At 37.5% G+C, this 71,659-nt stretch overlaps 7 protein-coding genes and 1 long non-coding RNA gene across 14 annotated transcripts; 2 read left to right on the top strand and 6 right to left on the bottom strand.

Moving 5' to 3' along the window:
• Positions 1-3,707: 3,707 nt before the first annotated feature.
• LOC147475769 (uncharacterized) lies at positions 3,708-7,960 on the bottom strand. Its single transcript, XM_086585527.1, has 5 exons — positions 7,816-7,960; positions 7,444-7,714; positions 4,822-4,960; positions 4,342-4,684; positions 3,708-4,228 (listed from the first exon to the last, which is right to left on the bottom strand). The coding sequence occupies exons 1-5, from the start codon at positions 7,958-7,960 to the stop codon at positions 3,708-3,710; spliced, it is 1,419 nt and encodes a 472-aa protein (XP_086441653.1).
• A 2,624-nt stretch (positions 7,961-10,584) lies between these two features.
• LOC147475768 (uncharacterized) lies at positions 10,585-11,025 on the bottom strand. The gene has a single exon (XM_086585526.1). The coding sequence runs from the start codon at positions 11,023-11,025 to the stop codon at positions 10,585-10,587; it is 441 nt and encodes a 146-aa protein (XP_086441652.1).
• A 2,828-nt stretch (positions 11,026-13,853) lies between these two features.
• Positions 13,854-33,493, bottom strand: LOC147475765 (phytochrome-associated serine/threonine-protein phosphatase-like). Of its 7 annotated transcripts, XM_086582393.1 has the most exons (14): positions 19,953-20,141; positions 19,680-19,826; positions 19,490-19,600; positions 19,259-19,405; positions 19,115-19,182; positions 18,923-18,990; positions 18,301-18,453; positions 17,675-18,210; positions 17,382-17,535; positions 17,199-17,308; positions 16,891-17,040; positions 15,428-15,530; positions 14,649-14,693; positions 14,214-14,563 (listed from the first exon to the last, which is right to left on the bottom strand). In XM_086582393.1, the coding sequence occupies exons 1-6, from the start codon at positions 19,968-19,970 to the stop codon at positions 18,972-18,974; spliced, it is 510 nt and encodes a 169-aa protein (XP_086438519.1). In that variant the 5' UTR covers positions 19,971-20,141; the 3' UTR covers positions 14,214-14,563; positions 14,649-14,693; positions 15,428-15,530; positions 16,891-17,040; positions 17,199-17,308; positions 17,382-17,535; positions 17,675-18,210; positions 18,301-18,453; positions 18,923-18,971. The 7 variants fall into 7 exon arrangements, with proteins under 7 accessions (XP_086438517.1, XP_086438520.1, XP_086438519.1 ...); XM_086582391.1 differs by lacking the exons at positions 19,115-19,182; positions 19,953-20,141 and adding an exon at positions 20,231-20,373 and having other exon boundaries at positions 13,854-14,563; positions 15,458-15,530; XM_086582394.1 differs by lacking the exon at positions 19,115-19,182 and having other exon boundaries at positions 13,854-14,563; positions 15,458-15,530; positions 19,953-20,174.
• LOC147475767 (uncharacterized) lies at positions 22,968-23,324 on the top strand. The gene has a single exon (XM_086585525.1). It carries the CDS (start codon positions 22,968-22,970, stop codon positions 23,322-23,324), a length of 357 nt encoding a protein of 118 aa, XP_086441651.1.
• LOC147475766 (uncharacterized) lies at positions 26,624-27,091 on the top strand. The gene has a single exon (XM_086585524.1). It carries the CDS (start codon positions 26,624-26,626, stop codon positions 27,089-27,091), a length of 468 nt encoding a protein of 155 aa, XP_086441650.1.
• On the bottom strand, positions 33,295-35,546 carry LOC147475764 (amidophosphoribosyltransferase, chloroplastic-like). Its single transcript, XM_086582388.1, has one exon. The coding sequence runs from the start codon at positions 35,231-35,233 to the stop codon at positions 33,536-33,538; it is 1,698 nt and encodes a 565-aa protein (XP_086438514.1). The 5' UTR covers positions 35,234-35,546; the 3' UTR covers positions 33,295-33,535.
• A 515-nt stretch (positions 35,547-36,061) lies between these two features.
• Positions 36,062-36,556, bottom strand: LOC147475763 (uncharacterized). The gene is made up of 2 exons (XR_015207605.1): positions 36,417-36,556; positions 36,062-36,302 (listed from the first exon to the last, which is right to left on the bottom strand). It is a non-coding gene; the product is annotated as an uncharacterized LOC147475763 (long non-coding RNA).
• A 160-nt stretch (positions 36,557-36,716) lies between these two features.
• Positions 36,717-49,422, bottom strand: LOC147475762 (scramblase-like protein). The gene is made up of 13 exons (XM_086582389.1): positions 49,391-49,422; positions 49,099-49,299; positions 48,633-48,995; positions 48,459-48,545; positions 47,388-47,429; positions 47,219-47,263; positions 43,608-43,673; positions 43,446-43,502; positions 43,275-43,336; positions 39,890-40,010; positions 38,170-38,247; positions 37,962-38,068; positions 36,717-37,156 (listed from the first exon to the last, which is right to left on the bottom strand). Exons 2-13 carry the CDS (start codon positions 49,225-49,227, stop codon positions 37,126-37,128), a joined length of 1,188 nt encoding a protein of 395 aa, XP_086438515.1. The 5' UTR covers positions 49,228-49,299; positions 49,391-49,422; the 3' UTR covers positions 36,717-37,125.
• Positions 49,423-71,659: the final 22,237 nt, after the last annotated feature.

Below are 71,659 nucleotides of genomic sequence, written 5' to 3'. Positions count from 1 at the left end.
CGATTGTTAAGGGGTTAAAACTACAGTTTTGGGCTCTTATCATCTGTGGATGATTTTGTAGGCTGTGAGAGAATTGTTAACCTTTTGTGAAAAAGCCAAGTTGGACTTCTAAATTGGTGCGGTGAAGTCTGGAGAGTGAACTGAAAATATAGAGTGGTAGTAGTAACTTAAATATAGATATGAAGAGTGTCAAAGATGTTTTACTAAATATTTCTGATAATCTTATTGATATAAAATAGTATGTATACATACAAGAATACAGAAGATTTCCTAGATCCACATATCTAGAAGAAGATAATATTCTTACTAAGATTACAAGATACTTGCTACTCCTAACTAAGGTAACAAATATTCCAACACCCTCCCTCAAGTTGGTGTGTGGATATCACACATGCCGAACTTGACAAGAAAGTCAATAAACGCCTTGCTAGCCATTGCTTTAGTAAGGACATCTGCTAGTTGGTCTTCAGACTTTACAAATGGAAAAGTAATAATTCCAGCTTCAAGTTTCTCTTTGGTAAAATGTCTATCAATCTCCACATGCTTTGTCCGATCATGTTGAACATGATTATGAGTTATCTCTATAGCTAACGTATTTTCACAATACAGATTCATTTCCACTTTTGGTTTAACACCCATGTCCGTCAACAAGTTTCTCAACCATAGCAACTCACATACCCATATGCAATACCTCTATATTCAGCTTCAGCACTTGATCCTGATACTACTGGTTGTTTTTTACTCCTCCAAGTCACAAGGTTTCCACCTACAAAAGTGAAGTATCCTGAGGTAGACCTTCTGTTGTCGGCTGAACCTGCCCAATCTGCATCAGTGTAGCCTTCTACTTTTAGGTGATCATGTTTTGAGAACAATAAGCCTTTACCTGGAGTAGATTTCAAATATCTCAATATGCGCTCTACAGCATCCATATGAGGTTTACGTGAGTCATGCATGAATTGACTCACGACACTAACTGCATATGCAATATCTGGCCTAGTATGCGATAAATAGATCAGTTTCCCTACAAGCTTCTGATATCTCCCCTTATCGGTTGGAGTTGCATTCAAACACATAAACAACTTGTGGTTCTGCTCAATGGGAGTATCAACTGGCTTACATCCGAGCATTCCCGTCTCAGATAATAAATCAAGAATGTATTTCCACTGGGATAAGAAAATACCATTCTTTGATCGGCCTACCTCAATCCCAAGGAAATATTTAAGGTCTCCGAGCTATTTCATTTCAAATTCAGAAGCTAGATACTGTTGTAAGCTAGAAATCTCCTCATGATCATCACCTGTCACCACCATATCATCAACATAGATAATCAAAGTAGTGATTTTACCTCTTCTGTGTTTTAAAAATAAAGTGTGATCCGAGTTGCTTTGTTTGTAGCCGAACTTCTTCATAGACTTGGTGAACACGCTTAAAACCAAGCTCTTTGGGAATTTGTTTTTAACCCATACAATGCCTTCTTTAGTTTACAGACCATTGTTGTATTTGAGTATTCTGGTATACCTGGGGGAGGATCCATATATACTTTTTCAATAAGATCTCCATGCAAGAAAGCATTTTTAACATCAAACTGAAGAAGAGGCCAATCTTTATTAGCTGCTAATGACAAAAGTACTCTCACAGTATTGAGTTTAGCAACCAGTGTAAAAATTTCTTGATAATCAACACCATAAGATTGTGTATACCCTTTTGCAACCAGCCGAGCTTTGTATCTCTAAATAGCCCCATCTACTTTGAGCTTGACTGTAAATACCCATCTGCACCCCCACTGTCTTCTTTTCCTTTGGTAAGATTACAAGTTCCCAAGTGGCATTCTTTTTCAATGCTGCCATTTCTTCTGCCATAGCTTTGGTCCATCTAGAATCTGCTAAAGCTTCCTGCATTTTACTAGGAATAGAGACAGATGATAACTAGAATACATAAGATGCATATGACTTGGACAACTTGTGAGATGACACATGGTTGCTTATGGGATATTTCACTTTAGCTTTAGGATTAGGTTCATATTGAATTGGTGGTTGGCCACGATTAGATCGAGGTGGAAGATGATATTGAACTAGTTCAGAATGAAGACTAGGTAGATTAGCATCATGAATATTAGAATCACCAACATTATGAGTATTGGAATCAACAATAATAGAGTCGGGCGATACCTCTAATGGGTCTTCTGGAGAAGATTGGATTAGTGGATCCATTGTAGGAGGTAATGTACTATCATGGACCTGATCTTCACATCCTTCACTTGAGCACTCAGTGGAGGTTCTATCGACTTCTTCTATTGAGTTTTTATCACTAGGTGATTGTGGTCTCGATAAATCAAAGACCATTATATCATCATGATTATGTATTTCATTTCTATTCTCCCCTTGAAGTGAAGAATCAGTGATCTCCGTATAAAAAAGGTCATGTTCATGGAAAATGACATCCATTGAGACAACTTTTTTTAGAAGATGGATGATAACACTTATTGATAGGGTTATATACTAAAAGCATTACTTTTGTATTAACTCTAATTCTTTATTTTTTTTAATGAGAATTATATGGGCAAATATTATGCATATTATATACATTATTAGTTATATACATGCGTCTAATACTTTATGTTGTAGATGATATGGTGTGTGGTGACACACAGAAGATCATATCATCAGTACCTTATAAAGTATAAGTAAACGTTCACAACCTAGATGGATTTGGACAAACCATTGGTATGGTTGTAGTATAATCTGGTATTAGTCTATCTTGACTACAGGATTACACTAGTACACTTTGTGTGTATTGAACAGGACCAAGTGCGATTGTTTCTCTTTATACTGACTATATAAGAGAACAAACACCTCTGTTATTATGTATGCTTGTCCTCTTAATCTAGATATAATAACGGGCACTTACGTGCATTGTACATTGATTTAAATCATCAATGAGTGAGATTCATTTGTGAATCAATAAACTCAATGGATTGGGTAATGACATTGTATGTAAGGTGTGTTGTTGATTATAGAAGGAATCCATGACCCGCAGGAAGTCGGGTTGATGATGCCCCCTTGAGGAGCTCATAAGGATTGTCATGTAAACCTTATAGGTGGATTTAATCCGACATGACAATGAGGTTGAGTGGTACTACTCAAGAACATAAGAAGCTGATTAATGTAGTTGTTAGTAACTTGACTTAATTAATAGGCATTCGATATCTTAAACACGGGGAGATGAACAAGCATATAATATGGAGCCCATAAACATAATTTTGGGATTAGGGCGGTAGTGCAACAATGGCCTTTAGTGAAATAAGCCATTTGTTGACGGACTTAGGCCGTGTGTTCTGGGGGAACATAGGAAGCCCAAGCCAGTTAGGAGACCTAACCCTAATTTCTCCCCATGGTCCCTATTGTAGCCTATATAAAGAAACCCCTCTTTCTCTGGCCGAGATTCTCGGGGTTTTCTCAAGAAAATTAAGTTCCTAAATTCAGTTCTGAACTAAGAGAGTGAGAGAGGCCAAGAGAGAAAGAATGGGCTGGAAGATCGTTTCCCACACAACGTCCATTTTAAGGATAGGAATGCAACAGAAGATCAAGAGGTTGCTGATTCATAAAGTTTGGATTCTCAGATAAATCACAGCTGATTAAAGGTATGATTTCTAACAAAATCGTGAACACCCCTTATTTCGCTACGCATGGGTTTTCACAGTTTGTAAATTATTCAATGCAACCATAACGGTTCCTACACTTATAACCCTTCTGAGTTGAGCCATACCCAACAAAGACACACTTCAACGCACGTGGATCAAGTTTGGTGTGTTGTTGTGTATGCAAGTGAACATACACCACACACCCGAAGATATAGGGTGCTAAATGAACAATGGGCGGAAGCGTCATGGTGATCGAAAGCACATCTAAGGGTCTCTGAAATTGGACAACACTAGAAGGTGTACGATTCATCAAGTAAGCAGCAGAGGTCAAAGCTTCGCCCCATAAGTGAGATGGGACATAACCACCAATTAATAAAGACCGAGTGACCTCTAAAAGATGCCTGTTTTTTCGTTCTGCAACCCCATTTTGCTGAGGGGAATGAGAGCAAGAGGTTTGATGTAGAATACTAGCTAAATGCATAAAGCCAGTCAATTCCTTTTTGAAATACTCACCCCCATTATCAGAACGAACAACCTTTACAGAGATTCCAAACTGTGTGAGCACTATCTGGTGGAAAAGGGGAAAAGCTGTACATACATCACTTTTATGTTTTAAAAAATATACCAAGTCATCCGAGTGCAGTCATCGACAAAAGTAATAAACCATTTCATCCCGTTATGTGTAGGACGTGGGGCAGGACCCCAAACATCTGAATGAACTAAAGAAAAAGGAGCATCAGCTCTATTATCACTCGAAGAGAAAACAGTACGATGGTTTTTCGCCATTACACAGGTTTCACAAGAAAAATCAAAAAGACTACTACAACCATTAAATAAAGATGGAAATAATCTCCTAAGATAACCAAATGAGGGATGTCCTAGTTGTCTATGCCAAAGCCAAATTTCACCTTTATTTTTATTAACCTTATCGTCACTCATAACATGAGCTTGGACTCCTTGATTGGACCGTTGAAAACCATCATCCAGATAGTACAATCCTCCACTTTGTTTACCACTGCCAATCCTCTCCTTGGTAAGGGTGTTCTGAAAAATATAGTGAGTAGGAAAGAACAAGGCAACACAATTATGAGATTTGGTTAATTGGCTAACAAAGAGAAGGTTACAGTTTATTGATGGAATAAATAAAACATCATGGATAGATAAAGAAGGGGGAGAGGTACAGTGCCAACACCAACAACTGGAGATGACACACCATTAACATTAGTAATGACTAATTTGGAACAACTAGAGGAGAAATGGTTAAATTTATAGCGATCGCAAGTCATATGATCAGTAGTACCCGTGTCAATTATCCAATCACTATTTCCAGTAAAAACAATAAAAACAGAGTTAGATATACCTGACTGGGCAACAAATCCGGCAGCAGTGACCAAGTGACTCTTTGAGTTAGAAGACATGACAGCACGTTATTAGAATGCACAACAACGGAATCATTATTGGTAGGTAAGTCTGTCATTATGATATATAACATAAACAATGAACTAGATCAATAGACAAAAACAATAAGGAAGAAGAGGGTAATAAATACAATCTGATATAGTGTAACAGATTATATTATATGACTAGAAAAAAAAAATCAAAACACCAAAAAAAAAAACTCCGATTCCTATAGTAATGGGGTAATGAAAATGAAATCAGAGTTGGCTCTTGATACCATGTCAAAGATGTTTTACTGAATATTTATGATAATCTTATTAATATAAAACAGTAGGTATATATACAAATCTATAGAAGATCTCCTAGATCCACATATCTAGGAGACGATAATACTCTTACTAAGATTACAAGTTACTTGCTAATCCTAATTAAGGTAACAAATATTCCAACTAAAAATATAGAGTGGTAGTAGTAAGTTAGTTAAATATAGATATGAAGAGTTGTAGTAGTGGTGTAGTAAGTGAACTGATGTGGAGATATGAAGACTTGTAGTAGTGGTGTACACTCTTTCTTCAAGATATTAATAAATTATTGTTCAATTTTTTTTCTAAAAAAAAATAACAAACAAAAATTGGAAATCCAAAGGAAAAAGGGAAACAGTTAGATGTGAACTTTTCTTCAAACTCTCTTAAAATAAAATTATGGGTTTGTTTACACAAATTGAACTTAAAATCACGCACGCACACATGTCCAGCTACTAGTTATATTGTAAGTACTCACGTTTGCAACTCACTCATTACCCTCGCGTCCACTTCCATGAGGGGTAGCGTACTTAAGAAAACATTTGGCGATGAATGAGGAATGCGGTAACTGTCTCGATGGGCGTAATCATTCTACTAGCAATTCAAGAAATCGGCAGACAAACCGATCAATTTTCCCCTTTATAATGGCATTACCTAAAATACTTTACACCAAGGTTGGCAATAGAGAAGATAATAATAATGGCTTGAATTACTTTTGAGCAATTCAAGAAGTCGGTAGACAAACCGACCAATTTTTTAAGAACGTTTTTGATCAATCGAAAGATATAGATTTCTTTTGAGATAAATTTCTTCAAAAATTTGTGATGTCCTCCCCTCAGTTACTAGCAGTACCCTGATTACGGCTATTCAAGGCCAGCTGGGTTTAATCTTGGCTTACTATATAAGACAGGAGCAACTAAAATGGTATGGTCTCCAGCTACTCCATCTTAGAAGTCCATCATGAACTTGAGAGATGTTACATACAAGGGCCACTTTTATATGATATTCAATTCTGAACTAGTCTTTGTTATTGTTGATTTGGATTTGGAAGGTATTCAGCTATCTGCCAAATTTGTTATAAACAGTACCTATGTGTGGTATGGTACTAGTATGGATTGCCAAACGGGTACCCGAACCCGACTTTTCGGGTTTTGAACGGGTATCGGGTTATCCGAATCCGTACCGGTTTTCAGCGGGTTGGGTTCGGAATCGGGTATTTTGTTAAGAAGTGTGATCTAACCCTATATTTCAGGTACCCATTGGGTTCGGGTTCGGATTTTGGGTAGGATAAAGCCCGGTATAAATGAAGAAAGAAGACAATAATAAACTTTATTTGAAATATATATCTACATTTTATTCCTTCTTCGGCTATCCACCAATCCTTCAAGCAAAATAAAACTTCTAATGAACTTAGAAGTAATTATCACCTATACTCGAACATAATTATTTGATATGATTTAAAAATAGATGGACTCGAAATGAACTATAGACACATGATCACGTACAATTATTGAAAAAATTGGAAATCCCGACATAAATTTTTTCATAATCCAATATATTAAATAACTCATCATTGTAAACATGAATGAGATCATAATCCAAATATTTATCTAACTCATTCTTTTATACTAGCCAATTAGCCCGGCGGCGGCCGAGCCTGCTACATTGATAGTTCACGATGAATTGATTTTACTTTTATCAAACTATTAACAATTACAATACAGCCATAATCATTTCAATCTAAAATTGTGGAGTTTCATGAAATTCTATCTTATGAAGCATTCAATTGTTAATTACCATAATTAACCAATAATAATTAATACCCGACGACCCATGAACAATATGACCATTGAATATATGACCTAAACACTGTACTAATTCTAGCACATGATGCAGGAGATTAAGTTACCATGTTAAGTTACCAATCAATTAAAGTGAAACGGACTAATTAAGATTTTTTTTGCTAAGGGTAATTGTATTAATAAGAAATTTTTTGAAGTACAAAGAATAGATAGGATTGATAGTAAATCACTATCTCAAAGCTCAGTTTACAAATCTATAGTACGGGTGTTCATATCCTCAATTCTATGCACGAATGCAGACCTCCCATCCCACCACTTCTTCTCTCCCTTTGCCAAGTGAGCTACTTCTTTGGAGCAGATGTCCGCACCAAAGTTAACCTCACGCCAAGTGTTAGTCACAATGATCCAGTCCGCGAGCCCTTTCACTTTGTCCCAAGCTGCTCGAATTTGCCAATGTACCTGATCATTCTGAAAAGATTTCACAGCCGCAGTAGAGTCGGATTCCACCCAGATATGTTTCCATCCCAGTTCCACTGCTTTTGAGATGCCCTCCACTATCGCGAAACTCTCCGCTATAAAGTTTGTGCAATACCCAGGCCTCCTATATATGCACCAATAACCTTGCCGATACTGTCTCGAAGAAGCGTGCCCCAACCTGAAATTCCGGGATTACCTCGTGAACAACCATCAGCGTTCACTTTTATCATGGTACTAGGAGGTGCTACCCAATAGCATTCAAGGATGCGTGGAGCCCTCCTTAGCTTGACCGGTAACTTCCAAGCCTTCAGAACTTCCAAGTCTGTGGTGGAATTGTTCATGTGTTTCTTCAATCGGTCATATGCTCTTTTGACCGCTCCTCGAACTTGAAACATGACGAAGCTTATACTCGACTTCTTGCTGCCATATAAGACCCCATTTCTATTTCTTCAAACAGCAACCAAACATGTGATTGTGGCTGCCTTCCATAGATCCTGTAAGAGAGGGCTTTCATTTCGACATTTTATTAACATTTCCGCCCTATTGGCAATCTTCGAGTGATGCTGCATGTTCTTTGCTATGAGCTCCCAGCACCTTTGTGCAAACATACATTCAAATAAAAGATGATCTTGAGTTTCCTCAACCACCATACAGATGCAGCAGTGAGACGCCAACTGAAATTTCCTCCACCTTAGTTTCTCGTCTGTATGCATGGCCCCATGAAGTATTTTCCAGCCTATCCCATGCATCCTTGGCAACACCTCAGCTGACCAGAGAAACTTGGTCCACAGCGGCCCATTGTCCCTCTCTCTTATTGCTTCATATGCCGAACTTACCGAGAACAAGCCATTGGTGGATTGACGTCAAACTCTTCTATCTTCTCTGTGCTGATCCGAGAGCTGCAGCTGACTTAAATCCACCCCAAGGTTGTTAAGAATTTGTTTCAGGGAGTCCGGGAACTTCCATTGATTCCCCTGAATGCAAGCACTGAGGGGTGTTTTGAGTTTCTGTAGAAGCCTTTTATCCTGGATATAGTTTCCGATGATCACCTCACCTATCCAATTGTCCCTCCATAAGCTTATACTCTCTCCTTTACCGATGATCCACCCTTGATGCGTATCCATCTCTCTGAGAGCCCATTGTAAACCGGTCCACACTGTAGATCTCTTGTGGCTCGACCAACCCCCTGATTTATTCCTGTATTTTCCATTCATGAACTCTGACCAATCCGAAGTGTCGTTCAGTAAACTCCAGGCAAGTTTCATGAGCATCGATAGGTTTATATCTTTGAGCTTACGAAGACCCAGTCCACCCTCTTCCTCTGGCCGACAAACCTTTTGCCATTTTACTGTGATGAAATTCCTCTTTAATGGGCTGCCACTCCAAATGAAATTTCTGATAATACCCTCACATTCTTTAATCACCGACACTGGCCATTTGTAAATGGCCATGTTATGCACCGGTATGCTATTGAGAACCTGCTTAGCCAGAACCACTCGACCCTTGAAGGATAGCATCTTTCCCGCCCAACTGGCTGCCCTTTTCTTAATCTTGTCAACCATAGGCGCTAACGTTGCTCTTGTAACCCTGCCCACAGTTAAGGGAACACCCAAATATCTTTCCAGTAGGAAACCCTCTTTTATGCCCATGATATCCTCGATGTCCTACTTCCTTCTATGTGTCATTGGACTCAAGAAAATCTTGCATTTATCTTTGCTTATTCGTTGCCCCGAAGCCAACTGATAGGAGTCTAGAAGCTCCATGAGATTAATGAGCTGCCTCCTTCTTGCATTACAGAAGATGAATATATCATCAGCGAACATAAAATGTGTAGGGCTGGAGTAGTTACTTTGTATCACCATTCTCTGGATTTTCCTGTTCACACAAAGCCATTCCATCCCCTTACTCAGACAATCCTCTGCGAAGGCAAATAGTATCGGAGAAAGTGGGTCTCCTTGCCTAAGCCCTCTCTCCGCTGTGAAACATCCAATAGGACCTCCATTAAAAAGAATATAAATGGTATTATTTGTTACAGGTCCCTGAATCCACCCTATCAGTTTCTCATCAAAACCCATTCTCTGCATAACTGCCCAAACAAATTTCCAATCCATAGTATCAAAGGCCTGCGAGATATCCAGCTTAATGCCTATGTTTCCACCTCGTCTCTTGACATGCAGCTCATTGACGAGCTCAGAAGCCAACCCCACAGCTTGAGAGGAGTTCCGATTGGCAATGAACCCATATTGTTCTTTTGTGACAATCCTCTGAGCAAGAATATTTAGCCTTGAAGCCAAAAAAATTTGTAATGACTTTGAACTCGAAGTTTGCCAAACATATCGGTCTGAATTTGTCCAGCTTATTCGCACCATTTTCTTTTGGGATCATTACCAAGAAGTTTGCATTAAAGCTACGTGGAATGTGACTTCTGATGAAAAAATATTGTACTGCCCTGACCATGTCCAACCCCACTATATCCCAAAAAGTCTGATAAAAGTGACCAGTGAAACCATCCGGCCCAGGAGAGCTATCTGGATTCAAATCAAAAATTGCCTTCTTTATTTCCCCCAGAGAAGGCAACCAAGTCAAGCTCACATTATCCTCTTCTGTCACAGACCTTGGCAACAACTTGAGAAGATCATCATCCATCGGCAGCTCGACCCTTTTCAGTTTCTTAGAAAATTGTCGCACCATGAAATCCCCAATCTCCTTTTGATCAGTGAGAATCACCCCCTCTGTGTTTCTGAGTTCAGAAATGTAAGATTTATTTATGTTCATATCAGCTAAGGCGTGGAAGAACTTAGTACTTTTATCCAGATCATTGTCCCATTTTACCTTGGACTTCTGCCTCCAAAAGGATTCTTCTTGCTCTAATAGGCCCTCGACTTTGTTTTCTTGATTAATCAAATCAATGGCCAAAGCATCAGTGAAATTCCTCTCCAACTCTTTTTACATAGTCTCCAGAACCTCAGATTCCTCTCACTTTTGTGCCCAAGTTTCCAAAGGTATTTCGATTCCAGCGCTTCAAATCCCCTTTCAGACGTTTAAGCTTTTGAGTAAGCACGAAAACTGAATGACCTTCAATGGGCTCTGACCAACTCTGAAGCACCAGGTCCTTTAAGCTTGGATCAGTAGTCCACATCTTGAAGAATTTGAAGGGTACATTCCTGGGCCTTGGAATTGTGATTATCCAGCCAACAAGGGGTGAATGATCAGAACACAACTTACTCAGAGCCCTATACCTCCAACTTGGGTGCGAAAGGTTCCATTCATTATTTACAAATACTCTGTCCAGCTTCCCCACAACCTTGTCCACTCCCATCTGTTTATTCCACAAAGTGAATTCGAACCCGGAGTGAGGAGCCTCCATCAGCTGATTTGAGCTTACCATGTCTCTGAAGTCCACCATTGCTACAGACAGGGGAGTTCTTCCTCCTTTCTTTTCTGTTGGGTTAAGACAAACATTAAAGTCGCCTATCATAAGCCATGCTCTAGACGAAGAGTTTAAACTACTCAACTCCGCCCATAATTGTCTCCGTCTCACATACACTGTGCTTGCATGAATGATATATAGTAATCAACCCATTCGGAGACTCTACCGTGATGTGTTGGCTCGATTGACTGTGTAGAGTTGGGGCCAACACATCATTCCTCCAGAGCAGCCAGAGATTAGACACCCTGTTATCATTAGAATTGTGAACAATTTGGGTGCAAAGCCCCAATGAACGAAGATAATATGTAGAAAAACTAGACGGATCAGTCTTAGGCTCAGCTATACCAATGATATCTAGCTCCCATTTTTTCACAAGCTTTGCCAGCCTAGACTTCGTTTTATCATTCGAGATACCTCGAACATTCCAAAATATGCACCTCATTAGAAAAGAGATGAGTTTATTATCAAGTGAGGCAAGCCTCAATTCTTATTTGTTGATTTCACCCCCAGACTGAAGCCTTGTCTTGGGTGGAGAAGCATTTTGTGACTTCCATTGCGGCATATGGCCTCTTTTCTTTGCTGGGTTGTCCCCTTTATCAGGTGGTAGATGTTCCTCTGCCATATCCGCCCAGCTATTGGATGTGAAACCCCAATCTTTATTCAACTCTGAGTTCTCCGCGTGCTGCGTACCCCCAATACATGGAGGAGTACTCATCACTGCATTGTTTCTCTCTATTGCATCCTGTTACGGGATAGTATTGTTGGAGTTCTCCTGATCCCCATAAGTAGAACCCTGATGAACCACCATATGAAGAACCATATCGGCCTCCACATTTATAATATCTCGCTCCTCCTCTTCCGGTGTTGATGGGATGATGAGGTTACCACTTATATCATGAATCACCATAGCCAAAGTATTCGAGGAGACCTCCTTATCAACATCCACAGTATCGTTTACCACTTGCGGCTTTGTAGCATCAAAGAAAACCTCTTTGACAGCCCCTTCCACCTCTTCACTGATTGTGTTCTAAGGCCTCGAAACTATTGTTTACCACAGGTCCATTAGCCGTTCCTGAGGTACTACCTTCCTTGACTTTCCAGACCTCCAAACTAGTTTCCCCATGTTCCCGCCTGCGCCTGTGTCCCCTTTTCCTCTTGGGATGAATGACGTCTATGGGAGGAGGAGGAGGGATCGAGTCTGTGACCACAGTCTTCCCGCCTGCACTCATGGCCCTTTTGAGCTTCTTACATTCTGTTACGAGATGCCCGACAATTTTGCAGTGATTGCACATCTTAGGCAACTTGCCCACTTCCACTGTTTGCCAGAAGTTATAGTGAGGCGTTTTTACATATATCTGATCTGGTAACGGCTTTAACAGATCGACGTCCACCAAAATGCTTGCGTAATACCCATACTCTCTGCGCAACGCTTTCTCATCTATTTGTATTGGGTAACCAACCCCTCTTGCAATAGAGAGCAGAGTTTCCGGCACCCAGAATTCTTGTCCAAGTCCCAGCAAACGAATCCAAACAAGGCATGTGATTGTCACTGCAAATCTGGATTGAAATTGGGACTCCATTGACTTAGGCGGAGAGGGACCTCGTCAAAGTTCCAGGCCCCCTGAGCCCATACTCTATTCATATCCTCTGCATTTGAGAAGCGAAGGAAGAGAAAGCCCTTCCCAATTGGCGTGATAAGCCACTCCCCAGATGGATTCCATTTTTCCTTTGCCAATCTTCTGACCTTCTCAAGCGGCATCTTCACCAAATCAATACGATCGATGAGACAGTGTCTGTAGTACTTCAATCCTCTTTCATAGGCGGAGGGTGAGATAGTGATGGAAGGGTAGTCACCCATCTGTTCTGGAGGTGGGAGATCATTTATCACCACCTGTGGCAGAGAGCTTCGCTTTGTAGCTTCTGCATAACTCCTGATTGGTTCCGTGCTATTAGCAGCACTCATGTTGCCCACCACCCCCGAGGGAGTTGGATTCTCCATCTCATAAAGGTTCATCCTTGATAACCTTTTCCGGAACGCTCACTGTAATACAATGAACCAGCTAAAAAGCCCAACCTTTTCAAAACTTTCACTGTTCACAGTGAAGGATTTCACCCAAAAAGGCAGGAAGAGAAGAGAATTTCGGAACTCACACTGTTGAGTAGTGCAGGATTTTACCCAAAATAGAAAAGGAAAAAGGTTTGAGAAGATAGAGTAGAGTTTCCTATCTTTGATTTTAACTAAAAGTGGAAAAAACAAGGAGTATTGGATCCTAAAAGCTACTTAAGTAATATCACACCCAGTCGCCCTTAAAAGTGTCCCCATTTTTGTTCAAATTCACATAAGTGTTCAGTCAGCGTGTTGCAGAATTTTTACAGAGCGGTAAGTTAAACGGACTAATTAAGAGCATGGAGGGATGTTTGCTTACACATTTGGAACAAACACCTACAATCGAAAGGAATTCTTTTCCTCAAGATACATAACACATGACACTCAAGTGCAACAACATTATATAAACAGAGAAGGGGTGGGGGTGGGTGAGTATAACTACCTAATAGTCGAGCATATCAAAAGCTTTGAAGCCAATAATTTTCAACATGGGGATACATATCCATACTTGACCAAGCCATACCCTTCCAGTTCCTCCCCCCTTATAGTTCAACATATCTCCTTAAAACCATATAAGCTAGGCTAATCATATTTCTAAAGTAGAGGTCTCTCAATCAAGAACTCTTTAGATTTGTGAGGCTGCAAAGTATGCACCTTGAAGTAAGTCTCATGGCAAAGAAAGTTTAAGATTGAAAAAGGACGAAGCTATACATATATTTCTCAATCGCTATGAGCAAAACTACATTCAAAGAGTCGAGCTTTGTCAGAAAGACGACAAAATGGGTTATTCAGAACCATGACTAAGTTATGAATCAGAAAATCAAAGAGCTCAACAAAGAGCAATCAGTCAAGATTACGGTCGTTCGATTCCAAAAGACCTCAGTTACTAAGACTGAAACCAAGCAAGTCAAGTAATATTGACTCAGATGATTGATAGGAATTCACTAAAAAATGTTTTTTCTAACCTTTGTAACTATTCCTTAAGTTCTTTGCATGTAGCCAAAGCATCCTGGTGGTTCTGTTTTTCTTTTTGAAGTTCAACATCTAAAGCCTCAACTTTTGCACGCAAACTGCTCACTTGAGCAACCAACTTCTGTGCCCATCTTTCAAGTGTATTATAGGATTCTGCCATACATTTCAACTATGTCTCTGCCATGCAGTTCAACTTCAGAAAAGATACCTATTTAAACTGAAAACTTCCCAATTTTTTTAGAATGCCGAATACTTTTTTTATTATTATTAGTAAGCATGTTTTTAAATGAGATCAGTAACTATTTGATGCTGGCGGGGTTCGAGCCCCAGACCTCTAGTATCATCACCCAAAGGTTTTACCGACTTTGCTAGTCGGCACCTGTAAAAAAAAATCAATTGGCATTGATGCTGACTTTGCTGCTGAATACATTGCATCTGGTTGTTTAGAGAAAATCAATTAGCAAGAAATTATAAGTGCAAAAACCATAAAAGCTTAACGAAAGCCCAAAACGCATATCACCATTTCCATAATGTATGGATGCAGAGCAACAGATGGAATTGAAACCTGTTTTAACACGGAAATATCATTAGAAAAGCTAATACCCATAGCCAAACAGGTGGAAAAAATGAACGCAAAACACAAAAGTTTCAATAAAAATTGTATTTTGTTTTTTTGAAACTTGGCGGTGCTCCATAGGGTAGTGTTCGGGGTAATCAACTTGAAACTGAGAAGTTTCAGCATAAGAGTTTCTGTGAAAGTTGTCCACTTTTACAAATTTAAACATTTAACAAAACTATAAAATTATTCGTACGGATAAGAGTTCATAGTTATGTGATTTCCATTGCACTTCTCATGGATGTTTTTTAAGACATTCTCATTCAAGACTGTATGTCTAAAACACTGTGCGACAGCCATCATGTTAATACCTTCATGAATTTCCATTCTTAATAAATTCTTCCCACGACATATTATGTGGAACAAAAAAAAAGTGCATCTCAATTCAAAATTTATCTACATAGATCTATATACACTACTACCTAAAATATGTCTACTACTAATGTGCTTCAAAACCTTTGTTCTAGATATCGTGAATAATATGTTGTAATCTTGTGTGAAAAAATTGCTTGCTTGATGCTTCAGAGTTAGGGGTGTCATACCAATTAGCCGTTAGGGTAATGTGGTTCTTTGAAGTAGTCGTGTATGTGGGATGCAAGTGTATTTTATAAATAAATGATAGATGTACGTGGTGAACATCTATAAAAAGTAAGAATAAGTTAAACTGTTGAATAGACACTCACACTTCATTAAAATTTGATATCTTTCAGTACCTCAGCTTTGGGAAGCCAATCTTACAGTCTTTCAATGGCCTCAATAAGATGGAATGGTGGTGGTTATAGCTACCTGATCCAGTTGACTGTAGTAATAAGATCTTTGAAGCATTAATAATAAAAAATGAGGTGTGATGTACAGAGTCATGTATATGAAAAAGAAATAGATCTATAAACAAAACTAAAATATCGAGAACATTACAAAGATAAAGGCTGCAAATTTACACCAATAATCTACATATACCATCATCATAAAGATATATCCACAAAATCAAGATCTTATTACTCACGTGAGAGTCCTCCATCAACAAAAAGAAAGGTGTACACTCAAGGTTGCACATTAGAACTTAATATGAGTTGGGTACATGCACTTCTTAACATATTCTATGTGATTTTTTAGGTTACCGTAATCTTTGGCAACACTATGAGCTAATTAAACATAAAAGTTCTACCTTTAACCTTATGACTTTATCGGTTCTAAAGTCTGGACCAATCTACAAATTGAGAATTGCTCTTGAATTTCAACAATGGGTAGCTTGTCGTGTCTTCACTTAGAGATTAAAATCAACGTAAATAATTATTGTTCCTATTTCAATTCTCATCATAGCTTGTACTTATTAACATCTAGAACCTAAAGTGCGTGAATTCCATCTGTTTCACTATTAAATAAGAAGCCAAAACTTCCGTATAATCATCATAAACAAAGAAAAGAAAATAAAAGTTATACTAACTGAATTGGCAAAGCATGGATTCCAATCTAAAGTGTTCAGATGCACCTAAACTTAATTTTGCATAGATCCATCTCTCATGACAATAACTCTCTCTAAAGTAATTAACTTCCAACCATGTCTTGACCATCCTAGTGTCACTTAAGATATATATGCCGGATTATGATCATGACTCTTATTGTTTACTACCTAATAAGATCAATATATAAGCACGCTACAAAACTCCCATTACTAAGGAAGTGACCCATATCAAATGCACCTCACCTATTTTTTTTCACCAATATATATAAAAGTATCACAACCAAAGAGATATTTTCAAAATTGTAAAGGCCTTATTTACATTCATTTATGGTCCAGTCAATAAGTCCATATTGATTTTACCCTCAATTTTCCTATATCTCAATTCTAACAGCCATAACGGCTGAGACAATTGAAGGCCAATTTAGTTATAGTTCCTTCTCTTGTTTGCAAATTGGTACTCATAGAAAGCGTCTAGTTGTGTCTTTCATATTGCCACACTTTTAAGGAGGTGAAATTTCATGTCAACTTCATTTGTCTTACTTAAAACAAGTATATATAAAAAAACTCCTCATAGACATACATTCAATCCATGATCTAAAACATTCCAATTAGCACTCCTTGTAGCATGCATCAATATATTTCCATAAAATGGTATTAATTGAGTAAAAAAGAATGGACTTATACCCGGAATCAGTAGAGTACTCGAAAAGCTTTCCTTTAGTTGAGAAAACAATCAAAGAAGAACTGAGATCTCATGAGCCTTAGCAAGCGACCGTCTCGTCTTGCACTTCTTCATACTATCAAAAGACGATTCCACATTGTTGAAGGAAATACCTAACATAGATTTGAAATATTATATATTTAAACCTAAGCAAATAACTTCTATTGCAATCTAAGTTTATGCATAGAATACATGTTCCTCAGTATGAGATTTAAAACTGAAATGCCAAAGCGTAAACGTTGGTGAAGAGAAATGGTAATAGAACTCAAACCACAGATTTACTGCTTTGATGAAATCTCGCATTGTAAAATGTTGCTCCCTGATGACCTTGTCTCCCAAGGACTTTAGACTCATTACGGACAGAGGGCAAGAATTGTGAATCTAGGAAAGAAAATAAATTGAAATTAGTGAGAGCGTAAGAGGAGGGCGGTGGGGTTACATTAATCATACTTACTTCGCTAGAAATCCAAATAGAAATAAGAGCGATGAGCTGGATATTACAAAAGCCAATTTGTAGGAGTATGACAATGAATCCCTAGTAGATTGAAACAAACTTGATGACTTAAGCTGCTTCCAACCTATTTTCTCCTTTCTTCTAAACTTGCTCACTGTGAAAGAAAAAATAATCGAATTAATAGAATCAATTTTCAAATCAAAGAGAGAAAAAGAGTTGTGCATCGTGTTTTCAAATGTAAATCAGTAATTTAAATAGAGATGTGTTAGAATTGAGTTAGGGTTTTCACATACCTTAAGCTTCTCTTTGAATTCTGCAAAAGTGACTGCTCAGGGATTGATGTTGTTGAATACTCAACAGGCAAACTACCAACATCTGATTTGTGATGGTTGTAGTAAATCAAATCCTCAGAGTCTCCATTAATTCTCATATCAGAGTAATATGATCCACCAGCAAAATTTGCATGGGCCAAAGTGCCATAACTAAATGACTTCCTAAGATTAGACTCATCCTTGCTATCTTCCAACTCCCCTTCCTCGCTATCATCAAGGGAATTTGTGTCAAACGGATACGTGAGGTCTGCGACGTCACTCCTAGTAGAGCACCTACCCTTACTGTCCTCTTCCTCACATACCTTCTTTACTCTTCAAGTAGATACATAATTTTTGAGAATGTTCACTTTTCTCTAACCTACTTTAAGAGCCAAAAGTTTATCTTTCTCTGATGAGAGCGCTTCTGACCTAGGAGATAATGGAATTAGTGATGCTTCTCTCTGCACTGTCTCAGAATTTTCTTGTGTGGTTCTTAGTTCCAATAACCTGAAAAATAACTGCCAAAAAATAAAGCACAATGTCATATGAGAAAACTTCGAAGCTTGATCATGGAAAAAAAAACAATAAATATATCAGGAGTCACATACGCATATAGAAGGATGAGGTTCAGCGTCACCACTCACGAGTTAGAGGCACACTAACTTCAAATTCATCTTTCTCAGCTTTTGATGCATATTCTGCAAGATTTAACAATGCTATTCCAAAAATTGGTGTCTTAATTTTTGTCCCTGGCTCAAGACCTGAATAATAACGAAAAACGGATAGGGAAGCTGAATAACTTTAAAAAAGAGAAAACACCATAATGATATAAGAACCAAATTGATAGTAACCTGAGATATGCACATAAAACACCAATTATTAATTAAAATAGAAAGGAACGCCTAATATAAACATAAAACACAATATTTCAAACAGAAACCCATGAATTACATATCAATGTTTAAAATAGCTGTGACTTTGGATATAAAGTTCATGTTGGTAGAGCTCTAAAATTTCAACACATCACTCATCACAATTACTCAACCATTCCCTATTAGAATAAATCCTAATGGTAAAAGCTTAATCAACCTAATAGACAGTTATTTAATTGAAATCACAGTCATGGTTGGTCAAACTCACACTCTAGCACATGTATTATATCAGTGCCAGGAAAGTAAAAGCTAAAAGAAAAAGGGGTTGAGTGCATTCAAAATAATGAACATACAATACCTGAGTAAGTTGACGACTTGACGGCTTTCATGATTGCCACGCAAAAGAGTTATATTCGCCAAGGATATCTGTTAATAGTTAAAACACCGTGGATCAACATCTTACAAAGATTACCAAGCCAAAAAAAAAACGTCTTACAAAGATTCAATTAAAAATAAAAAAAAAAAAAAAAAAGAGGATTACTGTAAATACCTTGCTTTAAGAAGTAAAAGAATTGTAAAAACTTCAAGACAATTGTATCCACGATCGACAAAATCACCCTTTGACATATTGAGGAAGAATTATAAATTTGAGGAATAAAAGAAAGACATACAGATAGCACAATAAGAGATATACCATAAAAATGTAATTTGTCTCTGGTACATGTCCACCGGTTTGAAAGAGCTTGATAAGATCATTAAACTGGCCATGGATGTCACCACGAACAGTGACTGGACTGTGGACAGGTTGCACATTTGACTCTTCAATGAGAATCTCTTTCACCTGAGAAATTAGGGTTTGGGGATTATTATTATTACTATTAACGAAATTGGAGAAGATAATAAATTGGAGATTATTATTATGTACTTTCTGCCTAAGATGAAAAACAAACTTCTCAAAATTGGCATGCCAAAGAACTTCTTTCTCGCATAGCATAGCCTTTTTTCTCTCATCCATCTCTAGAGCTTCAACCTTGCGCTGTAAAATAAATGAAGATGGTTAGGAATCAGAATCGTACTAATTCTTTTATGTCCAACTAATAATCAACTGAACAAACCTTTTCTCCAACAGTTACATCAAAAGATTTCCCTGAGGCATTAGCTTCAGAAGTAGCATCAATACCAGTATTTGGTACAAATAAAAATCTATCTGAAGGAATGCTAGCACTCATAGCTTGTTGTTCGGCAGTCTCTATTTCAACAAACTATAGATAGTAAAAGAAAGAGAGAAAACAAATGTCAGTAAACTGTTTGGACCAGAATAATAAAATTTGAGAAAAAAAATTAAAAGGTAAAATCAAATGGATTTGGTTGTTCGAAAGAATATCCACCAGTAAATTATCAATCATCACTTAGAAATCAGAATCTTATTAATTAAATGTGCTACAGCATGAGCTCGTAGATCTATATCAATTAAATTGCTCCGGAGGCCAACGACGATGACAGATAGATACTACTTCTGATGAAAGAAGCGATTTGGAGTTTTAAGGAAGGGTTTTGTTGAGAATGGAAGCGAACTCGGGAGGTTTTGCTCAAAGAGATTTCGCTTGATTGATTTTTTTTTACAGGAGATTTAGATTTAAATCTCAACTCTGAAATAAGATTTTACCTTATTCCCCTCATATATCTGTGCGGAGACCATTTTCGATTATGTTATATTTTTCGTGAAGATAATCTGTTCTCTTTCTGGGGGTTTTGTTTTTTTTATCTTTTTTTTTGTTTGGATTAGGAACAATTGAAACGAACAATTGAAATTGGGAAAAGAGGGCGTGGAATTCCTTTTTTTTCTGCCGAATTATTGCAAAAGCTGAGGTGTCCACCTCAGAGAAAAAAGGGGGCTAACGTGGGTTCCTGGGAGCATTCTCAACTACTCAGTATTCATGGTCTTTGATGAGATTAGTAGTATGCAATTGAAACCGGATTTGGGGTTCGATTTCGGTCCGGATTCGGTTTCGGGTTTTTTACCCCTTTTAACGGGTTTAGAGCTAAATTTTCGGGTCGGACTCAAGTCGGTCCGGGTTTAGAGAGTGTGATCAAACCCTACCCTACGTATTTCGGTTTGTATTCGGGTTTGGATTTTGTTGGGTTCGGGCAGAGTTCGGTGCGGATATTTTGTTTGGGTTTTGGGCGGATTTCAGGTTTTGGGCAAGATGGACATCTCTAGGTACTAGGGAGAAATATATTCTGGAGTCATGGGGCAATCTGATAGTGGTTATTAGGACATTTGTCAAAGGCAAAACTGGTTGCAATAGTAACCAGTAAGATGTAAAATAATACTCAATGAGATGGTTCGAAGAAAAAGAAGTTATCAAAAATAAAGAGCCATCAAAGAGCTTTTATTTTGGCCCATACTGATTTTAAAGGTAAAGTTTCATGGACTCGAGATCTCTACAACCGGGTACAGAGATCATCTCTGTAACCGTGTTATCTCGCCGTTCATTCAAATTTGAGATGTGTGTGTGTGCCTCGATACCTGTGTGTGTGCTCCGAGACGTGTGTGTGCGTCGAGATACGAGATGGGTGTGTGTGTGGTACAAAGATTGATCTCTGTACCCGGTTATAGAGGAACCGCTCTCAAGTTTCATAATCTCAAAGATCTTATGGGTGTAATGCTCCATGATGTTCGTGGATCGTGTGCTTTAAGATCGATGTTCAAAATCAGATGTTTGTGTTAAAGATTAATAGGGAAAATCATTAATTTTATTAGAAAACAAAGATTGATTACGAGATTTAATTTTTTGAGATAATCGATGATTCTTTAATTCGACCAGTGTTTCTGATATTGGTCTGGGGTGATTTTGCTTAAATGATTCTTCAGCTTCATCAAACATTAACCACAACTTATCATAGACAGATAGACAATCACATTATCACAATTAGACATGAAAATCTCTTAGTACTATTTAGCGATCTGTTTAAATAAATGACTCACTAAAAGCATCTTTAAGTGGAAGCATCAAGTGTCAATTTGCATCCACCATTCGGAATTTCGACAAAATCCATCTCTAGGCGTAGGCAAATATAGAGGCATTGAGCGTCTAGCTGCATCTGTGGAGGCAAATTTGTTGTTTCGTTTGTGGATCAGATGCGACACTCCTACTGTCGTGCTACATTACCACTGTCGCATTATTTATTTATTTATTTTACTTTGACCAGAATAGCCGCAACACTTCCAATTAATGTCACGCGACACTCCAACTATTGCTAGCTTGCTCCAACGGTAAAACAAAAAAAGACAAAAAACGGTCAGAATTCTACTTCCAAATAATATATCTACACTCATTTTCTTCTTCATTTTACATACACTCAACATTAACACTCTACTGAGAACTCAACCAATATTTCTCATCAATTCTCAACAAACAACACACATATTTTGCCAAAAAAAAAGGATTATAAAGTGTATAAGTTTTTTCCCCTTCAATCTTCATCTTCGTCTTCTTCTTCTCCTGCGGAAGACTCGACAGATAGTCTTGATGAGAAATTTGTTAACGTCATTCCTCTTATCAAGTACAGCTTGGGTGTACTTGTACAAACACAAATGCATGCTCCAAAGGCACCACATGGTGGTTCAAAAAACTATGCTTTGACTTTGGAAATCTTGAAAGCCAACTACTTCTTCGATAGTCCTATTTTTTTGAAAGAGGATTTCAAATGGCGCTTTCATATGAAGACACATTTATTCCTTCACATCTTCAACGATCTTCATACTCATTTTGAGCACTTCCAGCCTAAAGTTAACAATGTTCGTAAACCTGGGATAGATCATTTGATCAAGATAGTTGTGTGTGTGTGTGGCTTTGCGCATTCTTGGTTATGGTACGGTAGTTGATCAAGTTGACGATCAATTATACATTTCCGAGCAATCTGGCAACCAGGCGTTGAGGCATTTCTGTGATGCAATTATCAAATTGTACAGTCCAGTCTACTTTCGAAGGTCAAACATTGCAAACACAGAATGCTTACTTGCACAATCAGCCGCACGTGGATAGCCTAGTATGTTAGGAAGCATTGATTGCATGCATTAGGAATGACATAATTGTCCAACTGGATGGCAAAATGCTCACAGTGGTCGTTCTGGAAAACCATATGTTATTCTTGAAGCTGTTGCAACCGAAGACCTGTGGATATAACATTCTTTTTTTGGGATGTAAGGGTCACACAATGACATCAACATGTTGGACAACTCGCCGGTGTTTGAGTACATAATCAATGTACTTCCCCACCTATTTATTTTGAGGTAAATCATCATAGCTACAATATGGGTTATTATATAGCTGATCGATGCTATCTATCCATACTATATGACACTTATACAAATAATTTCAAAATCTAATGCTCCAAAGATGAAGTGGTTTCCAATGATGCAGAAAGCTACAAGGAAAGATATTGAAATAGCTTTTGGGGTTTTGAAATCTAAATTTGAGATTTTGGCAAAACCTTGCAAATTATGGCATGTGGAGACAATGAGTATTGTAATTATGAGAATATGTATCATATTGAACAATACGATAATTGGAGCTAAAAATAAGAATTATGAAATAAGGAGGTACAATCCTGATCCAGAAAGGCAACCACAGATTCCACCTACTCGGGAAGGCTACATTGAGGGGACTCTACTACTTCAATCAAAGACTATGTATGATAGACTTAAAAACAACCTTATTGAGCATCTATTGAGCATTAAGGGTGACCGAAATTGAGTCGATTATTGTAATTTAATTTAATTTTGCAAATGTATGTTTCCTTTTAATTATCAATAAAATGTGTTAACCAATTTCTCTTTTATTATATATTTCAATTAAACTAACACCTAGAAATAAAAGTTTGTTCTTATTAAAAGACTAACACATTACATATTCATAGAAAATAAAAGTTCATTACATATTGACATCCACTATGGCATCCATTGATTATAGTAGTTTTAACCACTCTTAACCTTTGCCATTACATCACCCAACAACTCTCATTTTACACACACTAGCACTTTGATCAATAGATCAAGACCTTTTTCTTCAAAGTTCGTAAAACTTCTTCAGTTCCCTGACACCATCACAACTATTTGGGCATGGAATCTGTGTATAGGGACAATACCTATATCAATTATCTTCCTCGCCATAACACGTTCATATCAACACGTTCATATATATATATATGGATCATACATGCATTTAAAAAATCTTACTTCTTCACCATCTTCATCACGCCTACTATATATGAGCATATAACTTTGGCAATGTGGTGTCTAAGACACCTTGCATTCAATTGATTCAAATACTTGCATGATAATGCAAGGTGTTTCTTTGAGATGCAAATTCGACACCTCTCTTAATCGAGTGTATCAAAATAATAGGATTGTTGAGTTGATTCGCCAACGACAGTATGTTGGGTACTTTGTTGCAATGATGAAGAATCAGCCGTGGTAAAATGAAATGGTTGTGGAGATAGTTTTGGAATTTGAGTGTGGGGGCGAGAATGAAGCAGTGAACTGAAATTTGCATTTTTTACAGATAGAATGCGACAGTCGTAGTGTCGCACGACAGTGGGAATGTCGCGCGACAGAGGAAGTGTCGTGTGGGGCAGGTCCTACACGAAATTTGTGATTGTGTTTTGCGTCCACCTAGAGTTGGTCATTGTTTGTGAATACTTGCCTCAAACATGACACTTGATGCCTCCACCACTTAGAGATGCTCTGACGTCAAGTAAATGTTTCATCAAACACTCATATATATATCAAAATTAAAACTCAAATGTTAAAATTAAACCGACTTATCAAGGAACAGAATAACGGAACGACACCTACTAGCAACTCATCCAATATGGTGATGCATAAAATGGTGAAGCAACTTTAGGCACATTGATAGGAGTAAAGGAGGTGTTAAACACTTTCTCCAAGCTTACAGGCTTGAAACTCAATGTTAACAAGACCACCATGCTTACTGGTAGTATCTCTGACTATGGAGGAAAAGATTTGGCAGACATTATAGGAGTTTCTCTAGTTAAACTAGGGCTGGTCATCGAGCTACCCGAGTTGAGTTTTGCTATACTCGAGCTCGACTCGAACTCGACTCGAACTCGCATTCGAGCTTAATATTGAAGCTCAAGCTCGACTCGCCTAGTTATACTAATAGCTCGAGCTCGACTTGGCTCGACTCGTTTTACACTTCGAGCTCGAGCTCAGGTTCGAACTTCGAAGTTCAGTTATGCTTTCGTTTGAACTTGAACTTCGAGCTCAAACTCGAAAAAAAATGTATATAAAACATTAAAACTAGTATAAATTGTAAATTATAGTTGGGTATAAAGTATAAAATGTCGTATAAATTATAAATTATATACTACGTATGGGCTTATAAAACAAGTAGCTCGCGAGCTACTCAAGCTCGAGCTCGACTCGAGTAGCTCACAAGTAACTCGCGAGCTACTCGAACTCGAACTCGAACTACTCGCTATCTAGAATGAGCTTTAAATTAAGCTCAAGCTCGACTCATACTTTTGTGCGAACGAGTTTGAGTCGAGCCTTCGACGAGCCGAGCTCGAGTTACCCACGAATAACTCGACTCGATGACCAGCCCTAGGTTAAACCCCCTGTAAAATACTTGGGACTCCCTCTTACAACATCTAGATTGGGAATGAAGGATTGCCTACCTTTGATAGAGATGTACTCTTCAAGAATAACAAATTGGAAGAATAGGATGCTCACATTTGCCGGGAGAGTGCAACTGATTCAGTCAATACTTCAATCTTTCCTCAGTTATTGGGGCAAGACTTTTATGCTACCAAAAGGGGCTTTGAGTAAGATCTCTAAAGTCACAAACAAGTTCTTGTGGTCAGGCCCTTCCATGGATAAGAAACTCCATAAAGCAAGTCATGAAACACTAAGATACAGCAGATTGGAGGGTGGACTAAACATCATAGATGCAAAGGTATGGAATGAAGCAGCTATTTGCGGGCTCATCTTCAAAATTGCCAGCAAGGAAGACTCTCTATGGTCAAAGTGGATCTGGGAGTATCAGTTGAGAGGAAAACACTTTTGGACTCTCAAAGTACCTACTGATTGCTCATGGGTTTGGAGGGCTATCCTTACATACAGGAAAAAGGCTATTAAGTTCTTCACTTATTTGATAGCAACTGGGGAGAAGACTAGTCTATGGCATCATCCTTGGAGCTCAGTTGAATGTCTACACAACAATGCAGAAGCAAGGCAACTCCTTCGGTTACCTGAGGAGGCTACTATTGCTGATTTGATTCACCAAGGGCAATGGAATGACAAGGTTACTGGACTGCCTGAAGGAGAGTTAAAACACAAGATCATGAGTGTGGAAATTCAAACTCGCCTACTGGAAGACAAGACAGTTTGGAATGCTACCTCTACAGGGAAGTATAGCACAAAATCAGCTTACTTGGGGATCAAGAACATCAGGGAAAAGGTGAAATGGTATAAATTGGTGTGGGGCAAACTTTGTGTACCCAAACACTCATTTATTGCTTGGCAATTATTTAGTGGCAGCTTGTCAATGCAAGACAGGCTAATTAAGAAGAATATACTTCATCAGTCAGAATGTATCTTCTGTAGAAACTCAAATGAAAACTCTCATCATCTTTACTTTGATTGCTCATATGCTAAAGAAGTATGGTCTGGAGTTAAGAGAAGCATTGGACTGGATCCGAATGTTCAAAGCTCAAATCAAGAGTGGTATAGAATCTTTAGGAGCACCAGGAAAAATACTACAGACTCAGAGATTCTAAGGGCTATGGCGTGTGTAGTGGTTTATGCACTGTGGAATGAGAGAAATAGTAGAAGATTCAAGAAGATACATCACTCTGCTTCACAGGTTACTAGAGATATCATCAAGAAAATGCTACTGTATTTACAAAAGGAACTAAAGGAAGCCACCAACACCGGAGCAACAAGGGTGATGTTGGACAGGTTGGGCATTCAAATGCAATTCAATAACAAGGTAGCAAAGCAAGTGATGTGGAAAAGCCACCTCCAAATATAGTCATGTTAAACACTAATGGGACCTTGCAAGCTGGTTTGGCAGGCTATGGTGGCTTATTCAGAGATGCAGAGGGAAGAGTACTACTCATATACAAGGGAGGTTCTAGGAAAAAGTCCATATTACTTCTAGAATTACTTGGCATTGAAGCTGGCTTGAGTATAGCAGTTAGAATGGGAATCCTTTCCTTGCAGGTCAATTCTGATTCAGAAAGAGCGGTGAACATCGTCAATGGGACAGAAGATGCCCCGTGGTATTGCTTGAATGTCTTGCAAGCAATAAAGGCACACAAGATGACTCTTACTAGTTTGGAAGTTACTCACATCTACAGAGAATGCAATCGGGCAGCAGATTTTATTGCAAAGTCTTGTAATGAAGATGCAAGTATAGCTTGTCATATAGGTCCTTTGGAGGAGAAGCTAGCTGTAGTAGTTCAGGAGGATGCGAGTGGTTGTACGTACACTAGATTTTAATTAAGACAGGTCAGGGTCTGCCCAACCCTTAATTTCATAAAAAAAAAAAAAAAACTTTAGGCACATTGGAAACCAGATGTGTCCTTTCCACAAGTGTTAAGAAGCAAACTGAGAGAAAGTGGGACATTGAGATGGATACCTAATACATTAGCTTTGATGGCAGTACAAAGGCACACTGCGGCTTCAAGGTCAGCAAGACCTTTGATAAGGGTGCAACAAGGGGTGTTAGGAGGAGTACCCACTTGAACAGTGACTAACCGACATTAAAATGAAAAATTGAGAAGTTGATCAAACGTGCATGCTTGTACGCCAATATATGTTGCTGGCAGATCAAAGATGTTGATATCCTTAGTTGCTTATATGTTGTTGCATGATGGAGAAATATCTTTTATACGATTTCTAATAATGTGACACTTTATTAACGAAAATATTGTGACACTTCATCAATAAATCCTGTTACATAGGACCTGAATTCATTTTATCTTTAGAGCAGTCTATTCTAATATTTCCGCATAAGATCCTTAAGTAAACTGCAGGTTTGTCTTTCTTACATAGCTGACATCATCTCTGTCTTGGCATAAACCATTTTTTTTTTTTTTTTTGCTAAGTTGGCATAAACCAATGGGTTGTATTAGAAGGCTCAATCACAATGCAAATAGAGCGTTTTGTTTAGCTAGGTAAGCTTGAAGTATAACAAAGATTAAAAAAAAAAAGGTACAAGGTTGTATATATAGTGAAGGCAATAGGGTGCCCAGGATTCACTCTGAGATACTGACTCATTTATAAGAATGAGCTAATTTACGTTCATTTACATCTAGCAAAAATCTCAAAAGGGTCCTCCCACTTCTAAATCCAAGGGGGTCTACCTACAAAGATTACTGATTCAATATCAGGTCAGGTTACACCAGCTTTTGCTTAGGCATCAGATATGAAGTTGGCCTCTCCAAGTAGCTGTAATCTTCAGGGACTGCAGATGTGCAGAGCAAGCTTACACTTCGACCATCTGGCCTGTAACTCCAAAGGGATATTTCCACTTCCAAAAGCTACTGCAGCAACTTCAGAATCAGTCTCTACCCATATATGCATCCAAACCAGAAGAATTGCTTTCTCAATGCCTTCAACAATAGCTACAGTTTCTGGTCTAACGTTTTTACCATTACCTAAATTTTTCGCATGGTTATTTCAAACTCACCAGTATTGCCTCTATAGGAACAGCAATACCAGAAGTTCCAGGGTTCCCCGCAGTTAACCATCGGTATTTAGCTTTATAATATTATTTTATGGAAAAATCCAACTACAATGTTTAGTTTTGGAGATTCTCTTGGTCTAGGCATGACAATCCTGAACCTAAAAGAGTTGTTTTCCTGCAATGTGTCAGAGTTATGAGCTTTAGTAAGATCTCCTGTCCTCTTCACTTGAGTTCTGATGTACAACTTACACTCCCGTAAGCTGGCTACCTTACCATCAAAGTTAACGATATTCCTTTGTTTCCAGATGCGAACCATGCCGGAATCAATTGATGCTGTCCAAAGATGTTGCAACCTTATGCTCCAGTTTGTAGAAATTTTCAGGAAAGTCTTTGAATTCCCAAAAACTGAAGAAACCCACTCCCACACTAGCTTAGATGTCTATCTGTTTCACGCCTCTTCTTACATTGTCTGCAACAGGATGCTAATGGAACCCCCATCTTCTGTAGCCTGACATCAGTAGGAATGCCTCTCTGAATGATCTTCCATGCTAAAGCTGCACGTCTAGGGTGTATGTATATATTGGTTCCAAATGTATCTGATCCCTTCATCTTCTACCAGCAAGTCACATACTTTGGCTCTGCATCCCTTGAATTCTTCTCTGCTTACGTTGAGTAGCTCCTTGAGTGAATGCTGCCAGTTACTCCTCCAAATTTCCATTACTGTGATCTCCCTTCTACCTCTTTCTAGACCAGTTTTGATACCAGTCCAGATTGAGGGGGTTTATGATAACAATCTCTCCAATTAAAAGACTTGGCAATCACCATTGTGTATCTCCCAAGTTTCTTCATTAGCACTGTTCTTATATCTCCTTTAATCTTCTGGTGCCCAGCCCACCTTCATTTGCATACCATTACCCAGCGTCGCTCCTTTTCTGCAAGTAGGGTCACAGGTCACCAGACCACAAGAAGTTCCTCATGATTGCCACAACATCTTTGATCTAAGATTTAGGCCATCTACAATTTGCCATATTGCCAATGATTCGCTTCATACGGCAGATTTACATAGCATTGCCAAATAGAATGTAGCTTTGTCTTACATGAAACTCATTTCTAAGTAAAAGGGGGTAAATTGAGATGAGAAACAGTGACAACACATCTCCACTCCCTCTATCCTGCCTAAGGAGAACACTCTTACACTTCAGAAACCCCAAAATTCAAGGATTGAATAAATAGTTGGACAATCCCCAAGTAGCTTTGCTCTAATCACCATTTAACAGTTTCATGTCATCTTGAAGGTCTTTGTTATTTGTCGTAGAGCCACTTGTAGTATTGATTAAATAGTTGGGCAATCCCCTAGTAACTTTGCTCTAATCACCATTTAACAGTTTCATGCCATCTTGAAGGTCTTTGTCTATTTGTCGTAGAGCCACTTGTAGTAAGATCTGTATTTGCTACAAAAGAACTACCAGTAAATTGCTTGCATTTTGACAGAAATGACAACTGAACAATAACTAATCCAGTCTAAGACTCAATTAAAGAAGAATTTCATATGCAATGAAAATCTTCACTTTCCCAATAAAAGAAAAAAACACAACAAAGCACATGAAATAGGAAGCTTGTGGCTCATATATACTGAAGTATTGAACGCGCATGGGACTAGCAGAGTGGTGAAAACAAACGTCAGGTATTAGAATAAAATTATGAAGAGAAAACGAAATATTCCATGATTTCAAGAAACTCCTTTATAGTAAAAATAAACAAGCACTTCTATAAATATCAGATTCAGATTTTCAAACATACATAACTGTATCTGTTATCTCCCCAAATCTTCCATGTCATCTAAATAAGCATGTTTATAACCATCACCTTCAGTACACCTGCTCCTTTCCTCCATTCTTCACAAAGCATGAGAAGGACTTAAGATCAAAAAGCTTCATTTCTCATCTTTCTCATATCTAATTTCCTCAGCCTCCTCATTTCCTTTTTTCTCATCGTCCGCATTTCTAGGCACCTGAACCAATCCTTCATCAGCAGACTCACTCATACTGAACCCGCCATCCATAAAATCACCCACGTGTTCACTGTTAGCCCCTTTGGCTGGACTGAGTACTTCCCAGAGAAGCAAGTGTAACAAAATCCATGAGCATCGATCCCTACAAATTTTCTCAAGCTTCCCAATTCAAGGATGGCAAGTGAACCACACCCAATATGCATTGTACTTTCAAGTGGTGTCAGCTCCTATCCTATTTACTTGGCAAGACCACAACAAGATGAAGTGATTTTAAACACTGATGGACCTGTTGAAGCTAACAACTCAGGCTATGGGGGACTCATTTGAATTTGTAATGGAGTGGTACAACTAGCATATAGTGGATCCTCTAAATCTAGCATGTGCTATTCCAAGAGCTCAAAGCAACTGAAGCAAGCCTACATGGCTGCTTGAAACTGAACCTGAAAAAGGTTAAGGTAGCTTCTGACTTTCAGGAGAGTTAAGATTCTCAAAGAGAATGAAAATTCACCTTGGTAGATGCAATGTGTTTCTCACAAAATCAAATTTGTACCTCCAAAATCATGCACAGGAATTTCTTTAAACTTGGATACAGCACCGGGCGGTTCAACCCTCCTCCTTGGCTGAAAGCAAGTATGTTGGTGTCTTTGAATCTTCTCTTATCACCTGTCTAAATAATTTCAGGTGTAGAATACAAAACTAGCATTTCCTACAAATGGAGCTGTTGATGGGTTTTTATGTCAAGTGATTTACACAAGACCAACATCAATCAAATCATATTTTTTTTTTATTCTCTAAATCTTCAAAATTACAATTAGTACTGATCTGAATTATGTGCGACACAGTTTTAATAAGAAAATGAAACCTTTTTCGCCTTGAAGTATATCTATGTTTGCATTGCTGTTCAAAGCATTATACTAAAGTCACTAAACAACTCTGCCTTATCTAATATGACTGGGGTCGGCTGAACGATAACAAAACTCCTCCATCCAAATTGTCAAGAAGATCCTTCTTCAAGCCTCTTATCACCACGTGATTTACATCTCCTTTGATCTACCTCTATCCTCAGCCTAATACTACATCTGAAAACTCACAATGCACACACACACACACACACTAGTTATATCTTGTTTAAAACAAAAAAGAATAAGAAACTAATAGGTAAAATAAAAATGCCAATAAACCTTTATTCTAAGTTAGTTTCAGCAATGCATAAGCCTAACTCTGCCCCTTCAAGCCATAATAAACAGCTAGCACAAATTACATTTCCAGTGCGTGTGAGACAGGCCACATATTGCAGTGTGAAAACAGTTGGCTAGCTTCTACTTTAATTTAAATAAGTAAAGAATAATCAATCAGGGGAAAAAGTTCAAAATTTTCTACTTACCTCGAATTGCAACACTAGTACTCCACCTCAACATACTCATCGTTCATCCCTGTGCATACATGTCATGGAAATTAAAAAAGGACAGTTTCTGCGAAAGCTTAAAAAGCAGATCAAATTTCCATAATAAGGAAACCTATATACTTGAAATCCTAAGAGAAGTTACTGAACAAATTGAGAGAAGTGTGTATCATGAATTTCAAGCCAAGTTACATTTACACGGATAGGTGTGTCCGTATCAGACACAGATACGAAGTGTCTGACACGGCAAAATATTAAAATTTGAGGTAAATCACATACAATATGTGTCCGACACGGACACACGGATACGTATCCGAAACAGACTTTTTTCAAAATATGGCGTGTTCATGTAACATAGATTTCAAGATTTTCTTTATATTTGAACCTTTTTCCATGCATGTTTCAACACAGGTTACCCTTTATTTCCGTTCTTACATTTTCCTCTTATCTGAAAAGGCAATTTGAATTTGCGAGCACATAATTTATGAATAGACAAAGGCTTATTGGGGAACTAAAACCATTAATCAATTAGTTATAAGCAAAGTTTCCTTCATACTAACATGGATATCATCCAAGGTGCTCCTAGTGGTAGACACATCGACATGGTTCACCCTGTGCATATATTCCTCCATTAGCTTTAACATGAACCACCATAAAAAAAAAAGCTTTAACATGAACCGAAGGTGAACACTTGTGCTGCCCAAAGAATTGATAAAGCAGTCCATTTGCTCTATAAACCAAAATGCTTTATTGTTCTCTGTGGTGCAACACTTGGAGGAGTATATATATATATATATATAAGAGAGAGAGAGAGAGAGGGTAAAATTTAGAGCCTTCTGGGACACATATACATACTACACATACAGAGCTCAGTTCCAAAACACATAAATCAGATAAATAAATAAGGGGTACCCATAAATAAGTCCAAGACTGATGGGGGCTAAAGGAGTCATTTCAATATTCTTCCAAATCTTCTTGTACAGTGCTTAAAGGATCTACGCTGAACTGCAGTTTTGTCTTTGTTACGCAACTTTCATCTTCCCTATCATGCATAAACCAATAGGTTCTATTGTAAGGCTCCAACACAGTAGACAGTTATTTTTTAGCAGAGGGGTACAAACACAAGAAACACTGACAATACAGCTCCTACTCCACCCATAAACTGCCTAAGGACAAGAGACATACATTTCCAAAAACCTAAAATCTTCATATTGAATGCTTAGTTGGAGGATCCCCTAGTAATTTCAATCTGTTCAGTATTTATTAAGTTAATGTCATTTTGAAGGTCATTGTTTCACTGTTGTGGAGGCACCGGGTAGTAAGGGTAGTAAGACCTGTAGCTATGGAGATTTTCTATGAAAGAACTGCCAGTTACCTGCTTTTATTACAACAGAAATGACATCGGAACAATTACTAATCTAGAGACTCAATTAAAGAAAAATGTGATATGCAATGATATTCTTCAGTTTACCAATCATTAAAAAAATAAAAAATAAAATCAACAGAGCACATAAAACGTTGCAGAGTGATGAAAACAAACAATCAGGCATTAGAACTAAACCATGAAGAGCAAAAAAGATATTCCATGATTCAGGATACCCTTTTATAGTCAAGAAACAAGCACTTTTATAAATATCAGAATTAGATTTTCAAACCTACATGATTGTATTTGTTTATCTTCCCAAAACTTGCAAGTCATCTAAATAAGCATGTTTATAACCACAACTTTGAATACACCTGCTCCTCCTTTCTTCCATTCTTCATAAAAGCATGAGAATTGAGAAGGCCTTAAGATCAAAAGCTTCATTCTCATCCTCCTAATATTTTATTTCCTTGTCCTCCTCATATCTTTATTTTCTCATCCTCCACATTTCTAGGCACCTGAACCCATCCTTCATCACTAGACTTTGAGCTCATACTCAGCCCATCATCCACAAAATCACCCACACGTTTCACTTTTAGCTCCTTTGGTTGGACTGGGTACTTCCCAGAGAAGCAAGCATAACAAAATCCATGAGCATCGGTCCCTAGATACTTTCTCAAGCTATCCAATCCAAGGAAAGCGAGTGAATCACACCCAATATGTTTTCTAATTTCCTCCACGTTCATCCTATTTGAAATCAACTCCTCCGAGCTCGGTGTGTCTACTCCATAGTAACAAGATCCAATAATTGGTGGACTTGCAATCCTCATGTGGACTTCCTTGGCTCCAGCTTCCTTGAGCAACCTAACAATCTTTGAGGACGTCGTACCCCTCACAATTGAGTCATCCACGACCACCACCCTCTTCCCTTCTAATACAGACCTCACGGGAGCCAATTTAAGCTTCACCCCGAAGTCTCTAATCTTCTGTGAAGGCTCGATGAACGTCCTCCCAACATAATGTGATCGTATTAGCCCCTCCTCATACGGGACTCCAGCCTTGGCAGCATATCCAAGTGCAGCAACCTTTCCAGAATCCGGTACAGCTATCACAATATCACAGTCCACAGGTGCTTCAGTCGCTAACACCTCCCCAAAATGCCTACGTGACTCATAAACAGACCGACTAAACACAATCGAATTGGGTTGCGAGAAGTAAATGTGCTCAAAGATACACGCTTTCTGTTCGCGATGGGGAAGCAAGCAGAGAGACTGTATCCCATCTTTATCCACCACAATCATTTCTCCTGGATTCACCTCACGCTCATAAGTAGCTTCAATCAAATCAAGTGCGCACGTCTCTGATGCGAAAACAATAGCCCCATTACTCCTCCTACCCATAACAAGAGGCCTAAAACCATAAGGGTCCCGAACCGCAACCAACTTATCTTCGGTAACAAAAACCATAGAATAGGCCCCTTCAAGCTGTTCACAAGCATCAACAATCCTAAGGAAAAAAGGCCTAGCCTTTGATATAGCAATCAAATGAAGAACAACTTCAGTATCAGAACTAGTATTAAAAATAGATCCATTCTCTTCAAGAATAGCTCTAAGTGACTGATAATTCACTAAATTACCATTATGAGCCACACCAACAGACCCAAATCGATACCCAGCAACAAAAGGCTGAACATTTTTAAGCATGGAAGTACCTGCAGTAGAGTACCTAACATGGCCAATAGCTAAATCACCAGGAAGTTGGTCAAGCTTAGACTGATTAAACACTTCAGAAACTAGCCCAACACCAGTAATAGATTTCAAAACATTATCACTGACAGTAACAATACCAGCACCTTCTTGCCCACGATGTTGGAGTGCATGTAGAGCTAGGTAACAAAGACGAGAAGCTTCTGGGTCACCATAGATACCAACAACACCGCATTCTTCTCTAGGCTTATCGTCGTCATCATCATGATCATGAAAGGTGAAATGAGTTTCTGGGGTGGAGTTGATGGGTGAGAGTTTTGTTTGAGTTTTGAGGTGGGAGAAAAGAGAGGGGTTAAAGAGGGTTTTAGGAGAAGAGAAAGAAAGTGTTTTTGAGGATGAGGAAAAAAGAAGGTGGGCTTTTGGAGAAGAGAGACGAGAAGCAGCAGAAGTAGTTGTTGTTGTTGTTGCCATGGGGGAAGAGAGGAAGAAAGAAAACTGCTGGCTTCTCGTACTCGGAAAAGATTATAATTTTTCCAGAAGAGTGCGTAATGTTCGGCGAGGGTTAGTTTGGTACTTTGGTTTCGTGGTACAGAACTCTTTTCAGGGTTTTGAGAGTCGGTCAATCAGCAATGTTATGTTTGACCTTTTTTTCTGTTTGGTTTTTTAGCTAATTTTGCCTGTGTTGTTTTCCGAACGTGTTTGACCCAGGTGCCTAACTGACCCATGTTCTTCTGGTAAAATGAGAACCGTTCTTTGTTATGGAATTTATTAGTCTTTGGTAATTGAAATCACAAGTTGTGTGTGGGGATCCAGAAATACAACTCCTCTTTCTTTTTCGGAAAGGTTGAGAGTCACTTTCAGAGTCGATTACTTTAGATTGAAACAAGTGGCCAAGAATATTCATTTTTAATCGGATATGGGTGCATCCTTTCACACCTCATACCCTGTTTGTATTATCCTCACCTGACTAGGGATATTCTGTACACTCTACTCAATTGTATTAGATATTGAGGAGAGTGTACATGATATCCATAGGATGCACCCATATCCGACTATGGATAACCATACGGACTAGATTCATACAAGGAAAACTCACACTTCTCAAAAGCCCGTTTCTTACAGAAAACAAAATGATCCGCTCTACTTTCTGTTGCCCAAGTGAGACTTTAGACTTGGAATCTTTTAAAACTCTAATATGTTTCAGTGCCTATCATGCATTCATGCTAGTTACTGTAAAACTTTAAGAACACTTGCAAATCATTCGGCCTGATCGACTACCTTGGGGATGGATTTTCAAGAAACAATAAGTTTATCATGATTAAAATTGCTTTTCCGATCGCCTGTAGGTCTAATAAAATGGTGCATGACATGTTGCATAAATTACATACACTGGCTGTGTTCATTTACTAAGAAGATTCAGATATGCTTCCTGGCGAGACTTTCAACAAAACTGCGGGTGATGAAAGGTGAATACACCACCAAAAATCAGCTTTGAATGTCGTCCTGCAACTTTTGGAAGTGTATCTAGGTTGAAATCAAACTGAAACAGGGCATAGTGAATGACTTAATTGGTGTTTCCACCACCAAAATCCAACAGAAAAGAATGCAAATCTCAGTAAAAGTTTGCAGTCCAAAATTGGCAGCATAAAGTTACCATTGGCATCATTTTTACTGGATTTTGGTGGTGGAAATGCCTGCTCATTCACCATGTTTTAGTTCAATTCTCGACCTGGAAAGGAATAAAAAGAAATTGCAGGAAAAAAAAATTACAGTATATTTCACTGGATTTACCAACATCGGTAAGAAGTTTCGTGGCTGAACCACCTAGAAGTCCTTCCATCACCCCCTGTTTTCGCTGAACTCTCAGCTGGAAACTTTTCTAAATATTCACAGTAAAACAACCAAAAGTTTGAGGAAACAAACTCAAAGAGTGCGAGTTGAAGAATAGTAGCAATAGGGAAAAAAAATCAATTTGAATTTAAACCATCTCAACTGTTTCAACAATTTACAAACATCCGTGTATCAATCACTGGCCAAATGTTTTTCAACAAAAACAACCACCAATACACCCAGCCAGTCCATCTACTTGTCTGAACAGTAGGCATTTGGGTCATTTTGAAGATGTTTGACCTTTTTCTACCCCTTTTGTGAAGCAAAAAAAAAAAAAAACACATTTTGCTATTGGACAACTTTGTGCGACAAAAGGGTAAAAGATCAACCAATAGACCTTTGCATTAACCTTATAAACCGTCCAGCGACAACATGCTTCGTGTTTTACGGACACAATCCTGGAGAGGCTACATCAGAATAATACAAATCATTCCTGCAGTTTCTAACAGGCAAAGTGTACCTGTTCCATGATCCTATTCGGTCACAAGAAAGAACGGGAGTCCCCTGAGAATTTTCAAAAACAGTACGGTAATTACTAATCTTTTACCCAAAAATCTAGAATAATAAAATGACATGCATAGTGATTCAGTTCTGCTTGTGTTGTTTACTAACCAAATGCTTATGTTATTTTATATAAGAGAAGTAACAAAAGAAAGTATTATAACTTATGGCTGTGTTTGACTCAAGAACTTTTTTTTTTTCGATAAACGGCTCAAGGACTCTATCTTACATGGAAAATTAGAAAAAGCACTCTGTCCTTTTCCATGGAATCTTAAATAGATTAACCAAATACAGCCTAAATGTTTTATTGGATACCAACAAACCTAAAATTCCTCAAGAAGCATTAATTTCATTATACAAGACATTTTGCGCTCATGATCAGAACAAGTTTCTCTACACATGATCCTTCATAAAGAGAGATGGATATCAATAGTTATACAAGGAAAGAGCTTTTGGGATGAATGGTTAGACCTTCTTGACATACTGCACAAGTTTGTCTGTTGAATCTTTGCAACATAGACAAAACCTTCGGCTGCTAAACTAACTGGAAAGTTCAAAGCCTTGCCTATATATTGTCTATATAATAGGTTCATTGTCTTCTTATGATTAATAATCTCTCATGCATTTTAGCTTAAAATTTCTTATACTAATTACTAAACCAAGTAAAATGTTTATGAGGAAAAGGAATTGTCATCCCTGTGAAATCCCCTTGAGGGCTGCTTCTAAAAAAGGGTGTTATAAAGAGAATAAGCTTCTTTCACATGCATAAAAAAAAGTATAAGGGAAGTTGGACTAGATACACACTTACCACCCTCCATGTCTTGAAAAATAGTCATTATCCAATGACACAGCAAGAGCTAAGGCCACGGCTCTCTCAGAAAGCATCAGAGGACATCCGACTTCTAAATCTTGTATCTGGAAAATAATCAAACCAAAGCGAAGAAACAGTTACTAATTACTAGAAGAAAAGATGGAAGAAATCTAAAAGTCACATTTTATAGTTTATACTTACTTACCTTTGACGCGGGCCCAGTCTTAGATTTGTGATCAACATCCCCAAATCTTATCACATATTGACCAGCATCAGTGAGGAGCTGTAGCAACCACCACAAAACCACTTGAGAATGTAGCGAGAAAGGCTTTTATTTATGAGAAAACCAAAAAGTGACACATGATTCTTAAATACTATCCTAAAAAGTATAAAGCAGGATTGCCCAGCTCCATTTGACTATATGGTGCACGGGTTGCATTACAACAAAGGCACTGAGACAATCGAGCAACAAGAGTATTAGTTATCAATATAAATGACATTATGTTCCACAAAACAACCTAGCATGCTTTACTAATACAAACTCCAAAACGGCCCAGATGGAAAGCAAAAATAATGTAAAGATGCTTCAAAGCAGTCCTATCATCACGATGTCAAAACACAGTTTTCTATGCCCACAAACACATTTCCTTCTCTTCCCTGAAAGGTGAGGATTGGCCCCCAAAGAGAAACCTTGTGGAGAAGTATTCCATTGAATTAGTCTTACTTGTTTACATACGCAAACTCCACCAAATAGTTAATGGAGCAGGAAAGCGCAAATCATATCTACACTCACATATAGGGGAAAATATGTAATGACATATTGCTGATCTTCCCCTACAACTGACTGGGATAAGTGGCTACCACTTTTGGGACCAAGTATCAAGTCGATAGCAACCCTCTAAAGAGAAGGCAGGGCTGAAAAATGATTGCAGCTAAATGGTCACAATCCCCAAACATTAACTCTGTCATATATGTCTTAACGAGTTAACATCTAAGACGACTGAAGAAGTTCACAAAACGACCCATTGTCGTTGGAGTAAAATAAGTTGTATATTAAAACTAAACTTTTAATGTCATCAATAACTATAACAAAGATCTCATTGGGAAAATATGTGACATTTCAAAAAAGTAACATTAGACTTCAACATCAGAAAGAATTAATCTTTTTCGAGTAGATCAACACACACAGTACTCTGTATGAATAAGGATAGGAGCTGATTAAAAGATAAGCTCAATGTGGAAAAACAGAACCAGAAATTGAGATGCTTTTTCATATGGTCAATAAAGTTGGAAACAACGATGTGGTTCCAAGAAAAATGGGAGAGAATGAAGGTAGCAAAGTGTGAGCGAGCAAGGGAGGCTGAGGTGGAAGGAACAGAAGTCATTTTGGACTTTAGGTTTGTTCAGAACCAGTAAAGGAAGATTCATAAAATTAACCTTTGTAGTTCATTCAATGAAAACTACTAGCTAATTTTACTAAACTCTCTTCAAACTTTGGAAGCATGACAGCCATATGAGTTAGTCCCAAGAGTAAAAGTTCTAAGATATCAATCCGACTATGAAGTTTTACCTCTTTGGTGGCAGTTCCAATAACAGTGAGAATTTGAGAGTAGCAACACGGCAAAGTGTCAGAATAGTTGGCAAGTTCAAAAAATTTAACAATCATACTGCACATTTCATGTTCTCATACCTCAAAATTTCTTATACAAGAAGCAGATTTTACGTTGTTGGTTGAAGTCAGTCTGGGAATAGTTAAGCATTACTTCACAACAAAGACTTAAATAAGAAAAGGGTAGTATAAAGTTGATTGTCACAACAAGATCAAAAGGTAGCTTATATGTTGTGCCAACTAAAATATCGCCATCCAGGATTTCTGCGTTTACCACATGCTATGAATACTAAATGCCAACAAGATAGAGAACAACCTCTAAGCCAAAACCTCTAAAGTCACGGTCAATCTCTGCTAGCACATTCCCATCTATATCCTTTAATATAAACGTCCAGTTCCAAAAACCTGGATTTTCAACGACTGCAAATTGTTTATTCCTGCAAAGACATCAAAGGAAAAGAATTCACTTCATGGATTCCATGCTAGATTTCAATTAAAGAAAATGTTAGTTACAAGACAATCCTTAAATCTACAGAACCTTTTTCTTTCCGCAACTCTAGGATGCAAATACTTTTGTCATCAATAACAGTTACTTTCTTTAACCGGCAATATAGTCAACGCATACGAGACCGATAAAACAATTTGGACCATCGTAGCAATGTGCTACGTAGGCCAAACAAGGAAAAGAAATCTGAACAACATCACGCTCTTCATAATCCAAATTGGATACGAACATATGAAAAAGTACACCACTAATAATAGGCCAAGCACTTGCCCAGCCAAAAGTTCTTTGATTCCTTCCACAACTTTATAAGATTCCCTGTTGATGTCCACACATCCCCAAGTTTCTTTCCTTCCTAAGTATCCACGCTATGGATATTGGAAGGTGCTCTGCTTGCCATTTAACATTACTAGAGAGTGTAGCTACCACAATCTTGTTAGCCAAGCCTCCTCCACTGTTTGATGGTGGTGTCCAAGGCTTGTGAAAAGAAGTGTAGAACAACACAACTCGCACACACCGCATGAGAAAAGACAAATGACAAGAAGATGGTAGACGCTTTCCCCTTACAAAGAGGACAAATATTTGCTGTGTACATTTCTTAACTATTGCGATTGTTTATTGTTCTCTCCCCAAATAAGCAAGCCGCCCAAAGAAAGCAACTCTAAAAGAATATAGTTCTTTTAAAACGAAAATCATGATCACCTCATTGTTAACCTCCAGTGTTTGCTCCTTGCCCAAAACTTGGTAAAATATCAAAACAAGGAACTTATCATCCTTGTCCCAAATCCACAATCTTTTATCAATCTCCCCAAAGCTACCATCTGTAAGATAAATGGTAGTCACGAAAGCATCATAACTAACCACTTGAGAATCATTAAGGCCCCTTCTAAGTACCACATTCCACTCAACACCATTACCCCATCTCACCACATTCTCCACTATAATTTATTTTTTACTCAAAACCAAGCTATATTTATCACTAAATTGAACTTTAAGCAGATTCTCCCCACTCAAGTATCATCCTGAAAAGAAATAGAGGCTCCAGTTCTGAGATGATAACTCACTAGTCCATCAAAAGCATCTGCTTACTCCACTCTCTAGAAGGTAATCCCATGAGAATGTTTGGCAACCTCAGGTTACACTTGTTCACCCTCGATCCATATTTGCCTCCACTACCTTAAGATGGAAATCATCATCCTCTTCCTCATATCTCCACAAACACTTGCTGAATATGCCTGATTCACAAGGAATATAAGTTTGCACCCTATTAAATTTTGGGATCCAACTCAAAACCAATAGCAACAAGTGAGAGGCCAGGAACTTACATATTTTTATGAACAGCTTTCAATGTCCCACGTCAGACAATATTAAACATCTCAACACACCCTCTCACCTGTAGCGTTACTTGAGCCTAACAAAGGACTAACATACTTAGTTTACGTGGAGTAACGGGCCCATTGAATGAAATAGCCAGCCCTTATACCATATTAAATTTGGGCTTCCAACACCAAACCAAATGGCAATGAGTAGCGAGTCCCAGGAACTTATGTACTTCCATGCAATGTCCCCATGTGGGGCCAGAAATAACATCTCAGTCCCGGAAAGGCAAAACCTACCTTGTTTAACCAAATGCATCTTCGATTTAACCCCCCACACTCCTAATACATAGAACAACAAGAAATTACAGGAAAAATTCTACAACTTCTGTTCCTTTCTTCATGTGTGCTTGACTTCAATCTGGATTCTCCCCTTCCACTTTCTTTTCATTTCCAATTTTCAGTCCCTAAGCTATATTATTCATTGATTTGTCTAGTGGCAACTACAAATAAATACAAGCTTGCCAAACATAGGTAAGAGAAAAAACATTTCATTTCGATGCACGATACAAGTACATTTTCTGAAAAAAAACACAAAGTAAATGTAGAACGCCACAATTTAACTCTTCCTTCTATGGACTTCTTCCTAATAAGCTTAGTTAATCTAGCATAACAAATATGAAATGAGAGAGGCTACAGCTCCAAAGGAGCCCGTTTCAGATTAAAATCTGAATCTGGAATACAAGATCCCAACAAATCCATCTCGAAAGGATACAAGAAGTATAAGTTACTAATATGAAATTTCTGACATCCTAGTTGTTGCTGATGTCAGTATCTATTTTTGCTGATGCCATCACTTTCTGTTGCTGATGTGAGCATCAGCTGCTTTACATCTTACACTAAAGCAGTGAGACTTGATCAATAAAGTGTGCTCATGAATATATGTGAAAGGTAACTTTGGATTTCACTTATCATTCCCCACTCAATGGCATAATTTGTAGATAGAAACTATGTGAAAGGCAAAGCAGGAAGAAGGCAAAGAGGTAAACTAGAAAAGTGGAGAAGAAAGATTTTGTACATGTGGCAGACAGAATTGTAATATATCTTAGTATTTCAACTTTTGTAACTATTTTGGGTGCAATAGTATTCTAGATTTCAATATGCGAGATTAATTTCCAATAACGGCGTTTCGAATAAAGTGATACCTGCAGGAAGTCTTAAGAGACCTTTCAAACAGGACCAAAGATGAATTCCTACTCTAATAAAAACATATTACGGTGTTGAAAATCAAGTGCAGGTAAGGTACTAAGGTGTACTAGAGGCTTACCGAGATCTGTCGGATTCATGCGATAATATTTCTAACGCAAGAGACATAAGTGAGGTTGACATTCATTTTACACGTAAGAACGATGGGAGTGTATGACAGGCATAAAAAACCACAATTTAATTGATAAAGAAGATAAAAATCCTTAAGAAATCAATAAGACCTAAGGCAAATGGAAAGGAAAAGTAGCAAAGCTAAATGAAACCCACCTAAGTACAAAATCATTAAATAGTAACATTGGAAGTTCCATGAACATCCAACACAGAAGAAAAATTGAAGATTATATTGGTAGCACTGACACATAATTCTATTCATTTACTTTAATTTTCATGGTTTGGCCAGTGAGCCAGATTAATTGTGTTGCAACTAATTCATTGTTTCCAATTCAACTCATTGTCTATGAGCAAATGGTATTTTCATCATGGCCATTAATTCATCATGGCATAGACCACGTTGTTAATCTTCATAACTTCGTATAATATCATAGGAAATTAATAGCTCGATCTAAGGAAATAATCTTGCCGGACAGAAATAAACATAAATCAAAGTGGCGTATTACCCCAAATACAAATCATAAACTCTCCTCCAAAGATGCCATCGTCTGTGAACTACACCAATTTCCTATAAAAAAAACAAACGAATGTGGAGTCAGTACTAGTAGGTACTTCACTCATGCTACTTATTTGCCTATTGCTACATATGAACACCTTGTTTCCATCAACACCCATACCTTCCCATCTATTTCCACAAAAATGGTGCTAGTTACCCACCAAAATGGCCTGCGAACCTGAAATTGGCTGTATATTGTTAATGAAAGAATAAATACGAATGAAAGTAGTAATGCGAACAAACTGAATTTTTCTTCCCATGGGAAAGAATGAAAGAGTCTCACCCTAAAGAGTTCATTTCCCATGGAATCAGTTATATAGGCAATGAAAGGGCGCCTTGTGCGAAGTATCTGCAATGCAAATGAATTCAGCTACAAGGATATATATTAAAACAACCACAACAATTTATGTACCATGCATGATGTTGACATAAATGTGAATACTGGTATTCATTCCAAAAGCTAATTATCTTGAAGAAAATACATAACACAAATGCTTCAAGGATTTCTCTCCACAGAAATTCAGAGGTATTCAACACGCACTAGGCTAGCTTTCATAAAACAAAGCCCACATATGTAGTTGATTATATGCACTTATGTGGCTAAGATCATTAACTCTCTCCAGTTAAAAATCATTAACTTACTCAAGTTACTCATCTCACCAAAAAATACGAAGTTGAAGAAATACACTCTAAGAGCCAATAACAGCAAAGATTTTTAAAAGCAAAATAATTTAGCATTGTAGATTTCATTTTTCTAGCCAGCTCAAACGAAAGCGTTATGCGTGTCAATTTTTCTAGTCATACAACCATGATGATCCTTTTCCTTTTCTAACAAACTAAGAGTTTCCGGTGATGTCTTTCTATGGGGTGATAGCTAAGTAACAAGCCGAGAAGGCACTACAAGAGCAAAAGATCATTTTAACTTTCCACACAGATATGGGTGTTCGCCATTCCTTATAGAGTCACTTTCTTCACTTGGATGGCATATTTTAGAAGTATTCAAACAATTGATAAACTCAATACAAAAGGCTCAGATCTCATATGCTCCTTTTGTACTGTTCAAGGCAAGGAGGCAAACCATACCCTAGTCTAATGTCCATTGGCTAATATGGCGTGAGGATATTCTTCATCTCCTTTTCCAATAAGTCTCAAGGATGAAACTATTATAAACCATTAAAAGCTAAAAATTAAAACAAAAGAGTTTCATAGAGGGTATTTTTAGTTTTCCCACCCGAACACATGCATAGATATTTTTCCTTCTGTGATTGGCACAACTATTCAAATCAAGAGCATTTCCCCCCAAACCCTTATGTCTTTAACTGTAGTCAGTCAGTTAACCGCTGCTTTGCCCAGAAACTAGGTAAGGACCAAAATGCCCCTCAGCCAACTTAATTTAGATAAAGTTAGCAGCCCGTTGCCAACCACTCAACCACTTCCTTTAATCCTGACTCCATCATGATGACCATAGTTCAACACAAGTACACGACTAAACTTATAAAAACAGACATAAGAAGACATGTGGGGCCATTTGGATCCTTTAGATCATGATAATCCAAATGCTCTGCTAGAAGGATCAATGTTTATCTTCTTTGTTTCCATGAACATCAATCTAAAAATCAAAGAGAATCGGAGAAAGAAGATGAAAACACTAACATGGATCACTCAGAGGGTGTTGTAATGGTTATGAATCTGACTTTGTTTTGTTTCACAAACTACAAATAACCAATCGAGCTTAGGAATTCCTTAAGACAAGCGATTACAGTTCTCAGACTGAAGTTCTGTTATTTGTAGTTGATTTATTTCAGAATTAAAAGAAGCCCTAAAATTTGAAACGGGCACTCTAATGCAGTTAGAGAATGTTTTGGAAAAACAGTTATTGCGGTAGATGGGTATTTCTAGCCCAAGGGATAGCAAGAAGGTTAAACAAACTGGTGGTGATGCTCAACTGGAAGAACATACCCCAAGGAAGGAGATTGAGGAGGAAGCACATCCTATAGCTTCTGTAACAACAATTGCCTCTTAAATATTTCATTGGAAATCTCCCAAGTTGTTCCGTGAAATATTTGCATTCCAGTATACAATTTTCTCATATGATTTTTCATGTGCTTGTTTTATGGAAAAGTATAAAACCGAAATACCATAGAAACACGAAAAAAAAAAAGATAATACCAACTTTTTGTGGGTCGTTTATTTTCCACAAAATTTACTCACTTTTCTTGACCTTACCCTTTCATCCCTTCTTGCAACCATCGAAACCGAGACGACCACCAAAGCAACCAGTAGACCTCTCACCACCAACATGGTTGTCTAACACCACCAAGCAACCACTTAATACTACCCTCACCAAACCCACTGCATGACGCCTCCCATTACCAACACCACCACTTACTCCTACTACCCGTCCACCACTGCCCCTGCCATTACCACCCCTACTACCACCAAGAAACTACCTGAGACCACCATAACCAAAAGCTTCACCACCACGACCACTGATGACCGAACCTACTACTTCACAACCCCCGCCCCCACTACCACCATGTGCACTATCATTAACTACTACCAATACTACCACTTGCTCCTACAACCAGTCCACCACTACCAACATCACTGCCCAGTCCTTAAATCCCCTCGAGAGATGTCCTCTTAGAACTCTGACACAGGCTGTTTGCTAAATCATTGTGCCAAGTGCTCTCTGTTGAGATTAATAATCCTGCATCGGGTATCTGAAGGCTTGCCTTAAAAATATATAAATCCTAAGGTCACTCCACTTTTTGGCAGTTTGTTTTGAGTTGGATGTCCAAATTTAATTCGGTGTGACAGCAGGCTATTTCTCCAGCTAAAGGGCCCATGGACTCCACATTACTCATTCAAAAACTGTCCAACGTGTTGTGCTCAAGATATGCCACATGTCATGGGGCGTGTTGAATTTATAAAACCACATCTTTTATCTAAAGCCTTGCATTAAAATATATAAAACATGGGGCTGCTCCGCTCATTACCAATTAGTTTTAAGTTGGATGCTCAAATTTAATACTTTGCATTTAAAGAACCATTATGTAATTCAGTAACTGGATGGATCCATGTGTTGCTTAGTGTGCAGACTTCATTATCCTCTTTTTCGCTTATACCACCTATAACTGAAACAATTTTTGAACCCTTTTCCTAACTTGAAAGTACACCAAGGAACCACAAACAGCTAAGTCCTTAAGACCAAAACCCCTTGCACCCTACAGAACCCCATAGTAACAAAAAAAAAAGAAGAGGACCAACCAATGTGGATATTACTCATGTTTTCTACTTAAAGAGCAAGAGGATAACATCATGTTACTTCAATGTGGAACGTCTGCCTCCACTACAATAAATGCGCTTTATTAGAAATTTAAGTTAATCTTCACTTCCACACACTATTTCAAAAAATCAAGAGGCATTTCTTCGGTTCTTCCTATGACATGGAGCAAGTGCATTTTTTGACTTTTGTATGGTGATATGGGATGATACTTATACGAGCTGTCTTGTTTCATCTTAGTTTTGCACATAGCCATATAGGTCACCTTGACCTACTTCCTTTGTCACAGTTTTATGAGATACGTCATTTGAGATGATTCGAAACTTAAATTCCTCAGTGAAAATTTTCAACCTATGGGAGTATTGTACACCAATATTGTTCAAATTTGACAAGGTATTTGTGAACCATGTGAGTTGAATCAATTTGAAATAATTTAGTTTGAAACAAGAAATGGATATGATTTATCAAATAATGGACGGTACTACAACCTCAGTCCATAACAAGCTAAATTTGACCTTTTACTAAAATGGATAAGAAGGAGAAAGTAAGTTTATGAAATGTATAACCATGGCAAATTTTTGAAACACAAAACAGACCAAACAACTTACCTGCCTAGCAATCATACTACTCTGTTCAGAGATAAAACCGACGGGCTGGAAAGCAAAAACCAAAGTTCATATCAAAACTTTATTCTACTACAATGGAGAAGGTGAATACTTGCTCTCCAGATATAATCAACAAAAGAATAAACAAATAAATAAAAAAAGAAATGCATACCGCTTGTGGGTAGTAAGCATCTACTACGGCATACCTGTTCTCCTGCAATTTCAATATCAATAGATGAGAGAATAAACCATGAAAATACAAACAAACCAAATTTTGTTGATAACTGATTCATATCGCAAGGATAGCATGGTGGCAAAACAATGAAAATTTGTATAATTTCTCTCTTATCTAACAATAAATTAATGAAAATAAAAACCTTACAACAGTAATTTGTCAATCTAATAATCCATACAATTCTTCAGACATAATACTTTTCTCCTGGAAAATCAAATGCTATATTGCTATTTCTGGTCCAGCCCATAAAAGAAAAACTATATTCATAACTAACGTAAGTTATTTTTTGTTTCTTTTACCCATTCTCGACGACCTTGCTCAGATCGGCACATTAAAAAACATAGCACATGATCACACTAAACTATTGTAAAACAATTGTATGGGGCACACATATCTCACAGTCCACTGCCAATAGCGTGTGGACAATACATTATCGCACTATAACTCACCGCATATATAGGTAGATTTCTACAGATAGTGTTGAAGACTTGAAGTTATAGCGTTGCAGCATATCACTGGATGATACTTACCCTTATATATGATGGGATAGTGCACCATTGGATCTAGTCTAAGATACAGTAACTCCGCAACTAGGTCCACACCCCTTAGCCTGCTTATCCTTTGTCGTCCCATCTCTTGCTTTCTTAACAAGGCACTAAGGTAAGCTATACATCCTAACAGGTTATACAATTGTAGCATCCCACTACCCACAAAGTCTTGACTCTGAAGGAAGCTTCTACGATTACCTACTCTCATTCCTGACATTTAAAATTCGCAGGGTGTACCATAATGCTGAATTTTTTTCCTTTCCGAGTAATGTAAAGATTTTGTTGAACCAATCAAATAACAGTTTAAGGGTGGTAATAGAGCAATGCAAATGTCCAATTCAGATTTATAGTAAAACTTATCTGGCATTTCAACATGAAAATCGAATAGATATTATTCACAAACATTATAACTGCAATACGAATTATGTGTTGTCTATTCTCAAGAGAAAATAAAAATTACCTGCTCAAAACCAACCATAAGATTTGCCCACTCTATATTTCTAGTCACAATAAGATTTGCCCTAGCAAGAAGAGGCGCAACTTTGAACTGAAATCAAAACAAGTCAAAAGCATTAAGTCATTTCAAACAAAAAACACCCATACTAAATAAATAGTTCTTAATAAATACATTCACCTCTTCCGGGGATGTTGGTTTCAACAAACCAGTAGCAGATTGACTCAAAGGTGGCGGAGGCGGCATGGGCACCGGCTCCCCAGTAGAAATATCATGGGAAGACAATGTTCTACTAGTTTGGGCATTTCTTTTTTTTCTCAAGTGTCTAGCATTATTTTCCCTTGTCATATCAGCAAGCCAGTTTTTCACTATATAGTTTCTACTTAAAAAGGTGTCATCATCATCACTTTTCCCAGAAGAAGAAGAAGAAGTTCCATAACAACGTCCAAGACTAAAACAAGCCCTCCTTCTTTCATTATGATTGAAAGAAGTAGGAATTTTGGACAATTCCTTCACCAACTTGTTCATATTGTAAAGATGATTCTGCAGAGGAAGGAAAAAAGTTTGCTTTTTTTTTTTTCAATATTTAAGTTGAAGAAATGAAATTTTAACAGAATCAGGTTGCTTGATAAATTTAAATACATACCCCCCAAAACAGAAACTGAAAGAGTGGAAAATATGAGTCTTTGTTGTTAGTTGTGTGGCAAACATGGATGATCAGTGGAAGGACAAAATTGGGTTCATCATTTGTGTCACCGTGCCATGGTGGTGACATGGACGCATAGGAAAGGATTTCCAAAGCCACGGTGTGTGGGCTTGGGCCTGTTGGGTGTGGGCTTGGACGGACCTGTTTTGTTCTGGGGGCGGGTTTGATTGGGTATCCCTTTGACGGACAAATATAAGCCACGGTTTTGGGCTTGGGGGTCTGGGGTTTTGACGGAGAAGCGGTTTTGAAGTGGGGGCGGGTTTTGATTGACGAATCAAATATTGATATATATACTATTAAACATACAAGAAATAAAATTACTTTTAAAGACTTGGAAGTATTATTTTTGGGTTTTAATACCATTTTGATTATTTTCATCGCTAAAAAGTCATTATTTTTTAAAATGTTTATGAATTTGGGGATATGACTTCGAGACCACTAATGAAACCTTTTTTTCAAACTTTTTGTCTTCTCTTTTACCCTTTAACCGTTTTTTATAGAAAAAAAAAACCACTTCACAGTTTATGTGATTCATATTCTTCACCTGTTTCAATGGGTCTGTCAGTAATATCCGCAAAACAACCTACCCAAGTTGTGAAAACTGTTGACACTCAATATGTTCTTAAAAGGTATATTTAACTTTTCAATGTGGATAAATTGTTTGTATAAATTACTCTTTTGGGGTTTCTTTAATTATGTGTTTCTAGGCTTTCTTTGGGGTTGTATAGTTTCTTGAGTTTTATTCATTGTCACTCATTTCTAGTTGTTTGGTATAAAATTTTGGTCAGAATCAACACAAAATTTAAGTTTGAGTCTTGATTGTAATTGTGATGTTTTTTGCTATTTGGAACAGGTTGCAATCTGAACTCATGTCTTTAATAGTAAGAATGGATTACTTTTTTTGCCCATTTTTAACAATTTTCTTTTGGTACTAGTAGTGATTTAATGATCTTTATTGGATACCATTTTCTTGGTTTATTGCTGATGAGTGGCGATCTTGGCATATCGGCTTTTCTAGAAGAGGACAACATATTTTGCTGGAAAGGAACAATCACTGGTAGCAAAGAAACCGTGTTCGAAGGAACTGAGTACAAGCTCTCGCTAACCTTTCCAACAGATTATCCATTCAAGTCTCCGAAAGTTAAATTTGACACTGCCTATTTTCATCCGAATGTGGACGTCTATGGAAACATCTGCTTAGACATTCTTTAGGTATATGAGATAATCTATTACAGCTTAGACGTTAGTTCTGATAGCCCTTTATGGTGAATCTGATGTTTAACTGAATTTCTTGTAAGATAAATGGTCATCTGCTTATGATGTCAGAACTATATTGCTCTTTATACAAAGTCTGCTTGAACTGAATTTATTCAAATTTATTTCTTCCACAATCTCAATGTACACAAATTCCGTCAGTGTTCCGGTATTATTGAGGTCAAACTCTTTTCTCATTTTAAAATGCATTATATTAACGTCAGTACACTATAGATTTTTTTATTTCTGTATTAAATCAACATTACACAACAAATTATTTATCCACATTTTTTTGTTTGTGTTGCAGTTCAATGGGATAATTGAGTTGTCATTGGTTTCATACAGTATGGATACACTTGTTTATGTTCATATACTTTAAGAAAATTGCGAGAGCTGTCAAATTTTGCTTACTCTTGACGATGTTAATTTTGAATTACGAATTATTTGCACCAAGACCTATATAGTGCATTTTAAAATGCAGTGCAAATATTGTAGTTTGCATCTTAAAATGCATAGAAAAATTTGTGAATTGAAGTATATGGTTTAGGTATTTAGAGTGTAGGGTTCAAAGTAAATGATTTCTGGGTTTACTGTGAATGCATTTTAAAATGTGCAGCAAAAAATGTGAATTGAAGAACATTGTCTAGGTGCTGAAGGGTTCATTGTTTACTAGGTTTAGAGTTTAAGGTCTAGGTTTTAGTTGGTTTATGGTTTAGTGTTTAGGATTTATGGGTGTTTAGTGGGTTTGGGGATTAGTAATGGCTTTGTCATGTTGCTTAGCATTTTAAAATACATAGCTTGTTTTTGACCTCCATTACTTTTGATTTATAGTTTGAATTCGTCTTTGAGATAAAGAAAAATAAATGTGAAGTTTTTCAAAAATCTTTGCAACAATATTTGTAAGTATTGTAAGTAAACATGTATAGTTTTAACGTAGCATTGGAATGTAGGTTATTTTCTCATTGAGTTAATTGTCTTCTTTGTGTATATTAGCTAGCTATATGTTGGTAGCTTATAGATTATTCAAGAATGCCAACAATTATCTTTTAATTGCAAAGAAATGCAGCAGATCCTATATAAACAATGACAAAGTCCGCGGCAAATTGAAATGATTCCCTAGTATAACAACAAAGTGTGTGTTTGTTAGAAGCATCGATGTAGGAATCAAATTTCTAGTGGAACTGTTGGAAATAAGGCTGGGTCAGACCTGATATGGATAAACGCCCACCAAGATAAGGATAAACCACAAAGATAAGGATAACCACCAGGTATTGGGATGAGTGTAGGACTCTATCCTAGCCTACATTAGAAGAGTATAGGACTCTATCCTTAGCTGATTTTGGATAAGTATGGGACTCTATCCTATCCAATTTTGAGGGGTGGGAGAGTTCTATAAATTGACCCCCACCCCCTCACATATTGATCATCCCAAAACAAGCAAAGCTTTCTCTCCCTTTAATGGTGGCCTCATCCCAAAAACAAGCGCTTTTTCCCTTTAATGGTGGCCTCCAAAGTTTTCTAAAGTAGTTTTTCGTGGAGATTCCATAGGTGGTAACCTCCATTGCTAGCCATTGTCAGTTCTTGGTTCTTGGTTCGTGAACAAAGGTTGCTTCCCGTTCGTGGTTGGAACTTGACTCTAGCTAAGTTGAGAAGAATAAGATCTTGAGTGTGCGAAGAACATCATCTTCTCCGGTAGATCAAAGCTTGGAACTTCGAATTGAAAGCTGTGACCAAGGTACGATCTTCTATTTCTGCTGTGCTATTTTATGCATGTGATATAGCGTAATTGTACATATCGTAGGAATCATGCATGAGATATTGGTAAAACCCTACGAGGAACAATTTCTGATAATTCCAAACTTTCAAGTTCACATACATTATAAACTAAACTTGAAATCCAAAATCGAAACACTCAGTTTCAAGTGATTCATTCTTCCTTTCCAATCACTGCATTTTATTCAGGCTTTAAGCTCCAACTTTTTTTCTTGTCAGACAAGATCTTGTATGTCAACTTTGCACGAGTTTTTTTAATTTTTTCTCTACAATTGCTTGTTGTGAATAAGAAGGCATTGTTTTTTTTATACGACCATTGCATGAACTTGCATACATAAATTGCACAGTCCACCTTGAAATCATAATTGATATTAGAGTCCTCATAATGAGTCAATAATTTATAGAAACTTTAAAAGTATTGGGACTATGGGCATATGATGATTCTTGTTGGGGGTAGTCCATAACTTGAATCGGCGAATCAGTAGGCCACAATTTTTTGCCTTCTTTACTGCGATGTTTGTTAACCAACTCGATCGGTCACTTTATTTCTCTGTAAATTCAATCATTTAGTTAGACTAGGGAAGAATAACAAAGGCAGATTAACAATCAAGAAATTGGGTCAAGGAGCCTCTTTTAGAAAAGTTTACAAATAATCAATTATAACCACCTATTTTGCATTTTTAAATGCATATGCACAAATATAAACCACCAGCATAGTAAACTTACTTTAAAATACTAATGCATTTTAAAATGTATATGCGTAATGATATGCATTTTTCACAAAATGCATTTTATTATTTAGTAGTTTCGACCAACTATTATGAACTACAATGAGTTGGTTTAGGGTTTAGTGTCTAGAGGTTTAGGGTTTAGGCTTAGGGTCTAGTTTATAGGGGTTTAGGATTCGATGTCTTGAGGTTTAGGGTTTATGCACTTAGCGTTTAGTGTCTAGAGGTTTTTAGGGTTCAGGCTTAGGGTCTAGTTTATTGGGGTTTAAAGTTTATTCTTAGGGTCTAATTTTACAGGATTTTAGGGTTTAGTGTGTAGAGGTTTAGGGTTTAGGCTTAGGGTCTAGTGTCGACAAGTTTAGTTTGTGATACACCATATGCAATTTAAAATGCAAAGTCATTGTCGAGTTTTTTACATCTACTTTGCTAAAATGAAATACAAAATAAATTTGCATTTTCAAATGTATGACCAATGAAGGGATTTTACATTTTAAATGTTTTAAAGAGATTTCACATTTTAAAAAAAGTTGAAACCTTTATTTCTAAAAACAAATTGAAACCTTTATTTACTAATTACAAAGTAAAGCAATGCTTGGAGAAACAATTATCCTTACAAAAAAATTTCAACCTCGTCAAATATCATTTTTTTTTGAAATTATCCAATGATATTTGTTTAATTTTCGTTAATGTTAATTCCAATCAAATAAAGCTTTATAAGGAAAGTGGAGAGAAACATCTACCAAATGCTCAAAAATGTTCTTTTTTTCACAATGAAAATATGATAAGGAAAGTGAGAGAAACATTACCAAATGCTCAAAAATTTTGGAAATAAATGAGAAATTAATGGAAGATGCTATACGTTGAATTCATTAATTAATGAATTTCTATATATGATAATATTAATCTTTGTTAAAATTGGAAACAAATTTATTACATACCTTTGATCACGATTCGAAATTGACCGTATTCTTCATTTTTTATCTCTCACAAACTTAATTTTCCGAGAATTTAGTTGCCTAAATTGAGCAACTTTTCATATCTAAATTTTTTTATTCAGCTTCCTTTTTTGTGTGAAATTCAAAATTTTGTTTTGCATCCCACTACGTTTTTGGGTAGATAGTCGGTTCGGCTTGTTTCCAAGTGAGGATATTTTGGTCTATTCCTGATAAAGTTGGGTAACAGGTGTTTTTTTTTTTTTTTTTTTTTTTTTTTTTCCCTGATGGGGCCAAAAAAAAAAGATACCAAAATATAAAAAAAAACTCATAAAACACAAAAAGACAAAAGCATAATAGCACGTGTCACGAAATTATGTAAGAGCATAACTGCAGAACCGGTAGACAGCTCCATCGGCTCACTCACCCACGCCCCTTATAAGTAGTAGAGATTGTTTTTGTGCAAAGACCTATAACTTAAGAGAACGAATGTGTGAATAGGTTTGTCTACAAATACGGTGACTTTATTGTCACATATTAAGTTATGAGAACAAATTTGTGACAGACAACTGTTTGTTGTCCACAAAACAACAAGTGCTAATTGGTGGTTTTGCTACTCGAAATAACTATTTAGCTGCCCGAAAAATGTGTTTTTCTGTCCAAAAGTTTATTGGACCAATGAAAAGTTGATGTTTATAGACAAACATTTCCACAAATTCGTTCTCACCACAGGCAATTGTTTGATGTCCACAAAACATCAAGTGTTGGTTGGTGATTTTGCTGTCCGAAAAAACTATTTAGCTGCCCGAAAAAATGTGTTTTTCTAATGTGTTTTTCTGCCCAAAAATTTGTTAGACCAATGAAAAGTTGATTTTTGTAGACAAACCTGTCCACAAATTTGTTCTCTAATTATACGGGATGGAAATAAATTTGATGACATGAATATATTTAGTTATCAGAGTTTGAGAGTCTGACTCAACTCTTGTCTAAATAGTATTCATCAAGCAAGACACTTAATACCTTGTAAATTGTGATAAAGCTAATTAAAAATTAGTTTATGTATGTAAGGGATCTAGTTAGGCTATGATAGAACATCAATTGTAAATTCACTCTTTTTTTGGAAGGATGTGCTTTGCATTTAAATAGTAAACAAAATATTGATATATTGAATTGTTATATCACCAATGCAGTACATGCTCTAAAATTTTGCTAATCTTTTTCTATGCAGGTCCACCTAAAGTATCTCTCTGGGGGTTCTACATTCCTTCAAAAAAGAGGTCCAAGACTAATCATCATATTCTAACGCCTATTGAGTTGTTCACAAGAGATATTGTCAAAATTCTTCATCAGCAAGAATCATCTTCTAAATCTAAATAAGATGTCCTTATTGAGAAGGAACATTTGTTGTATCCCTTTGAGACCCGTCTAGGGGCTGTCTTTCTTAAGTCTCCAATCTTTTCGAATGAGGTGTCTTAATCCAGCTTGCGTATTGTAGATAGCAAGAGTCCTTGTTTAAATACTATACGGGATCATCATGTTTGTCTGTACAATCCCAAACTAATGAAATTAATTCAAGTAAAGTATGTGTGACTGTGTGTGTAGCTCACTTATTGTGTTCAATTTAATTTGTGTATGCACACTTCATATTAGTTGAATGATTATGAGGTACAACATACAAGCACAATGAATAACAACGACACCTACAATCATTGGCGACCCTCATTTCCATAGCACCAAGGGCGGCTCTAGGGCAAGGCCAACTAGGCGACCCGCCCTAGGGACCCCGGCCCAAGCTTCAACCCAACTAAAGGGCCCCCATCCAGACCACAACTAGTAAGATTTAGTTGGTATGGGCCTAGTCAATTTGTATTTGGTTAGGCCCAAAGTCAATTTTTGGCAATAAAATGCATAATAATCTTTGAAAATGCTACTGCAATGACTCATGACTCAAACCCACATACATCCACTGAAATTGAATACACACCACTACACCACACAATTACTTATGTTATAACCGAAAATTATATATATCACAAGATATATAAAATGGTGCAGAAAAAAAAATTCTGGGCTTTTTTGTCATGTAAGAGCTCGCCTAGGGCCTCCATAATCTCAGAGTCGGCCCTACATAGCACCCTAACTACAACATATATACAAGCACAATAAATATATAAGAGGTTTATAAAATCAAAAACCTATATTTTTTCGCAAACATAACACCCTCATTTCTGACTTCTTTCATTGGTAGAATGCATCAATCGGATCTCCATAATTTGCATAAATGTTAATTTTAGCATTTTAGAGAGGTTGCAACCATAGCACCCTTAGCTCGAAAGTTCAACTCATTTACAACACATGAGATTTGAATTTGGTGAAGTCAGGAGAGTGACTATAATTTTTAAATCTTAAATATTTTAAAAATACATAAAATGAAATATTTGCAGCGGCAAATTTTAACAATCAAACAACAGCAAATTGTTGCAAATCATGGTAAATGATATTTGTCACAGTATCATCAAACAGTTGCAGATTTAAATTTGCCACAAATTATTTACAATTGTCAGCTAGCCATTACAAATTTGCCATAAATTTGCCACGGTCTTGGACCGTCACAAGACTGTGGGCTTTTTGTGCGTCGGAAATGGTTTGCTCACAGCCATGACCGTCGGTAAAGCCTACCAATAGCGATGGTCTTTGCGACGACGGTCTGCCTGCCGTCAGTATTTGCCACGTCAAAAACCGTTGGATAATCAGTGGCAAAATACTAGTTTTTCCAACTGTTGTGGTCCATGGGAAAAGATCAGTTATCCTACGGTTTGGGTCCGTGGGAGATGTTGTTTTTGCTACGGTTATAGACCGTGGCAGAGTTAATTTTTTTTTTTAAAAAAATATTGATATTTCAGTTCTTGGGTCCTTTCACCTGCAATCAACAGAAATCTAATATTTCTTTCCAATTGCACAACCATCAATCATCCACAAAACTTTCTACAAATTGTTCATTGGCACAATTACTAAAAGATAGAATTCCAAGTATAAATACAAAATAAACATAACAAAAGAAAAGGCCAAAAAAAAACAACTTATTTAAGGAGAGTTATGTTTGACTCTAAAATAAGAACATGGACTTTAAACACGCCAATCTTCATCATCCGGCCTTCAAGACACCATTAATGCAAGTCTAACCCTTTATATACTTCAAGCACTTCACGCTTCCCATCATCGGCAATTGTGAAACTAACCTTCAAAACAAACATACAAAAAAAATTCCTATTTAATTAAATAAATTCCAAAGAAGTTGTCGCAAAGATTGATCAAGAAAAGGAAAAAAGGTTTGTCAACGACGCTATGTACGAACTTTGATCAAGAAAGAACCAAAACATGTCCAAGTATGGCATTTTGTTTCTCATTTTTCCAAATTTAGAGAGCCTTAAGGGGCTGATGCATTTTTTAAGACACTATGAATAACTTACCATATGGTCAAGATTTGAAACAGTGCTAGACTGGGAAAGACGTTTGATTTCATCAATGTAAGCCTTTTGCATAAGCAGATAGAAGTTAACTAGCACACCAACTCGGGTCACTACTAAGAAAAGCTCCAATCCTACAAATAAATGAAAAACAACTTCATTAAAGAAATTCTAGGGAAAAAAATACCTAATTGGATATATGAAAAGACTATGAGAGACAATATCAAGGTGTCTTTGAATCAGAAGTTGGGCTGCATATGTAATTATTTATAGCGGAACATAGTGTACGATAAAAACAAAACTTACTAAGAACCCATGAATGATCACTACTTTGGCTCCAGTTAAACTTGCCGAGTCTTTGCTTCATCTTGCCCTGCAATTGCAAAGAGCCTTCTTACTGAATCACATTGTTTTAAGACAACTCTATTACCATTTAAAACATGGTGGAGAAGAGAGAGACTACCTTTGTTATGCCAAACTCAGGCATACTAAACAAAATTTTCTCATAAACTCATTTGATGAATAGGCATTGTTTGTAGTAAATATGCTACTATTAACTACTTAGTTGTTGTCAAAGCTAGAAACCACTTTAGCCAACCTCACACTCGAACAACATAATTATCTATGGGATTTTAACATAAGTACAGAAAAACAATCAAGGACCAAATGATAAAAAAAAACATATAAAAGGACGACCAAAAAGGGTACCAAAACATAAAACATACTCACCGGTCACCATATCCTCCATGAGACCAATATAGCCCTTTCAGCTTATTGTTATTCCCATATAGGTTTAAATATGTTGGGTCAAACCTCCACTTATAAACGTGAGATTTCACGGTTTCATGTAGCAATGCATTCCCCCTATTTCTACACACGCGACATGGACACGGTATCAATACATTATTATGATGGTACTTTCTTGCAAACTCTAGAAACTCATGAACACCTTTTAGAAAATGTTGGTCATGGAGATCTAATTCAATCCAACTACTATCGATTGAAATGGAACCCATGGTGTATCTAGGAATAAATGAAAGATTAAAGTCACTACTTGAATAAACTATTCAACTAAATAACTTTAGTTACTAAGCAGCAGACAAGTCAGTTGCATACTCACATCCATGCAAACAAATTAAAATAATAATAATAATAAATAAAATTAAAATTAAACCATCAACCTCTTTTATTACATAACAGGATTAAGACTAACCTAGAGCAAAGCATAATCAACAGAGCCGGACCAAAATATTATGAGACCTAGGACTAACATGTCATCAAAATCAAAGTTCCCAATCACAAATATATATTCAAATCACAAATATATATCAACTATTAAGTAAATGTAACAGCAAGAACAGTATGTACAGGGAATGACTATAAAAACAGTAAAGTAAAAATCACAATCCCCCAAAGTAAAACAACATGACCAAAGTATGCAGATATAATTGATAATCCGTAACTGACCTAGTAAAAGAGTTCCCTCAGTTGCTGATAAAAAAAAAACACTCCTATTAGCTCGATCTTTAAACGGAGCACATAATCAAACTGTGGTTAAGATCCATCCACCAATCTGAACATATGAAAAGAAATTGTAAGTCATAAACAAATTATTTATGATTCATCTACTGATCTACTCTAAACCGGTTGAAGTTGCAGGACAAGAGCAAAACTAACCAACTCGTGTATCATGTATCTTCGGAACATCTACAGGGTCCGGGTTATTAATTAGAGCAATCACAAAATCATTCTAATTTGTCATATTCATGTAGCAATGCAATAGTCAAATTTGTCGAGATTATGTAAAAGATCGATATGAACATACCTGATCTTAGAATGAAAGATGTTGCCTCAAAGAATCCCTTCAAAGCTTACAAAAAAGAGACCAATTTAGACGATTGAAAGGGTGCAAAATACACAACAAGCACCAAGCAACATCTTTTCAACCGTTTCCTTAAGAACCTTCTGTGCAACCTGATTCTCCATGATAACTTCTTTTGAATTGCGTGAACCAGCGTATTGACGGAGGCATTTCTAAAAGAAGAGAATCAACCACACCAATTGAGATCGAAGTGCCTATGTTGCATTCCAAACAAGCAAGCAAGGGGAGAAACACCACTCAACTCCTCCAGCATCCAATAGAATATATGATTCCAATGAAACAGCACAACCACAATGTACCCACTGCCGAGAAAGTGACATCATTTTTAAAAAGTGACACCAGAAATAAGGTGTAAAAAATAAAAATAAAAAATGAAGTCACCTTTCCACATGACTTGCAAGTGATCCAACCGCCTGTATCTTTGTGGAATGCTTAGCAGAATTTACCTTCCTCAAACACAACACTAGTAGTAGTAAATAAATATGAGTTCAGTGAAGTGAGAGTTGGTTGTATATATATAGTAAAAACAAAGAAACAGTTAGTTGCTTACGAGCAACAATGACATATGAGAGCAAAGTCACCATTATGAAAACACCAACCTTTTTTCACCATTTGAGACGTTGAGTGTGTACATTCAATTAAAATATTGACTGTTAAGAAAAATGAAAATTAATCTAACCTCTCCAGTCTCCATCTAATGTTTGATTAAAAGCAAAAAATAGAGCAAAAAAAACTGAAAATGAAGTTCTTCCAATTTTAAAATTAAACCCTAGAAAAAAAAATCGACGCTTGAAACTAATATTTTACTTTAATTAACTTGTTGAGATGAGGGGGAAAAAAAGGTGAGTGGCAGTGGGGGACGAAACTAACTAGGGTAAGTGATAAGCACCCAAAAGTGTATTATGAAACCCCATTGAGACATATAAATTTGGTTCATTATGTGTTTAATAATCATGAAATAAATATGTTTTCATACTTTTGCGGGTATTTGCGATGAAACATGGAAATATTGGTTAAACCCGCAATAAAGCACGAGGAACGGCGATATATATGAATTCTCCCAAATCCACGTTGAAGCATCAAATTTCCAAAGCTCCTACCTCTCGAACCGGGACTCGAATGCGACAAGAGAGCTGCTCGGACAATCGTATGATGAACTCTACGCGATAGGCGGGAAGTTCAGTAAACCGCGCCCAAAATACCGGATCGCCATCTTGGCACATGGACCCACTATATGGGGCCACAAGATTGGATGAGTCATCAATCATGGAGCATGTCAAGACAAAGATAACAAATTATTGGTGCAAAGTTGACACCTTGCATGTAATAAATTAGATTAGGTGTTAATAGTGAAAAAAAAAGGCAAGGTGTTACTTTGTTTTAATGTGGTAGATAAAAATGAATCAATGTGGTTTGATAATTCACGTGGGAGGAAATGAGATTTCTCTCAAATGGATAAGAAATTAGACAAATGTGGGGACACTCCAATTACTCCCTTGACTTATTTTCCTCACATGACATTATTTTAGTTCCTTAGTGAAAATGAGAAGTTAGTTTTTGATTTTATTGAAAAAAGCTTGTAATAGTTTTAATGGAGGAACACTTGTTCTTCTAAGAAATAATAGAAGTGAGTTGGTTGTAGATTTTCTTATCTCTCTCTCTCTTTCTCTTTTGAGTTTTTATTAGTTCATAAGTCCTTGTCCCAAGGATCATGAGCTAACTTCCCTTTTGGGGAGTTAGTCTAACTCATGTGAGGGTAAACCAATTGTTGGTTTGGTAGGTTTAGAAGAACAACTAACTCCTACATCCTACCCCAAAATGGTAGTTGGTGTAGAGTTTAGTTAGAAATCAAACAATGAGCTTAGAGATAAGTCATTGTTTGGTTTCACTTGCTAGCATGTATGAACTCTTTTAGTGAGCCATGCATGCTGGGATCAAATCTATTTTTCCGTTAGGAACTTGTCTATGAGTTTAGGAAGAATCAAAACCTATTTCAAATCAACACTAATGGTAGTTCTCATGAGGAGGATTAACTCTCCAACTTCCCTTTCAAATTTCTATTTCAGTATTAAGTGCATGTTTTCATTTTAATGTTTTTGTTAATGTTTGTGTAGGAAGGAAAAAAATCTAGCATTAATAATTACTCCTTACTCTTTAGTTCCCTTTTGTAAATTCCAATTTGTAGTTGTTCTAAGCTTTAGTTTAGTTCGAATCTTTATTCCAACTCTACGAAACGAAGATCGTGAGTAAGGAACCTTGATTGCTTTTTCACCAATTTAGAGAGTTCAAAACTCTAAGTAGTGTTCTCCAAGCAAATATCAAATGGCGGGCCGTTGTTCTAAAGTCATAGAACGTGTGCTAAAGATCGAAGTTGCATCAAGGGGAACCCCATTCTCTTCAATCCTTTCCTCTTCGCTCGTTTACCTTTTTTTTTTTTTTTTTTCAGATTTTTACCACTAAAAAAGACTCGCTCGTTAAAAAAATTTTATGCTCCACTTGCGTACCAAAAGTTAGGACGGGAAACAAAACTCCGAAGATTATAAGACTTCTGAGAAAATTTGGACGTGTTCTGAATTATTGGACAAGCGTGCGCGGGTGTAGAGTCGCGTCTTGCTGAGTGGGGATCAAGGCCGTCTGGGTGAGTTTCACGCTTTTGCTCCTCGCTCATCCAAGCCAAAGATCTACAGATCTACATTGATCCATTTCCCGTGCCTAAATATCATACCTTGTACCTGAAAATATCGATAATCCTTTGGGATTAATCGCGTCGACAAATTGAAACGTTTGTAAGACGGGCGAAAACGCGGGAAGCTACAGGTTCCAATTTTCAGTATTATTGTAATTTATTTATATTATTATTATTATGTTTTTCTGCATGTATGCCATGTATATAGTATTAGGAAAATTTTATGGATTATTATTTAAGCTTTAGCCCGAATTATGCATGAATCAAATTCAGATATACCGGTAAATATTTATATATACGATTACACGGACATGAATTGCATATGAATGTATATTTACATATTAATGGTATTGTATTGCATGGGTATATGTCTTTCTAATGATAAATGTTGCTTGTTAAATGTTTGATATTTTCACGATAATGCATTAACCGTATTGTCTAATATGTCGATTTTGTCAAGAAAGAGGAGAACATTCCAACGAGGGTTAAAATCTTAGTTGGGTAAGTTGTTTCTAAACCCTACGGGGTAAAGTCGCTTCTATAGGACATTCTGCAATCTCAATGAGTATTGTCGAAATCGATTTATTATGCAATACAAGAGTCGATTTTAGTTTAGGTATAAAACTTTGCATGTTTAGTTTTGTCATCTATTCTCACAGATGTATATCGTATTCGTGATGCTAATGTATTTAGATACGTATGAGTGATTCAAATTACCGTTAGCATATTGATGATATACATTTACGTAATATCGATTTACAAATTAGCGTACATATACATATTACTGATGTATATTTGCCTGTACGTATGGAAATATTTATCGATGACACAAGTTTGCCTATTCATATAGCTATACGTATGAGTAGAGTACCTTCACATGCTACTGCACCTAGTATTGTATGAGTAGATCGTATTTGTATGTTTGTATTTTAAACCTTGCATAAATCTTTAAAAAATAAATAAATTAATTAAAAAATAAATTAAAAAATAAATTAAATTAAATTAAATTAAAATTAATTTAATACCACCTTTGCATAAATTTTAATTCCATAAATCTTAATCATATTCCAATGGTGTCTAGGAAACTTGAAAGATTGAGGTTACTTAATTAGAACCGTGTTTGCACGGAAATCCTCCCTCATATCTATCTTGTGACCTGGCTGTTGGTTTATGCACACGTATTCCTAGCTTCACTGCTACGTTAGCAGCAGCTTAGGCATATGTTGTTCAACCCTAATGCTTAAGATAATAATAAAATTCGAGTCCCTCATAATTCCTTCTCGAAGTTAGATCTAATTTTATGCTTGCATGAGATTAAGGTCCGGTTCCACTAAAGAAATTGAACAAACCTATCGTCGAAAAAATACGATAAGCAATTGCATAAGTTCTCACATAAAAATTGTTCTTCTTCTCGCTAATTACCTTCATCACAATCCTTCGCCGCCATCAACTTCGCCATTATGGCCGACGATCCTCCACCCGCAGAGAAGCCCTCTCGACTTCTATATCGCATTACAGAAGGACATTCTTCCCGCGATTAAACTTGAGGACATTGTCGGTGATTTTCGATCCCACCAAACGCCTTCAGTTTGTTACCAATATATCATGGTTTGGAGCATTTAAAACCGCATAATCATCTTCGTAGACTTCAACAAGTGGCAACAACATTTCATCATCCCGCCAGCCTCTAAGGAACAACTCTTGCTTCGGCCGTTTCCATTCACTTTTAGCGGAAAAAGCATCAATGGCTAGCAGGACAACAATCACAATCCATGGACACATGGAATAAACTAGTTCAAGCTTTTATGCTTCAGGTTTTACACTCGAAGAAAACAACTCAAATGCTTCAAAAATTCAATTCTTCCGGTCAAAATCCTCATGAATCCTTTACGGAAGCATGGAGTCGCTTTTTATCGATCTTCTCGTTAGAATGTCCTCACCACCAACTAGAAAAGTTGTCCTTGTTCTCATTCATTCTTTAATGGTCCATTCGATCATCAAAAAGAAACTCTTGATATAATGAACGGAGGTTGCTTCATGGACAAAGGAGCTACTGAAGCTTATACTTTTCTTTAAAAACAAGCTAAAAAAGGTACACACTGGGGTAACACTGAGCCGTCTAGATCATCAAAGGATACTGTTACAAAAGCCACATCTATTTTTGAGGTAAAACCCGATCCTAAAATAAAAAATTTGATAGAATCCCTAACTAAAAAAGTAGATGCCCTTTGTAGTTCAAGTAAACGATCAACTACCAAAACCAACCATGAACGCTGACACCACTCCTTGTGTCCTTTGTCTTAGTCCCGATCGATCATCCCGATGCATATTGTCCTTTGTTATATGTTTCCCCTACTCAACAAGCGGAGGAGGCATGTGCATTCAACATTCCTAATGCACCGTGGAGACAACATCCGAATTTCGCCAAGGCCAAAATAACCAACAAATGGGGCTCTCCTCCTAGTTTCGCTTAATCAACCTGTTTCGACCTACCAATAATTTTATTCCATACCGCCAAGGAAATAATCAACAATACCAACAAGGTCAATTTCAAAATAATTTAATGCTAATTATCAATTACCAACCGCAGCCTTTGTTCCAAATTTTAATCCAAATCCCAACTATAATCAACAACTTCTAAGCAATAATCGAGAACTACTACCTGTTGTAATAACCTGCGCCCAAACCATTACGGATAGGACAAATGAGACTTTCCTCGCTTACATGAACCAACAAGCCTCAAATTTTAACGCCTATCCAACAATCACTTCAAAGAATTGGCGCAAGAAAAGAGTCGAAGGCGTGTTTCTGCCGCACAAGCAGCTTCCAAACCCTAAACCAAAGCAAACACACGCCTTTGAACTAACCATTAATGCCCTCGGTACAAGCACCCCCAACCAAGGTGAGGTGCATGCAATCACTACTTTACGATCTGGAAAAACTGTCGACAATCAGATACGTATGCCAGATAATCAACCAAAAGAACAGGAGGGTTCCAAGGAATCTATTTCTAATAATGAACCTATGGAAGATTCCCCTGATACAACAAAGTCAACACCTCCGAATGTAGGAAACAAGCAAGTAGACCCCTTTGCCAAATTCCGCCTAAGGCACCGCTTCAAAGACGCTTTAGCAAAGAATAAACCCGATGACAATTTTGTCAAATTCGAGACTTTTCAAAATTTAACAATAAACTTACCTTTTCTCGATGCTTTAAAATTATTACCAAAACATGCAAAATTTCTGAAAGATATGTGCACCAAAAAAAGAAGAACTAATGTTCCTCAACAAGCCGCTCCTCATCAACAGTTTCCTCCATACCAACACAATGGTATAGTAAAATACAAAGACCCCGGTAGACCAACGGTTCCATGCACCTTAGGTGACAAATACACACGCCATCGCTCTACTAGACCTAGGAGCTAGTGTGAACTTACTTCCATATTATTTATTTAAACAACTAGGTCTTCATGAACTTAAACCTACCACCATGACTCTACAGTTAGCGATCGCTCCATAAAGTATCCAAAAGGAATTGTGGAAAACGCCCTTGTAAAAGTCCAAGATTTCTTCTATCCTGTAGACTTTGTTATTTTGGATACGAGGTTGCATGTGATTCCATTCCTATCATCTTAGGACGTCCGCTCTTTGCCACCGCTAATGCTCTTATTAATTGTCGAGATGGTTCCATGACCATGTCCTTCGGAAATCTTTCGGGTCGAGGTGAATGTGTTCAAGTTGATGAAACAACTTCCGTGAGCCCCGACATTGATGGTGAGGTTAACAGTGGTTGACAAAGATTCCGCAAAGAGTATTTTACAAACTATTTTTTCCCCAAGATGAAGTGTACCGATTTCTTTCCTTTAGCTTAATTCGAAGTTTGAGGACGATGATTATACACAAGAAGTAAATGAGTTATTAGAGTCAAGCATCATTATTTGACCCTACAACAGTTGATGATGTCAAGTAACTTGGATGATCATCAACTGCTTACTACATGGATGATGATCTTCCTCAAGAATCTTTAATACCCACTACCACCCCTGAATTAAAACCACTTCCTTCGAATTAAAATACGCATAACTTGATGTCGATGGTCGCCACCCGCTTATTATTTCTTCACAATTAACCGACGATCAAGAAGCTCGCTTTAATTAATGTCATTCAACAACATCGCTCGCTATTGGATGGTCCCTCGATGACATTAAAGGCATTGAACCTAATGTGTGCACCCATCGATACACTGAAGAAAATGCAAAGACGCCGCGCGGAACCACGGCCGCCTAAACCCTACCATGAAAGATGTGGTCCGGAGAGGAAGTGTTAAAATTACTAGATGCGGTATTATTTACCCTATCTCTCGATAGTGTTTGGGTGAGTCCCCGCATTACACGAAGTTCCAAAGAAAACCGGCATTACGGTTTTCAGCGAAATGATAAAGATGAATGCATTTCCGCCAGATCCCAAAGAAATGGCTTAATATGCATTGACTATCGCAAACTTAATGCCGCCACCGTAGTGATCACTTTCCACTTCCATTCATCGATCGATGCTCGAACGCTTAGCCGGTCATGCCTATTATCGCTTTCTTGATGGTTATTCCGTTATTTTCAGATAGTCATAGACCCTCGGCCGATCAAGAAAAGACAACGCTCACCCGTCCATTTGGTACATTTGCATATAGATCTAATGCCTTTTGGCCTTTGCAATGCACCGGTACTTTCCAACGCCGCATGCTTCATATTTTCGTGATATGGTTGAACGGTTTATGGAGGTATTCATGGACTAATTCTCAATTTATGGAGATTCTTTCGATAGTCCGTTTATCAAATCTTGAAAAGTATTTACACGCCAGGAAGAGAAAACCTTGTTCTTAATGGGGAAAATGTCATTTCATGGTTACTAAAGGAATAGTTTTAGGACATATCGCTTCAAAGGACGGAATCGCTTCCACAAAGCTAAGATAGAAAAAATTGCTTCACTTCCTATACCAAAAACAGTTCGAGACATTCGCGATTCTTAGGACACGCAGGTTTCTATAGGAGATTTATTCAAGATTTTCAAAGGTTGCTAGACCTTTAACCAATCTCCCCGCTTTAAAGATGCCGCTTTTGATTTCAGGCCAGTTGCAAACAAGCCTTTGAGGTATTAAAACCGCGATTAACTACCGGCCCCATAATTCAACCACCGATTGGTCTAAACCTTTGAATTAATGTATGACGCGTTTGACTATGCTATTGAGCTGCATTTAGGGCAACGCCGAAGATAAGCCGTTGTCATTTACTATGCGAGTAAAACCTTTAATGAAGCTCAACTAAACTATACCACCAATCGAGAAAGAGTTTCGCCGTTGCCAGATACGCGTTAGATAAGTTTCGGCCCTTACCTACCTAGGGTTCTCCAACTATTGTCTACAATCGACCATGCGGCACTTCGCTATCTATTAGCTTAAAAAAGATGCAAAACAAAGGTTGATCCGATGGATTCTCTTTTGCAAAGAGTTTACTCTCAAATTAGAGATAAAAAGGTAGCTTAAAATGTGGTTGCGCACCATTTATCAAGACTTGTCGCTGATGTTGATATCGACATCGAACCTATCGCGGATTCCTTTCCATGATGAACACTTGTATTCTATTTTTTCGCCCCTTGGTACCGACATAGTAAATTACTTAGTTACCGAGGAAGTTCCTTTATCTTGGTCTCAGAATGACCGAAAAAGTTTTTATCCACCGCGGAAATTCTATTTTCGGGATGATCCCTACCTTTTCAAGTATTGTTCGCACTAACTAATCCGCCCAGATTCCCTCGACCGGGAACACAACGATGTGGTTATCCTTCCGCCATGAACAATCTTGTGGTGGTCATTTTAGTGGTAAGAAAACTGCGCCAAGGTTCTACAATGTGGTTTTTTATTGGCCAACACCGTTTAGAGATGCACATGAGCATTGCAAAGCATGCAATCGCTGCCAAGAATTAGGTCGCATTACTCAACGTAATATGATGCCCTTAAATCCCATTCTAATTGTGGAAATCTTTGATGTATGGGGCATCGACTTCATGGGTCCATTTCCAAATTCTCATGGCTTCCTATACATACTTGTAGCAGTTGACTATGTGTCAAAATGGATTGAGGCATTGGCATGTCGCGGTTAACGATCATAAAACGGTGGTTTTGTTTGTAAAAGAAAATATTTTTCTCGATTTGGTGTTCCAAAAGCTATAATTAGTGACGGGGAAAACATTTTCGCAATAAAAATTTTGAATCATTAGTAAAGAAATATGGAGTCACGCGACAAAGTGGCAACTCCAGATCATCCTCAAACCAGTTGGTCAAGTAGAAGTCTCTAATCGAGAAATAAAATCCATTTTGAAAAATCGCCAATCCATCTAGGAAAGATCGGTTCTCTACGATTATCCGATGCCTTGTGGGCATATTGCAATGCCTTTTAAGACACCTATAGGGATGTCTCCGTGACGCCTCGCTTTTGAAAACCTTGTCATCCGCCGGTTGAACTTGAGCACCGCGGCTCTATGGGCCATCAAAAGCCTCAATTATAACACTAACATGGCAGCTTAAAAAGAAAATTGCAGTTAAACGAGCTTGAGGAAATTCGAGTGATGCCTATGATCTCTCAAATCCTATAAAGCCAACATGAAAAGAGTGCATGACAAGCACATATTGCGTAAAAGAGTTCAAAGTCGGTCAAAAAGTTTTGATGTACAACTCAAGATTACACATTTTTCCGTGAAAATTAAAACTCGATGGTCCGGTCCTTTCATCGCTCTCGCTGCCACCCCTTTATGGGCTATCTCTCGTGGAAAACGAAAATGATGGTAGCTTAATTCCAAGTAAATGGGCCTTTTAAACATTATCATGAGTTGCGCTTCCGTGATGTCGAAGAGACTCTTTCTCAATGATCCAAATTTACACATGCACTAATAGATTCGCGGTGTACTTCTTTCCATGTATTTAAACAGAAAAGTATGCCATTAGGGTAGCCGGCCCTCTTCTATTTTCTTTTCTAAAATTCCTTAGAGTGTGTGGTTGCAAGTTACCGAACCTTAGTCCACTTAAAAACTCTACTTCGTAACCGAAGTATAAATGTCTTCTCGATAATCGAAAGCAAACGCGTCTCCAAGAAAACAATGGGTACCAAAAATTTCAACTCCTTCTTTTCTCCCCTTTTCTATTCTCTTCCTCGCTAACTCCAACTCATCATTTGGTCCAAATCTCACCCATCTCGAATTGGTAATGGTCGTAGTACTTTTGCTCGAAAAGTTTAATTTGTTTAAAAGGATGGGGGTGGTGAACTGGCCAAACTCCTTTCTCGTCTGTGTCTTGATCTTTTATCCGAGATGAGCCGTATAAGGTATATTATTGTCCGACACCAGCCAACAGATAAACTTCGCCGTCGTTCCGCTGTTCCCTACTGTGTTGGGATTCGCCTTGAGGATTCGACGTTAAAAGACTCACATTCGCCTTGAGGATCCGACGTTAAAAGATTCGCCTTTGAGGATCCGACGTTAAAAGCTCACATTCGCCTTGAGGATCCGACGTTAAAAGACTCACATTCGCCTTGAGGATCCGACGTTAAAAGACTCAACATGTATATACACGCTTTTGTTTTATTAGCACCCAAAGATGGTGCCCAAAGAGAGTCGCGGATATGCACCATCGGATATTTCATAGTTTCAGACGGGCAATGGATTCCCCTGTGCCAACCCCATTCAGTTTTCTATGTGATCGCTTTCGGGCGGTTTGAGGCTATACCATATGTACTAAGGGTAATATTATTATTAGACCATTGCACATTGGTCAAGGATGGTACCGCCCTAAAACCCTAGGCCCCCAAAACATAAAGGATAAGCCACACCGGGCCGGATCGGGTTCACCCACGCCATACATGAAAGTTGCCCGAAGTTAAGTTCGTTTGTGATGTGTTGTTTTATTTGATTTCGTGTTGTTGTTGACGCTGTTGTTGTACATTTGTATATAAAGGATAAATAAATTGTACATTTGTATATAAAGGATAAATAAATAAAACCAAAGATTTAAAAAAAAAAAAAAAAAAAAAAAAAATTGATGTTTGAATGTGATTTTTCATATTCTAGTGGATGGCATTTTTAATATCGATCGCTTCGATATCTCATCCGTTAAATTCGAGTTGAAACGAATCAATTTCCACGCTTGAAATTTCGAACTTTTCGACATAAGAGGAATTTCTGTAATTCATTTGTACTTGGGCCAAAATTTTGACCCGACCCAAAACCCAAGATCCGGTACAAAGTTTCCACGCCGCTGGGCACCCACTGGCCCACCCTCACTTCTTCTTCCACAAAACGGATCTTGGTCCCTCACCATCCACTGGCAAGGCATACCAGCCAGAGAATTCGACCACAAGACGCTGGCCAAACTCCACCAACCTCAACCCCTTCCTCCAAAGACCACCTCCTCCACCTCCTTGCTATTTGCACCATCAAAATTTAAATTATACCGCTTATGGCAAGACGAAGACTTAATTACCGAGAGAAATTTCACAAATCTCTATAATTCCGGATGTTTCACCCATTTTTGATGAGGAAATTGAAAGTAGAGAGTGGGAATATCTATTGCATCAATCCCAGCTCAATATTCAAGAATTGGTGTTGAAATTTTATAATAATGGAGGTTTCCGGGTGATGAATTTTGATTACGGGCGGATGGGATGGAACGTGAACTCACGCTGGAGTTGATTTCAATACCGCTGCAGATTCCGATTAACTCGATAGCCCGACCCGTTATTGTCGAGTATCCCACCACGCAGGGATTTGATGTTTGACACGCTTTCGAGGGGAGTACAACATCGCTCGAATCTGCGGTACCAAAGATTCGCCGACGTGAACCAATTAGCCGCCACTCAATGGTTGGCGACAACGCCATTGGAACTTCAAAGACGCCCCGACGTGGAACAAGACTTTCTTGCACCTCGCCGTGGATCCTACAGAGAGGAAGCACACTTTCTGTATGGTCCACTTCCCGGGCCATATTCTTACGATCGCCAAATAGGTCAGCTCCTCTTGTCAGACTTGTTACTCAAATTTTATGCTTAACTTAGTGGTTCCAAACCGCTACTCCTTTCATTGAAACAAGGTCTTTCGAGAATTTTGGAAATTTTTGAGACTTGTGTTTTAGACCATTGGGACCCCTAGTAGCTAGAGATGACATTGAGCATGATAACGCATTCTCCTCCTCCGCCTTCACCACTGCATCGCTTTTAATGAAGATACCATGCAATCAATCAATACTCCTATGGATGCCTTGAGGAACATGAATTCTAGTATGCGCTAGGATGTTTCTTCGCCAGAAGAGATGATTACTTCCCGTAACGAATTCCAAAGAAGAAATGAGAAATCGCCAAGGCCAATTCCAGAAGAATGATGATGGCTAATCGCCAGAATTCCAAGATCGCTTGCTACAGCCTATAGGCCACATTCCCCTACAAATTACCAAATTAAGTTCGTCGTGGGTCAAGACGAGAAAACCCGGTTCTTCTTTCGCTAACCCGAGGATTCCCAAGAGATGTTTATTTTCTTTGGTTTAGAAATGACTATGTCATTTATTTCCCTAATGCATTGCTTTTTTTTTATTTTTAGTGCTAAATTATTATATATCGGTTGATTTCTCATAATTTTGTATCTCCGCACGGTTTAAATGAGAAATTATTTATGTTATGCTTAATATAGTACTTTCAAAAATATGAGTTTGTCCTTGATTCATTGGGCCTACTCTCAAAGCCCAA

The sequence above is a fragment of the Coptis chinensis genome, chromosome 9 (assembly GCF_015680905.1).
Source record: "Coptis chinensis isolate HL-2020 chromosome 9, ASM1568090v1, whole genome shotgun sequence".
NCBI classification, from domain to species: Eukaryota; Viridiplantae; Streptophyta; class Magnoliopsida; order Ranunculales; family Ranunculaceae; genus Coptis; species Coptis chinensis.
Note: the sequence above shows the minus strand (reverse complement) of the source record. Positions and strands in the feature narration are given on the sequence as shown.

Excerpts from the sequence above, each read along its gene's own strand:
- LOC147475767 (XM_086585525.1), top strand. The coding sequence starts at position 22,968 with ATGAAGTGGTTTCCAATGATGCAGAAAGCTACAAGGAAAGATATTGAA.
- LOC147475769 (XM_086585527.1), bottom strand. The coding sequence starts at position 7,960 with ATGAACAATTCCACCACAGACTTGGAAGTTCTGAAGGCTTGGAAGTTA. Across the intron at positions 7,715-7,815 it reads CGCTGATGGTTGTTCACGAG|CGGAGAGTTTCGCGATAGTG; the intron begins GTAATCCCGGAA and ends CAAACTTTATAG. Across the intron at positions 4,229-4,341 it reads AGTTCATTCAGATGTTTGGG|CTTTTCCCCTTTTCCACCAG; the intron begins GTCCTGCCCCAC and ends ATGTATGTACAG.
- LOC147475768 (XM_086585526.1), bottom strand. The coding sequence starts at position 11,025 with ATGGTGGACTTCAGAGACATGGTAAGCTCAAATCAGCTGATGGAGGCT.
- LOC147475762 (XM_086582389.1), bottom strand. The coding sequence starts at position 49,227 with ATGTCACCACCATGGCACGGTGACACAAATGATGAACCCAATTTTGTC. Across the intron at positions 47,430-48,458 it reads TTATGGTTGGTTTTGAGCAG|GAGAACAGGTATGCCGTAGT; the intron begins GTAATTTTTATT and ends TTGAAATTGCAG. Across the intron at positions 38,248-39,889 it reads TTAGAGGTTTTGGCTTAGAG|CTCCTCACTGATGCTGGTCA; the intron begins GTTGTTCTCTAT and ends TGGTTGCTACAG.
- LOC147475766 (XM_086585524.1), top strand. The coding sequence starts at position 26,624 with ATGTTAAACACTAATGGGACCTTGCAAGCTGGTTTGGCAGGCTATGGT.
- LOC147475764 (XM_086582388.1), bottom strand. The coding sequence starts at position 35,233 with ATGGCAACAACAACAACAACTACTTCTGCTGCTTCTCGTCTCTCTTCT.
- LOC147475765 (XM_086582390.1), bottom strand. The coding sequence starts at position 20,263 with ATGGTCTCCGCACAGATATATGAGGGGAATAAG. Across the intron at positions 19,827-20,230 it reads AGATATATGAGGGGAATAAG|TTTGTTGAAATAGAGACTGC; the intron begins GTAAAATCTTAT and ends TACTATCTATAG. Across the intron at positions 19,601-19,679 it reads ATGTAACTGTTGGAGAAAAG|CGCAAGGTTGAAGCTCTAGA; the intron begins GTTTGTTCAGTT and ends TTTATTTTACAG.